This window comes from Micropterus salmoides, unplaced genomic scaffold (genome assembly GCF_014851395.1).
Source record: "Micropterus salmoides isolate LMB-PRFRI ecotype aquatic unplaced genomic scaffold, ASM1485139v1 Ms_hic_scaffold_21, whole genome shotgun sequence".
NCBI classification, from domain to species: domain Eukaryota; kingdom Metazoa; phylum Chordata; class Actinopteri; order Centrarchiformes; family Centrarchidae; genus Micropterus; species Micropterus salmoides.
The window spans coordinates 26,707,735-26,779,082 of record NW_024041262.1 but is presented as its reverse complement, the minus strand read 5'-3'; the positions used below and the strand labels follow the sequence as shown (position 1 = coordinate 26,779,082).

The following is a 71,348-nucleotide window of genomic DNA, read 5'->3' as shown; positions in this document are numbered from 1 at the left end:
AACAGAAACACTCCATCTGCTCGGTTCAGAGGCTCTGCTCACATGGGACACCCGAAACCTGCCGCTTTCCCTCGACTTCAGCACAAACGGAAACGTTTAGAGCTGAAACGATCAGTCACAAAATAAGTCCACCGTGTTGATAACTGACGAGGAACGACGGGATGAAAAAGTGTCTTTGGCTTCTCTGGTGGTTAAAGAACAACAACACAGACAGCACGAATACACACAGCTTTAAAAAATACACAGAACGGAAGAGAAGAAAATTAATTGTTTAAGGCGGTAAGTGAAGTAAAACCAACAACCGTTTCATCACAGCGTCGTCATTTACCGTTCAGGGCAGGAAGTCAGGTTTACTGCCAAGTACATTTTCACATAGAAAGACTTTGCCTTGGAATACTGATCCATAACAATAATCAGAGACAATTAGGGACGGGTATCGCTACTCCGTACGAAACAGCCCGGTATGGAGTAGAACCGAAACGTCTCCAGTCAAATCAGAACTTCAATCAATACTCGCGGCAAAAAACAACTATTTGTATGGTTTTGCTTGCAGCCAAACACACAAGCAACACACCAAAAGAAAGAGAAGAGCACGTCTGGCCGGCACGTGCAGAGTGATTTTAACAGCCTGATGTGTTTAAATCCAGTAAGTTCATCAGCACAAGCTCGGCTTTCCGTTGGTTTCATCTTCTGGCATCATTCAACACTTCTCTGGACATTTTTAATTGCTGTTCACATCACTTGTTACGGATCGATCGGCACAGCAGCGATCAGCTGATTTACTCTGTGTGAGTCTTTAGTTTAGTGACTTGTTTAAACAGACCGCTTTCTCGTTTTATTCTTGTGACTGTCGTCTTTTCGGGGGTTTATGACTCACCGCTAAAGGAAAAAGGAGATTTTTCAGTTCAGTTTATTCGACAGTTAATAAAATAATCTTCTGTTGTTACTTTCAACACAAGTACAAACAAACAACACCTTAAATTTGTTTCCCACAACTTATTTGGTCACTAAACTTTTAACTCCTCCTCTCTCCTTCAAATATAGAATAAGTCCCCATAACAACAGTAAAAATAATAAAAGCTACCGATCAGGTAGCGTTTTATGCAAGGTATCAAATGAACTACTCTATCGGTTTCACTTTAAGGGTACTGGGCTTGGTGCTGGTATCGTAAAATTTTAAACGATACCCAACCCTAGAGAAAATAAATAAATAAATAACAATAAATATAAAAAAGAAAAGAAATCTGTACAGTGTCTGCAGGAATTTATAAAATGTTCAATATGAAGTGTAAGGAATAACGTACGCAGGTAAGTGGCTGCTGTCTCTTTGTCCTTCTGTACATTTCTGTTGTCACACCAGCACACACGGGCAAAACATGACGGCCTCTACGAAGAGTCCAAAGATGTCCGTGTCATTGTGACGAGTTTGTCCCCAAACCTTTGTTTTTACGGATGTGCGACCTCGCAGGAACCTGAGCGTTTGGATACGTTAACAAATGAAGGCTGATCGGTCGGTCGTCATAATGACCCGATCACAGCGGCCAGATATCGCTTCCCTGAACATCGATACATATTCGACTGAATTGCCAGGTAGCGTTGGGACTAGCTGCTGCGCTCTGGTTGTGGTTACCTGTGTCTCTCACCCTGACCAAAGAGTTTTCACTGAGCTGTGGGGGAAAAAGCTTTAAATTAAACTACATCCATGTGACTCGATGCCCGATGTGAGCTGGATTTAGTCCCTCACTTTTACATGTGATGTTTCTTTTCCACCGCAGACTGTGTTTTCATTTCTATTTAAATTGTGTTGGCCAGATTTCACTCCCAAAGGGATAAAAAGGTTAAATAAGATAAAGAATATATATATATATATATATATATGTGTGAAAGCCAGATTCTTTCCGCCCAAAAGGGGCGCGGCTGATGTTTTTATCCAAAGCGACTTCCAATTGCCATAAATGTCAGAGGTCTCAAGCCTGCGGAGCAACGAGGGGTTTGCTCACGGACACACTGGTGGATGAACCGTGACCACAGTATTCTGCCCGACTTGTTGAGCTGAGGGAGGGAACGTGGAGATTACAGAGCGAGTGTGAGTCACAGATCACAGACACCACTCGGACCATGATTCACTGGGACTGCGAGCGTTCACAGCTGATTCTTTAGAGAGCCGAGTTAGAGAGAAAAGACGAAGAGAGAGGGAGCTAAATCCGTCAGCCTCTGCGGGAGGCAGCAGGAGAACCAGGAGAACCGGAGCCATCGGTCAACAACACGCTCAAAGTGCTTCTTTTATCAGCGCGCAGCCAGAACGGAGGAATTTCCTGCAGCGCCGTCCTCCCCTCAAACCGTCAAAGAGTTCAGAGTTAAAAACTCTATAGTCGCCGTTTTCATCATCGCAGAGGAAAACTGTTGTTACCTAAGCTGACATCTCAGCTTGTCACTGTCAGACTTTAATCAGCTAAGTTGTCAGCTGTGCTTCAACATACCAAACCTAAACTTTAACCAGGTAACAGAGGCCGATCACGTGACGGTTCACCGCCACAATATTTGTTCTCCATGCCCTCTCTGCACCCCAGTTGACTATCAGCGACAAACCGTTTGATCGGCCCGTGGTCACGCCTCAAAAGTTTAGCTGTTGTTGCATCTGACTGAAAGGCATTTTACAATTTTAGACTTTCCAGAGTCTGTTAAAGGTGGTATTCTGCTCATTTTCAGGTTCAAAATCTTAATTAGGGTTTGTACCAGAACAGGATTACATGGTTTATTTTCCTCATACTGCAGCTCCTCTTCTCACCCTGTGTTGAACGCTCCGCTCTTGAGCTACAGAGTGATGCATCTTACTTGTACAAAATCTTTGTTGGGAGTTGCACATGCGCAGTTCCCAGGTAAGGACTACTAGCCAATCAGAAGCAGAGAAGGGCGGGTCGTAAGAAACAAGGTAGTGTGATCCAAATCAAAGCCGCTTCAGACTGAGACCGTAACCTAGCAGATGGTAGAAGTTAAGTCCACAACCACACAACATCATTGTTCCACATCTTACTATAAACCACTACAAAAATCACCATATTTCAACTCAATTTTGCATAAAAATCGGCCAAACAATTTGAACGTTTGCTCAGTAGCTTTCACATCAGGTGTAACATTAGTATTATAGCTATAACTTTAGCTGTGTTAGCCAACGTTTACAACAACTCCGCACTTGAACAGTCTGTGAAGTTACATTGCCGTGTTTATTTGAAATATAATTCACAACCAATAAAGCAAACTTACAGGTTGTGATTGTGAATTTCCAGAGTTGCATCGTCTTTTAGGACTAAACGTTGAACTGCTGCCGGTGTTCTGACGATCTATGCTGCCTTGCCGAAAAATGCTACCGTAGCGCAAATCGATAGACTCGACTCTACTCGGCCCTGCTGCGTTTTCCATTGCAGATAGTACCCAGAGATAGTACGTAGCTTGTCGTCATAGCAACGCCACACACAACTGCCGTGACCCAATGTTCAATGCGACACACACACCAGCGACCACACAGCTTTCTCTTTTTTAAGTTAAAACGTTTCAACCTTCCTCAGAATGTAAAGACAGGTAAGCGGTATGAAAACCTTCCAGCTGTGTTTTCCTCTGCAGCGGTCTGTGTGACGGCGGGAGCAGAGGGCTCTGTGAGCGGGCGGCTGGCCGGCCTCACACGCTCCTCCCGCGGGTCACAGCAGGCTTCCCCTGCAGCCACAACTCCGAAAATATTCAAGTACGTTTTTGTTCCGCCATCACTTCTAGTAAAACTGTCAATATTGTAAATCTACACAGCTGATTTCACCTCAAAACTTCTCAGAAGTGGATTTAATGATGAAATAACGTATGACAACTGTAAAGTATAAAACTTTCTGTTGCTGGCCTGTCTGGTGCAGCAATGATGATGCAGTGAATAGTGAATATTCTCTCTGCAGGGTTAGGGGTCACATTTTAGTTTCACTCAGCTCGCTTGGAACCTCGACGGAGGTGATAGAAAAAAAAGTACCTGTTAGCAGGTACAGGTGCAACTTTTCTATAATGGAAAACCAAAGAAAGGCGAGTCGAGCCAAAGGGCCTCCGCTCAGACTAGCTTGGTTTGAGGGCGTGTCTGACCCGCTAGCCGCTCGGCAAGCTTTATGATGCGCTTTCATTGTGACGTCACAAGTAAAGGAAGTGAAGGGCTGGACTACAAACCAGCTGTTTTCAGTTCAGAGCAGAGTTTTCTGTGGGAGATGGGAACTCCCTTTGGGCTTTTTCACTTTGCAAACCTGTTACAGGCACAAAAAAGCAAAAAAAACAAGCTGCCTAGTAATCATGCACACCTTGATATAAAGGTGTTGATGTCTTTAGGCCACACCCTCCCTCCTCACACTTCAGTAGGCATCAACTTTATACAGGTTAACAATGATGAGGGTGTGGAAAAAAATTGATCTTGGAAGATTCTGAATCAATTCACAAACGTCAATAATCGATTTTCTTAGGTTAGTTGATAACATAATGTCCACTCGGAAATGTGGAAGTGCAGCTCTGTGCGGTGCACACAACGGCAGCTGCTGACTGACTGACTGCTGCTACTAAACATTCACATGATCAATAAAATCAATGTGAGCGCTACGTTTCAGTCTGGCTGTAAATGTGCAGTGCAGGTCACAGCGTGTCTGTCTGGAAAGTGAAGGCGGTCAGTTAACATCTCCTCTTCAGACTGCTGTCTGGAAGCTGAGCAGGACGATGTTTGGCTGCTAGTTCAGGTTTGTTGTCATTTATCCACATATCGAGTACACAAATGAACAAAATGCCGTTTCTCAAGGCCCACGGTGCTCAGTACAAGATTACAATAATGAACGAGACACAAACATGTAACTACACCAGACGAGACAAGAAAGGAACAGATATATTAAGGTGGACTGAACGTGGTTTGGCTGGAGAGTGTAAAGTATGTAGTTCTACCTCCATCTGACTAATAACAGCAGCCTCAGAAATGAAAATAGCAGCAGCAGAGGTCAGTAATAACGCTGTCATAACGTCATAACCCTGTAATAACTCTGTAATAACGCTGTAATAATGCTGTCATAACATCATAACCCTGTAATAAACCTGTAATAACGCTGTAATAATGCTGTCATAACCCTGTAATAACGCTGTAATAACGCTGTAATAATGCTGTCATAACATCATAACCCTGTAATAAACCTGTAATAACGCTGTAATAATGCTGTCATAACCCTGTAATAACGCTGTATTAATGTCATAACCCTGTAATAACCCTGTAATAACGCTGTCATAACCCTGTATTAACGTCATAACCCTGTAATAACGCTGTATTAACATCATAACCCTGTAATAACGCTGTATTAACGTCATAACCCTGTAATAACCCTGTAATAACCCTGTAATAACGCTGTATTAATGTCATAACCCTGTAATAACCCTGTAATAACGCTGTCATAACCCTGTATTAACGTCATAACCCTGTAATAACGCTGTATTAACATCATAACCCTGTAATAACGCTGTATTAACGTCATAACCCTGTAATAACGCTGTATTAACGTCATAACCCTGTAATAACGCTGTAATAACGCTGTCATAACCCTGTATTAACGTCATAACCCTGTAATAACGCTGTAATAACGCTGTCATAACCCTGTATTAACGTCATAACCCTGTAATAACGCTGTATTAACGTCATAACCCTGTAATAACGTCATAACATCGTAATAACGCTGTAATAACGCTGTAATAATGTAATAACCATGTAATAACATCATAACCCTGTAATAACCCTGTAATAACGCTGTCATAACCCTGTAATAACCCTGTAATAACGTCATAATAACGCTATAACAACGTCATAATCCTGTAATAACCCTGTGATAACGCTGTATTAACGTCATAACGCTATAATAACCCAGTAATAACGCTGTCATAACCCTGTATTAACGTCATAACGCTATAATAACCCTGTAATAACGCTGTATTAACGTCATAACGCTAAAATAACCCAGTAATAACGCTGTCATAACCCTGTATTAACGTCATAACGCTATAATAACCCTGTAATAACCCTGTATTAACGTCATAACGCTATAATAACCCTGTAATAACGCTGTAATAACGTCATAACCCTGTAATAACGCTGTAATAACGTCATAACCCTGTAATAACGCTGTCATAACCCTGTAGTAACGTCATAACATCGTAATAACGCTGTAATAACACTGTAATAACGCTGTAACAACAACATAACCCTGTAATAACCCTGTGATAATGCTGTATTAACGTCATAACCCTGTAATAACCCTGTGATAATGCTGTATTAACGTCATAATCCTGTAATAACCCTGTGATAACGCTGTATTAACGTCATAACGCTATAATAACCCAGTAATAACGCTAAAATAACCCTGTATTAACGTCATAACGCTATAATAACCCTGTAATAACGCTGTCATAACCCTGTAATAACATCATAACGCTATAATAACCCTGTAATAATGTCATAATAACGCCATAATATCGTCATAATCCTGTAATAACCCTGTAATAACCCTTTAATAACATCATAACCCTGTAATAACGCTGTAATAATGTCATAATAACGCTGTAATAATTAATGCTGTAATGACATAACGCTGCAATGTAAGCTACATTTATATGAAGTAACATTAAATATCTGCATTTTATTACTACCTACTTGTTTGGATTGTTAAATACTTTAAGTACCAAGTAGTCACACAGAAAAATACATTTTTATCCTTTTCGTTTTACAGTTGCATCGTAGCCTTATAATAGTAATGAGGTGCATAGACGTTCCCACCCTTGAGGTGCTGCATTGTGATGCATCGCGATATCGTATCGAATCATTGACCTGATAATCATAATCTAATTCAATCGTGAGACCAGTGAAGATGCACACCCCTACAAAATACTCACTTGTGTAATAATTGTGCGCACAGTGTAATGGTCTGTTCATCACTGATTAACAATAATTAAATCAGTGATGAAGGCTCCTCTGACCACAGCGACAGAAAACAGCCCAACACAAACGAGAAGCCTTTAAACTTGCTAAAAAGCCTCTGTGGGTTTGAGCGACACCTTTCATACTAAACACAGTCTTTGGATCCATAGAAATATTGATTAGCGCTGTTTTGAAGGCAGCAACGCATGCTAGAGTTTTCCACATCCAGCTGCTAACACTGACGCAGTTTCATGCGTGTGTTTCGGAGGCTTTATAGGATCAGGTTTTCTGTGTAGCCATGTTAGGCCGAGGTCACATCACACCACGATGAGCCACGATGACTGCAGCATCAACGACTCTTCCAGCGTAGAACTACAAAATGAGACCCTTTTTATTACATTACAGAAGACGAAAATGGATTTGACCTTCAAAGACTCACAAAAATGAAATCATATCCTCCCTTAAAAAGGAACCCAACCGCTAGTTAACTCAGACAGCAGATGCATCCGTCCGGCCCACATCACAGCTTCATCACTGATTCATCAGCGAGTGTGCGATGAGCCGCTGGGAGCTGACGTTCAGACAAACAAACAGGGATGTATTTATCTTGCACATTTTGTCTCTCCAAACATGTCATCACATTTGTAATCATGTTGATCATGATGCCATTCATTTACACCGTTTTGAATTAAAAATATATATATTTTTGACATCTCCTCCAAGCCCGTGCCTCCAACGGCCACCACATTTTCAGGTTTATTATAAGCTATAAAAATCTTGTTGATGTCTCATTTAGTTTTCCAAGATATTGAGCAATAAACTTTGAGAGGGGGGCGTGGCTCAGGACATACATGGACGAATATCAGCAACAGTTTGTGCGTGAGACACAGCTTGTTAACTTTCACTCATATCAGCAACTAGGAGGCGCAACAAATACAAAAAATGACACATATCGCACAATAAATCAGAAACCGTTTGCCCGAGGTTTGAAATTATTTTGAAATCGCTATGGCGCACAAACGTTTGAAGCCGCAAAATCGCAGCTTGCAGATATATTAATCTGTATAATGTACGACAGCCTCTGTCCTTAGACTCTCGATCCGGAGCGGCGATATCTCATTGCAACAATGTGAATCACTCACAGAGGAGCTGTTTTCCTCTGCAGCCTCTTCATCTACAGATGTCACAAAACTTAAGGACTTAATATCTCCTGCAGCTCTCTGAAGAGACTGTCCTGGTACACGAGGTGAGAACAGCAGGGGCTGCAATAATTTAATTTCATCACCAGTAACGGGATAATTATGTTGGAAAGTCTAAAGGTTGTTTTCTCAAGGTAACAAGATGATTACTGCATTATTATGAGAAGACGAACACAGCCGTCCAGAAATAACAAGATCATTCAATTAGTCTTCAGCCGCACCAGAACGCACTTCTGATGTCGTTAAGAGCATACTGCTCCAGTTAATGAGGGATACGTCTCCCATTCGCTTGAGAAAAACACCTGGTATTTTTTTGAGATAACGAGATGATTAACCTGCAACCTCAAGCTAACAGGTTGAAATAAATCTACTGCAGTAATGAGGAGGTTCAGCAGTTCTGACGTCAAATCCTTTGGATCTCCGTCTTTCAGTTCCGACACCTTCTTCTTCTTCTTTACAGTTTAAAGTTGTGAATGTGGTGAAAGCAGCTAATTTGAGCTGGTTTGTTGGTCCATCTGTAGCGCAGCATGACGGGCTGTGTGTCAGCCTGTGACTCACCGCGAACACGAGAGGTTCAATCAGTCCGAGTCCGAGCTCTCAGAGCTGCACAACAGAGCAGAAAACAAAGCAACGACACGGAGAGTTTAACCACAGAGGGTCAAGCAGGGAACAACCCCGCTTTGAAAAACACTTCAAATCAAGTGACAAAGCAAACTGAATAACAACATTTATTAAAGGACAAACAGCACATTATTAATCCTGAACCCAGGTGGTAAACTGTTGATTCTGTCAAGCGCAAAAAACACAAAAACAAGTCTCTAATTAAGGCAGATAAAAACCAGTAATGACAAGAGCTCTCCCAGTAAATTCATCTATCAATCAATGAAGGAGTAATATGTCTGCTGACAGGGACAGGTGGACAGCATGGGCTGCTTCTGTCTTCTTCTGTTTTCACGTGACTCCGAAGCCGCTTGACATTCAGAACGAGGCAGGAAGTGAGAGGCAGAGTGGACGAGGTGGAGGAAACCTGTGCTGGTTGCTGTTTACTTTTTGTGTCGTCCCTGGCAACATGTGACATGTTCTTTACTTACAATGGAAAGACGTGAAGATGAGCGGAGCCATTTACCGGTTAATGTCTTTTATTGAATTAACTTTTTAATTGAAATTTTGGGTTTTAAAAATCCACTTGATCTGAGTATCCAGTGGATCATCACCTCGTATCCCACCATATCCTATTAAACATCTCAACACATGTAAGTAGAGCTGCAACGATTAGACGAATATTCAATTAGTCAACAGCTATTTTGATAATCAATTAATCGTTTCAGGCATTTTTTAAGCAACAGTATGAAAAATTTGCTGATTTCTTTCTCCTTAAATTGAGGAATTGCTGCTATTCTTTGTCATTTATGAAAGTAAATGAAGAGTCTTTGGGTTTTGGACTGTTGGTTGGACCAAAGAAGCAATTTGAAGACTTGGATCTTACAGACTTACCAATTGGTCGATTAATCATGAAAATAGTCGTCAGATTAGTCGATAATCAAAATAATCGTTATTTGCGTAATCTGGGGCGAAGCGAGGTCAATGCATTCATGTTTGGACTACAACAAAGATGGCAGCAACATTCGAGTCTTATCACAAACATTAGCCAAACACACTCAGTATGATCGAACGGTCACTGGGGGGACATTTGAAATAAATAATAAACAGTAACAAAGTGGGAGAGACTCACGTGGATGTTGCGGAGCTTCCTCCTGCCTCTCTCCAGCCGACTCAGCAGTCTCAGGTGTGGCTGCTCTCCGTCAGCCGAAACCGTCTTCCTCAGGGCCGCCCGGTCGCTGGCCCACGCCGCCCCACCTCCTCCGGCCGGGGGGAGGCTCCTCGCACCCCTACCTCCTGCAGCAGCCGCCGCGCTCACCCCCGACACGGGAGACGGATCAGGTGACCAGAAGTCGCGCTGCACCGAACCTGGATGGCAGAAACCAGAGACGCTCTGCTGTAATTGTACACCTGTACAAGTACACAGAAAGTACAGCAGCAACCTGCGTTAAGAATCTTCTTCATGCTAGTGAGCAGATTTGAAACCTGCATGTGATTATAGGCAAATGGACTTACATCCATTTCTTTCATGTTTTAATACAGCCAGGTGATAATTAAAGATTATTATTTATCACATTTCAGCAAAATCCTGTCATGATATTAATCAAATCTGTTCCTGTCCAATAACTCTGAATAGAACGTCAATAAAAACTTAGTAATAAAGAATCCCTTTCTATTCGACACCATGAAATAACGTGTGATAATACAGAACTGAAATACCGAGAGATGCTTTGAACATTGGTTCATGTCCACATAATAACATAGTAGTATTCATAGAGACGGATTCTACTTTGTAAAGCAGAGACAGAAACGGTCAGTCAGATGAGATTTAAAATATGAAAGTGAAAAGCAGCAGCAGGTTGGAGAGACGGGCGCTGACGACAGAACGGGTTTCAAAACGTCAAACTTGAGCTTCGCTGTGTAGCTTCAACACAGAACCTCCATCTTGTTCTGCTGGTTTCACGTTCCCATTCATTCAGGGTGTGTGTGTGAGCGATCAGGTGTCGGCTGCTGGCCAGCTGACTACCTGAGCTGCTGCATTAAAACTACATGAGGAGTTACCTCTGCAGTTACGCCGCCAACTGACGCCGTTACGCGGTGGGTTCCAGTGTGTAGAGCTTCTTCTTCTTCATTGGTCACAGCTTTTGTGGCAGGGTACGGCGTAGAGTACCAACTAAAAATGGTCTGAGTAGTAAACTGAAATTCTCGCTGATCACACGTAAAATAAAACACCACCAAACTGTCGACACTTCAGTATTTCCCTCCACACGGCGACTGAAACATTGAAATGAAGCATTTTATTCTGACGTGTTTTTGTGCAGAAGTAGAAAAGTAAAAGTCTCCCTGAAGGCTTTTAGTCCTTTTAATGTTTTATTGCTCTGTACGTGCAATAAAACATTGAGCTTCTCCTTCTATCTCTGCTGAAAGTAAACATTTACAGTAGTGAACATCTTCTCTGCAGATTTTATTTAAATAGTTTAGGACAAAATCATTTCTTCTCACTGTTTTATGATTCATGTTGTTTCACCTGCTGAGCTTTAAACTTTGATCAAATCATCTCCAGCTTCAATGACCAGCAGAGAGAGTAACAGTAACATGACCCGATCGGGTCATTTTGTGTCTATAAAAGATATTCTGTTGAGTTCTGACAGTGAATGATGCCCTGAAGAGGAAACCCATTGAACACAGACATGCAGTCAAACAGGGGAGCTTTAAAAGATGCAATAAACTGAGACGCAGAATATTTTCACTTCTCACTCGCAGATTTAAAGGTTTATTTACACACTGAAGCGGAGCTGGTGGTTGTTGGAACCGTGGAAAGACTTCAGGGTTTTTTAGTTCAGTTCAGAGTCATTAGTTTGGTGAAGGAGTGAAATTTGAGTTCAGAAGCTGTACGGTTGTGTTTTTCTGTTTGATAAGGAAAACAGATCAAAGATTATCTCCTTTCTGACATCTTGAGTTTATTTTGGATTATTTATACAGCTAAAAGAGTATTCATAGGTGGAGATTTCTGCTGAAAAAAGAAATTTTTTAAAGTTATATCTGACGTTGACCAAACTAAACTGACGGCACTTCATCCGTCAGGCAGCCATTAGAGACAGAGAGAGGAATTAATACATTTTAAGAAACAGAGTCATCTCAATAAATATTTAAATTCTTAATAATTTAGTCGTAAGTTTAAAAAACATTTACTCTTAAAATCTGTCTGACTTTATGCATTTAGCTTGAATCATTGAGCCAAAGTTCCCACTGATAATAGTTTTAATATATATACACACTGAGATAAAGGGCAGACAGGGCAGTGTGTCTGGGTCAGATCATGAAGGCTCAGACCAGGACCGACTCCTTCCTCACACAGCTGGAGTCACAGCTCCCTCTGCTGGACACCGGTCAGCATCCAACTCACATCCAGACACATCCAAGAAATCAGGCTGAAAACCAGCGCTGCAGCCACAACAAGCCCGCACTGCACTTGACTTCTTGGAGCTCTGCGTTGCTCCGCTCGGTCGGGACGCTGCTGCCCGTTTAGCAGCAGTTATGGATTTAATCTTCACGAGACTTCGTTATAAAAAAATAAAAAAAAACACACAAACATGCCGAACAGCACAGCTACAGCACAGAGACCTGAGAGCTCTTGCGCTGACGGCTTGGAACGCAGACCACCTGCTTGATCCGGGATGGTGATGGGGTCCAGGTCTCTGTAAAGATGGGGGCGCAGACGTCTCTGAATTCCGTTGTTTGATCAATATGAGTCTAATTTTGTCCAGACCGACTCCTCATGAGCAGAATTAAGTCCAAGCTGGGCCAGCATGGCTCCTCACCTGGCTCTCTTTCCTCTCCTGTGACCCACGTGGCGTCTGGTCCGGTTGTTTGGGCCGGGTGGATCGTGGTCCGCTGCTCTTTAATCCAAAAACCCCGTCTTTATCTTCAAATGACTGTACTTACGCCAGAGGTAACACCCCTCAAACTACATGATCATCCAATAATCTGTTCTGACAGCCTCGCTCCCTCTACTGAAGGGAAGATCGGCCCGGTTACCCTTTAATGTTCGGCCAGCGTTAGTTGAAGGATAAATGATGTTTATTTTTCAAGCTATGAATTTCTGCTGTAGGCTTAAGTTAACCACAGCATTATAACTAGAGCTGCAACGCTTATTATATTAGTCTTCTATTAAATTAGTCAGAATTAATCCAGTTTGATAATCTATTAATAATTTTTTAAGAAAACAAAAACTCTGATTCTGGCTCCTCAGATGTGAATATTTTCTGGTTTCTTTGCTCCTACACGACATTAAACTGAATATCTTTTGGACTGAGGTATTGCGGGACGTCACCTTGGGCTTTTGGGAAACCTGATAAACATTTTTCACCATTTTCTGTCATTTTATTGAGCAAACAACTAATCGATTAATCCAGAAAATTATCTACAGGTAAAATCGATAATGAAAATCAGAGTTAGTTGCAGCTTTAGTTATAACATCATCTCAACATCACAGCCTGGCTGAGAGGGAGTTTGGGCTTTTAGGGAGGGGCGGGGCCAACGCCGTAAAGGCAAGGGGGGCGCTGGATTTATGACACAAGACAAAACCAGAGCATCTCTGGGGAACGGTGTGCAGCACAATAATGGTTTTATCTTGTTTTCATAAATCGCTGGCAGCCAGAATCAGTGATTGTACATAAAAGTGGATGAATCGCCCAGCCCTATTTCAAAGCAGCCTTCAGCCCTCTGAAGATTAATCAGATGAGACAGTCTGAGAGGGAAATCCACTCGGTGGTTAACACGGGCGCAGTTCGCAGCCTGTGGTGCTTTGTTTAAAAGGTCACGAGCTAAAAAAGGTTGATGTAGTTTATGATTTTAACAACACTGAGCAACAGAGACGGAGACGATGAGCCTGTAATCTGTAATCTGCTCTACAGGAAGCTCGTTATCATTCTCCAGAAGGGTGGAGCTAAAGGACGCTCTGCTAACACAGGAAGTGTAAACAAGAGTCAGAAACATTCCTGACATGACGGCACGTCCACCACCTCACGCCCGACTGTAGGTTCAGGAGCTCAGAGTTGAGAGGTAACAGGTTCATGTGGAGGCTGCTGAACTATAATATAAGCGGTGTTTCTGATATATCTGAACGTGGAGGTACGTTTTGTTTGCCGCCAGCTAAAATTAGCATCCCAGCTAATTTCATAATTAACATAAATTACAGATGCTAGCTAGCTCCACCCTCTCATCTAAATATGGTCACGATCAGTGTCTGGTTGCAGAAAGAAAAAATAACTAAAAAAATCAAGATGGCGACGGCCAAAATGTCAAACTGGATACTTCTAAAACAGCAGCCCGGGTGATGTCATGGCGGTTAGGTCCATTTCTTTTACACCGTCTCTGGCTGTGTGCCAAACAGCCAAAAATGCTGTCTAACAGGACGGCGAGGCATCGAATGCTGTTCGAAACAGATCCAACGACCTTTTCCTGTCTGGTAAGATGCCTTTAAACTGCCCTCGTCACGGTAAGTTTGAAGGTCACCAAAACCTGACAAGATGGCAGAAACAGAAACTGAATTTGTATTCAAATCTAAGTTTTTAAAAGTTCTGAGTGACAGGAACCAACCAAAGATTGTTTGGTCTGATTTCTGAGGCGTCTGTTGGCCGTTTTCTAAGAAGAGAAGCAAGATGGCGTGCTGATGTCACATCGCCGTGAGGGCTGATTGAACAGAGCCAAAACCCCTCCTCTGTCACCGTTGTCTGTGATTGGCTGTAGACGGCGACGCCCCGCAGTCGGTTCTTACCTGCAGAGTTCCAGTGGAGTCCTCCAGGACTGGCAGCGAGCCGCCGCCGCTTCCTGATGCTGACGCCGCTCTGGGAGGCGGAGTCTTTGGCTGACGTCCCTGAGCTCTGCACGGCGGCGGCAGGCGTGGAGGAGAGGACGGGGAGGAGGGACGTGGCCAGAAAGGGCATCTCCTTCGCCAGCGCGGGGGTGAGGAAGGTGGAGTCCCCCCCTGGTGACCTGCAGGGATCGAACAAAGAAGTCAGTGACATCACAACCATCAGATTGTTGTCTTTGACCTTCAGGACGGCTGCTGAATAAACGCCAAATACTCTCTGGTTTCAGCTCCTCCAGTGAGGCGACGCCACCTCTCCCAGTTTCATGCGACAGTAAATCAAATCTCGCTGGTTAAACAAATCAAGACTCTTTTAAAGACGTCTCCTCGGCCTTTAGGAAGCTGTGGTGGTTTTTATTCTAAACGCCGCGACATCGAGATATGACTGTAGCAGCAATCATCTGCAGACACTTGGTATTGGGAGAGGAAACGCTGGATCGGTTGCGTCCACGTCGGCCTTAAGGCGGATATTTAACAACAGGGGCAAACCCCACCTGCTGATGGAGATCATGTGATTTGATCTGAAGCTCCTGGACAAATATTAAACGGGGTTCAAGGTCAAGAGGAAACTTTCAGCACAAAGATTTTGCAGCTCTTCTTTCAGCTTTTCTGAAGAGCTTTGTGATTAATTAAACAGTGAACCTGATCCTGGGAATCAGGTTTACAGCGCGACGGGAAAATGGCTGCTACTGTACGTACAGTGTGTTCATGAAGCATCCTCCTAGTGTCAATAAAGTTAATACATGCACGTCCAGCGGCCGCGTTATCCTGATACCTGTCCTCCGAGACGACGTAGCTGCGGCTCCGCCACGATCCCCTGGCCCCACGGATCCCCTTGTTCTTCCTCCGCAACACAAAGTCCAGCAGCTGAGCCCAAGTCCACATCTATGATTCGACGCGCTTCGCCGGCATCACGCCAGCGTTAACGTCCCCGCCACTGTCTTGTTTCGGTCTTTTTGTGGCACGTGATCGAAACAGGCGAGTTGTACGTGAGAAGTAAAAAGGGTTTCAGGGTCCAAGGAGGAAACATAATCACACAAGACTGTGTGGAGGTCCACAGCTGAAGGAAAAGGTCCTCTCAAGTGTTCAATGCCTGAACGTGGTGTTGGCTTACCTGTGTGTGTGTGTGTGTGTGTGTGTGTGTGTGTGTGTGTGTGTGTGTGTGTGTGTGTGCGCTTCAGATATCACAGTTTATCCAGCGAAGGCCTTTGTGTCAAATGAAATGAAACCTTCAGCTGAACCAGGGAGGAGGGGGGGGGAGAGTAACGCTGCATTTACTTGTTGTAGGTAAATCCAACATGTGTGTGCAGATTCTGCCAACATCTACATGTGCCACAGCAGCTCCGCTTCAAACTGCGCCACCTACGGGAAAGTGTGAAGGATGGCAGCATTTCTGAGCATCTCTTATCTTCCTGAGCTGGGAAATGTCTGAACACTCTCCTCTTTCATTTGGGCAGGCATACTGTAGCATCCAGGCTGGCAAAAAGATGGTTCAGCTCTCCACTGACCTGAAAAGACGTGTACTGGATCCAGTAGCATGTCACTAAACTGGACTTCTCTTCGTCTTTAGAGGACCAGAGCTACAGTTCAGTCAGCCAGAGAACAAGAGAATACGTTACGTCTCTCCCGTGTATGTAGAGCACTAACTGGCCTTCTAAAGCAAGTCAGACACGCCTGAAATAAAACCAGATTGTCGTGGACTTCAGGAGATCCAGGAAAACAACAACTCCCGCCCTCCACATAAATGTCTGGGACTTCACATCACAAAAGGACCTGACGTGGACCCTAAACACCTCCCGCCAGCTGAAGAGGGCTCAGCGGAGACTTTCTTCTTCTTCAGGAAACTCCAAACTCCCTCCTCAGCTCTTAAATGTCTACAGGAGCGCCAAAGAGAGCTTTCTCCGCTAGCGCATCACAGTTAGTACTGCAGCTGTACCACAGAGAACCAAAGAGAGCCGGGCCGGATAGTCAGGACGCTATAATCGCTCTCGTCAAAGCCACCAGACTTTGTTTTGGGTAGTTTGTTTGTGTCTTTTAACCCTTTAAAACAGAAAGAGCACACAACAACAAACAAAAACAACAAAGTCACACTACAAACACACTGGCTGACAGACTGTTCTGTCCTGCGAGGTAAAATTACTATTTTAGTCTGGTGGCTTTGATAAAGTGTTCCAGGTTAAACAAAAAGGATCCTCTTTAAAAAAGCTCCCTCTCTGTAGGGATCCCTTCCATAATGTTGTCAGACACTCGTAACAACTATCTGAGCCTGTCAGCGGCAAAACGAGCGCTTTAGTGGACGTACTTTGACTTGCGCCAGCTGCAGCTCGCTCGCTCGCCACTGGACCAGTTTCAAAAAATGTCATCATTACGTCCAGGTTAAAAAAATACTTACGTTTCCCTTTGAAACCTCTGAGCCTCTCCTGTGCTGAAGATCACTTCTAAGATTGAAGGAGTTGCGTTTGTGTGATGCTCCTGGTCGACTGGAACAGCCTTTCTGAGGACTTTCATGCCTAAACGCAGCTTCAAACTTTCCTTTAATCCGTTGCTTTTTCAATAACCCAGCAACGGATTGAGGGGAAGATAAATCTGTTCCTATACAATCTCCATCCCTCCACCTACACAGCAAAAGCCATAATGACTACGCTTCCTTATATTAGCAGTACATTTCCTCCACATGTATAAACAGCAGTGTTTCCCCTCAGGCTCCCTGCAGGCTCTTGGCTTATCTTTCTCTACATAACTGCCATCAGCATGGTGCCAGACAAATACTTTATGAGCTGAGGAACAATGTTTCTGCTGGCTGCAGGAGGACAAGTTTCTGAACTGACCTCAGATTCAAAACAGCACTTGTTTAGGTAACTGGTGCAGCGAAGCTTTAGTCTCCCCACGTAAACATCTGGTGGCCATCAGAAGCATCATCTTCCACCATTTCATGAAAAAGGCTTCGTCACAGTGGAGAGAACCAGAAGGACTCTTCTTCAGGCTTTGTTGACATAACACATGAGGTGATGTTCGGTCGGCGTAGCAGCTGCTGGCAGATCAGAGACACTTTGATGGATGGTAAAATGCTCACTGCAGTTCAGTCAGGAGCTGAGATATGCAGGAAGTTAAGAACCGAGGAGCAGGATCCAAACGCACGGGTCTTAACGAATCTACGCTTCTTTGAAATTTGGTAACAGTTCCAACTTGGAACAGGTTCTTGATACCAAACCCTCCTGAGGAGATTCTGTCTGCAGGAATTCATGGAAACCAACTAAATTAAAATCAGTAAATCCTAAAATATACACTGAAGGAATAAAAGTAGTAACACCACCTTTAGCTGACCTTTGAACTTGATAACTACAGGCTTGACGTTACCTGAGTGGTGTGTCGGCCTCTCCTGACTCGCTGCAGGTGGAGCGACGGGAGTTGGAGGCCGGGGAGGAGGAGGAGGAGATTGGCGGGGAATTGGAAGAGTGGTTGGATGTATGTGAGGAGGAGGAGGAGGAGGAGGAGGAGGAGGTGGTGCGGGTGGAGTCCAGGGCCCTGGGCAGCAGCAGCGAGGACGGCATACACAGCCATGTCTCAAGGTCGGAGAACTTGGAGTAGCTCAGCATCTCCAGGACACTGCAGGAGGAGAAAGACCTTCATCATTCCCACTACAAACCAGAGCTGCAGGTAGTGAGCTTCGGCCATCGCAGCACTTCTTAAAACAAGAGAAAGAAGAAAAGACAACAAGGATATAAAAGAGAGAGGATACAATGACGATTCTGCATCTCTGCTTCAGGGTTCACCTTAAGACTCCTCCTAGAGATCAGAGGTCACGATAACTCTCTTAACTCTCATGGCGCCGTTTCCAGAGAAGAAGCTGTAAAAAGCAAAGCTAACAGAGAGAGAATACTGGACTCACCTTCACACGACTCACCGTGAAGCAGCAGGTTGCTCTGTAGCTGCTGGAGGTTGAAATATACAGTAACAGCTGTTTGATTTTAACTTATCAGCTTATGAGGTGACGATATGTTAATATTCACGACTACTTTAAACTTGAAAAAGGTGTTAAATATTCATGACTGAAGAAGCAACATCAAAGTTAAACATGTTTAAAACAATGGGAATAACACTGACAAAAAAAACAAAATAACCAAAACTGTTCATGTAGGATTTGACCGCTCACAGTAAAAAAAAATATAATTACAAAATGTTATCGGGGTCTATAGTAACAGGGGGCCTGACGAATAACTAATTGAGCATCTGTTCCTGACGAATCGATGTAATTTCTGTTATTGATGTTGCTCTCTCCCAGTACAGAGACATACCGCCAAACATGCCTGGATCACCTTAGTCCGGACTGAATTCTCTGTTTCTGAACAATCAATTAATTGTTCAGAATATTAAATGGCAAAGAAATTCAAACGAAAGCGAGTGCAAGACACTTCTTCAAATCCAACAGTATGAAAACCTTTTAAAAAGATACAGCAAAGCTTCACAAGTCACAGCCAGCGGATGTTTGCTATGTTTAGAAAATCCTCATCTCACATCATGAATGTCCTGAAGCTCAATCAGCCCAAACAGCTACCTGAGATTTCAGTATACAACTTTACCATGTGAAACTACAAAGGCGGCCTTGCTTCCCTACTCAAGTTCCATAATTAATTGCAAATTCTTGTGATTTCCAGAAATTAAAAAATAAATAAAAAGATAAAAACAAAGTGTGGCGAGCAGCAGAAAAGTAGGAGAAGTAAAAAAAATAATGATAACTTGGAATATTAAAATATATTGCAGAGTATTCGGAGTGAGCTACCTCTCCTCTCCCACTTCTGGGAGGTCATCTTTCTCGTCTGCGGTTCGGAAGACGCAGGAGGACCTGGAGTCTCGCGGTGACAGCAAAACACAGGCGTTATCAGAATCCACAGACATCTTCAGCCATATCTGCAGGGAATCAGGAGCGGGTCAGCTAACGATCTGAACACAAAAATACAGGGGTCGCACAAAAGGTCCAGCTTCTACGGTCAAGTCTGTTGCCTCCACAGAGTCACTAAGCTAGTTTCTTTAACATATACTTTTTTGGTTGGTAACTTAGCTTAACTTTAGCTTAGTTGGTTAACTAGACAGTGATTTTAGTTTGTTTGTTAGCTAGCTAATTGACATCATTATCTTGTTAGTTGTATGTATTTGGCTGTAACAGTAGCTTATTAACTGTGGTTAACTAGCTGGTGGCATTTCCTTATTTGTATTTAGCAAAATAGCTCAAAATATTAACTTATTTTCTAGCTTTCTATTCAAATTTGCTTGTTAGTTAACTAGCTGGTAATATTAGCTTACTAATTGGTCAGTTCAATATTTGGTTTGCTAGCTCACAATTTCAGCTACTTAGTTATTAGCTAGCTTTCTAGTAACATTAGCTTGTTAGTCTGTTCCTAGCTAGCGTTAGCTGGCAACATACCAACTTGTTAGTTTGTGACATTTACATTTATTCATTTAGCTGACACTTCCATCCAAAGCGATTTACAAATGCTGTACATGTCAGAGGTTGCACGCCTCTGGAGCAACTAGGGGTTAAGTGTCTTGCTCAGGGGACTTGAACCCGGGTCTCTCACACCAAAGGCATGTTTCTTATCCACCGCCCCATCACCACCTCACGTTATGACTACATTTCAAGTAACATTTGCTTGCTAAGTAACTTGTTAACTCGTTTAGCTAGCTTGAAAAAGTAGCTTGTTAGTAGTTGGTATCTATCTTCAACATTAGCTTGTCAGTTGATTAGCTAGTTGGGAACATTAGCTTGTCAGTTGATTAACTAGTTGGGAACATTAGCTTGTCAGTTGATTAGCTAGTTGGGAACATTAGCTTGTCAGTTGATTAGCTAGTTGGGAACATTAGCTTGTCAGTTGATTAGCTAGTTGGAACATTAGCTTGTCAGTTGATTAGCTAGTTGGGAACATTAGCTTGTCAGTTGATTAGCTAGTTGGGAACATTAGCTTGTCAGTTGATTAGCTAGTTGGGAACATTAGCTTGTCAGTTGATTAGCTAGTTGGAACATTAGCTTGTCAGTTGATTAGCTAGTTGGGAACATTAGCTTGTCAGTTGATTAGCTAGTTGGGAACATTAGCTTGTCAGTTGATTAGCTAGTTGGAACATTAGCTTGTCAGTTGATTAACTAGTTGGGAACATTAGCTTGTTAGCTGGTTAACTAGTTGGGAACATTAGCTTGTCAGTTGATTAACTAGTTGGGAACATTAGCTTGTCAGTTGATTAACTAGTTGGGAACATTAGCTTGTCAGTTGATTAACTAGTTGGAACATTAGCTTGTTAGCTGGTTAACTAGTTGGGAACATTAGCTTGTTAGCTGGTTAACTAGTTGGGAACAGTAGCTTGTTAACTGGTTAACTAGTTGGGAACATTAGCTTGTTAGCTGGTTAACTAGTTGGAACATTAGCTTGTTAGCTGGTTAACTAGTTGGGAACATTAGCTTGTTAGCTGGTTAACTAGTTGGAACATTAGCTTGTTAGCTGGTTAACTAGTTGGGAACATTAGCTTGTTAGCTGGTTAACTAGTTGGGAACATTAGCTTGTTAGCTGGTTAACTAGTTGGAACATTAGCTTGTCAGCTGGTTAACTAGTTGGGAACATTAGCTTGTTAGCTGGTTAACTAGTTGGGAACATTAGCTTGTTAGCTGGTTAACTAGATGGGAACATTAGCTTGTTAGCTGGTTAACTAGTTGGAACATTAGCTTGTTAGCTGGTTAACTAGTTGGGAACATTAGCTTGTTAGCTGGTTAACTAAACAGAAGTACAGAAGAAAGAGGTTAAACTGTTAAGTTACCCCGAACATGTAACTTATATTTGAAGTCTTTATCTGTAATTTAAAAGTGAGAGTACTAATTGGACTAATTACCCAGACTGTCCACCCTGCCTGTGCGACCACACGTGGTCACTGTTGTCATTGAAACACCCGGTGAGCCAGTAAAGGTAGAAACTCACGTGAACGCAGCTCTGCTCCCAGTCAAAGTTCATGTCAGCAAACCTTCAAACCTACGGGGCGCATTTTTATCCACAAAAGAAACATCTTTATCCTCTAAATGTATCCTCGGTTTCGCTTTTCAGTCAGCTGCGCTTCCCCTCCGCAGCTGCAGTAATCTGTGGCTCTGCAGAGGCAACACTCAGCACAACTTTACCGTCTTTCACTCTTCCTTCTTCTGCAGAAACAAGGTCGCTTCTTCTTCTTCTGCTTTTCCCAGAGCAGAAACATCTGCTCAGACTGCGCTGCCGCCTGGAAACGTGTCTTTGTCCTGCCCCGTGTAAAACATCCCAAAATACAAGCAGCCAGGCCGGAGGACTCAGATTTCACTGCGGTGGACTCACCGCACAGACGCCCAGCCCCACATCTGGGAGGGCCGAGCCTCAACACTCAGCTGACTCACACTCTGCAGCTGTCAATTAACCCGGGGGGAGAGAGGGAGAGGTGGTCAGAGCCTGCAGAGGAAACAAATGCAATCTGTATCTCTAATTCTGGACATACACTCGAAGAAGGGAATAAAGGAAGAGGAAGGAAGTAGGACAGGCAGAAAGAAGAGGAAAAGAGAGGGAAGAAGGAAGAGAGAGAATAAAAAGGGAAGGAGGAGGGACAGAAGGAAGGGAGAAAAAGGCAAGGAGAAAGGACAAGGGAAGGGAGGAGAAATGAAAAGACAAAGGAAAGAATGGAGGGAGGAAAAAGAAAAGAGGAAGGACAGAAGGAAGGAAGAAAACAAAGAAAGCATGAAACATGCAAAGTGAACTAAAGAAGTAAAGGAGGAGGGAGGAAAGGGGGAAGGAGGAAGGACAGAAAGGAGGAAAAATTAAAAAAGGAAAGAAGGAAAGGAGGCTTTGAAACGCAGAACATCTCCCAAAGAGGAGTTAAGTATCTAAAGAGTGATCTGCTCAGATGAGACCTGAAAACGTCTCCACAGGGTTTTTAGAGGTTCTTTCTGAACTGGACGATAAAGCCGAAGGCCTTGATGTTCACGCTGAAGCACAGAGATAAGTGCAGACAGGAAGGAGGCTGTTTATGTCGTTTCTGCTGTAATTATCTGCCGTTGGGACAAACAGCCGGGCCTCAGCAGAAATAATCACCCTGTGAGGATCCTACGGTGTCTTCACCATCTCAAATAAACATGTTGGGTTTTTACCTTTCTGCCTGCAGGTTTTGTTGTTACTGCCATGTTTGTCTGAATATGTACTGGACTTAAGAACAAATCTGAAGTACTTTACTTTTAGTGAGTTATCGTTATTATTAAAGAGTAGTTTTAATTTTTAAACCTGTGCTAGTACAAAAGGTTTTGAATCCTTATATAATCCTTATCCCCCAATAAAGAGTTTAATGCCTTGAACCGATCCAACCAGTTACAATATGAATCATGACCAGAACACATTTGAATCGAAGCAACAAAAACTACAAGAAAAAAAAGGTACAAGACTGTGTACATAATTATTTAAATGAGTGAAGGAAAGCCCCATTAGAAACAATAAATATGCGGTTATACCTTCAAAATTAAATGCCATTTTGAAACAGCAAGTTGAAGTGAAATGTTGCAGTTTGGTCAAGTTTAGGCACCAAAAATACTTGGTTAGGTTTAGGAAAAGATCATGGTTTGGCTTAAAATAACTATGTTACAAACGTTTGTTAACTTACGAAAGATAAGTAGCATCAATAAAAACCTTTAATGTTGAGTTTTTGTTTCACATGAGGGAAAAAAACACCGGTCTCCTGCTTGAAAGTGCAGCTTCTAGTCAAAGTCAACAAGCAAGACTGAGTGTTTAGATTTACGTGATAATGTAAGTGGAGAATGTCCCATTGTTTATTTTATTATTAGATTTTAATCACTGATAGATTCATGTAACACTGTGTCACTTACACTTAGTCATTTTAATTGTATACTGCTGGATAGATTAATCTATATTAATATATCGTGTTTTATATATTGATGATATTTTGGAGCCTATTATGAATCAGAATTTTTTTTATCAAGTAAATTAAAATGTATTTATTCTATATAGTGTATTTTATATATTGTTTTTCTTACAACCATCTTACATTCATGTGATTTGTAAAAATCTGTTGGTGACTTGAACGTGTGGAAACCTGGTCTCTGGTGGAGGGTTTACCTGGTGCGTCCTTCAGAGCGGGATTACTGGATTAAACATGTGTTGCTGGCTCCACCTAGTGGCGAATAAAACACAAAGAACTGAAGCTTTATTTAATGCTGTGCGTCACAGAATACACACGGAGGCCCCTTGCATCACGGGAGAGGGGCAGGGGTCGAGGGGCCCCTGGGAAGCTCCTGGAAAAGATCTTTCATTTTTAACACATTTACAAGTAAAATTATACTTCCTTGTGTTTTTCTGTACAATAAACCATGGATCTCACAGAAAGGCCAGAGGGAGACACAGTCCCCCCCCAAACTCTCAACAGAGTCTCCAGTGATCCAGGTATCAACAACGGATTGGACTTGAACCCGGAGACGCTGCACTATAGGCACAGACAATCTCACCACGCCATCGAATACCCTTCACAGTTGTTCCTTTTCTCTCTGATTGGACAGAACAACAGGATTGCGGTCAGTGTGTCTGCAGTTTTTATCGTCCACTGAGCATGTTTACAGTTACATAACTTTATTTTAATGGGTTGTATTATAGTTTTATTTCTGACATCGTTCTGCTGCTTTTGTGTGTGTGAACAGTGACGCCATGTTTCTCACCAAGGACCTGCACATTTTTATAGGCATTTTCACTGGCAGCTTCATACTTTGTTAAATTTGATGAAATGAGAAGTCAGACGTACAGCAGAGTTTGTGCTGAATAAAAGGAGTTTAACAGCTGCTGAACAAGGACAAACATGGAAGAACCAACCTGCTGATCGGCCTTCACATCTCACAGGCAGAACGCTGACGGTTTGTTTAGGAGAGAACTTCAGCAGGACCTTAATAAATGTAGAAAGGCTCAAAAGAAGTTGAACCTTAACCCTGTCTAAAGAAGAAAAAATTGAATTATTTTAAATGTTACCACATTAAATGATCTGTTAAGTTCTGTGTGTGTAGAGTGAAGATACTACAGACTTTCTTTTTGTTAACGTGTTGTATAATGATAAATAAACTACCTTGTACCTGCAGTTAAATGCACAATATGTCCCTCTGACATATAAAGAAATAGAAATATAAAGTATATACAGTAACACTAATACTGAAGTAAAGTGTGAGTACGCCTGACTCGAGTAAATGTACTTTTGGCTCAGGATGCTTCAGGTGACGTCATGTTTGCTGCTGCTGTAAAAAAGTCTGATTAACAATTTTCACAACTTCTTGTTTTCTACTCTTTTCTTCCTCCTCTGAGGATGTTAAAAAACTCAACAGTGTTCATTGTTATTTTTGAAAAGGAACAAACTAAAGTCCATCTCTCTCGCCTAGCAACAGAGCTCTAATGGACTAACCCATCTGAATGTAAACACTCTGTGTCCTTGGCTTCTAAGATTCAGCCGATCATACGTGATAACATTAGTTTAATATTCGTTTATTGAGTCACGGACTAAAATCAGGTCCCTGGAAAGGCCTGGAAGGTTCTGCGCCCATGGACAAGTCCCCGTTGGAGTGCTACTTTGATAACTTCATTGCAAACGTGAGTACAAGCTTCAGCTCCTCCCGTCTAAGTAAAAAAGTAGATGTTAAAGTGCCAGTTCACCCAAACAACGTCTCTCCTTAAACAGCGTCCCCTCTCGATCATCCACAGACCTCAGACCTGCCAACAGGTTCCAGTTGGACTTTGTTTTCACTGAAATTCACATGTGAACTTAAAGCACATTTCTAGTCATACATGAGAAACTGATATTTTTACCTTCGGATCTTTGATTTGGTTTAATTGAGGAGAAAAACAAAACAAAATTTTAAACATTTATATTTGTGTGTACGATCTAAGCAGCTTATAACTATTTCAAGTCCACCAGGTGGGGTTTAAGAGGCTTTATACATTCAAATAACTAAATAAACATCAGACCAGGCTTGTAATTGAGACTTGCATTTATCTGTTAAAACGTGCAGCCACACCGGGCCAGAAAAAGGCCCACGCATCTAACTGGGCTTTTAATTGAAGTTTTACAGTAGATTATATCAGTTAACAAAATGCAAAGTGAGTGAACAGAATAAAAATCTAAATCAAAACAATGTTTGCTGAACTCACTCCGTGTTATCTTGCTGCAGGAATCTGTAATGACGGAGAAGGAGGAGGTGAAGGAAGAGCTGGGCGATAAACCATTCCTCAGCGTACTGACGCCGTACAAGCCCAGCCAGGACGACACAGGTACTACACCACTAACACTGGTGTTCATCCAAAGACACACAAACAGGCAGAGAATGAGAGCACAACTGGCAATGTGTTGACAGACAAACGCACCGGTCTGGACTACAGCTCCCAGAATTCCACAGCAGCGGCCGAGCTCCCGGGTGGGTCGTCCGTGCCGGAGCTGGGTGCCTCTCCTGTTTGTCCCGTGACCCCCGTGATGCCTGTGACACAGGAACCAGAAACCATCCCACAGATACAGTAGGTCACCACAAAACAGTTTAGTTGCTGTTCTGGAGCTTTCAGTGTTATCGCACAGTCTTCCTCATCAGATGGATTTTGCCCAGAAGTCATTTTTCTTAGCACTTCTCACCACCAGACACGATCTCACCACAGGTCCTCGCTCCTCAGTAGGTCACCTGTTCCTACAAACACTGCTGAGACTCTACTGCAGCTTTAACCTTCCCTATTGCGTTTGTAGTCCTAAGTGTCGTACTGTATTAATCCAGTGTTGTGTGTTTGTGTGCAGGAACATCCTCTCTACAGTGACGCTGGGCTGTTGTCTGGACCTGGACTTCATTGCTTCCAAGGCCTGGAACGTAGAGTACAAACCAAAGGTACGGAAAGGATCCAGAAAAAGACATGGACTCTACACAGTGAGGCCATTACCAACGCTGGTTTGGGCAACAATTGGTCGATTCTGTTTGCATAGTGCTCTTACATAGCGTTGGAAACTACCCGGGAGCATTGTGTTAATTCAATGATTTGCTAATTAATATGGTAATCAGCACTAAAACTGAATAGACTGAAATGGTAAGTGCATTCTTCCTACATTTATACAAGTTCCCGAAGCCCCGTCTCTTCAACACATTCTCACTCCCATGTCATCACATGTAGACGCATGGTGCAGACCCCTTGGCATCAGTTTGTAACGCACTGGGGGAAGCCCTGCAGAGTCATTTATGAACGCTTAAAGCAGGTGTAGTATTTAAATAACAGAAGTCCGAGTAAGGAGCTGTGTGGGTGAGACACCAGACACCAGTGTATAACCACAATATTTTCTTGTCTTAAACCTAACCAAGTAGTTTTGGTGGCTAAACCAACAAATTGCAACGTTTGACGACGTTATCCAATAGTTTTATTTTTAAAGTCTAACCGGATATTGCATATTTTTTGTTGCTAACTTGACCGCAGAGCCCTAAGCGTCCAAAAGTGACGCTAAAGCGTGAAACTGTGTTGGTCTCTTAGAAGTGCCCTGTGTCAAAATCTACTTTAAGCATCTTCAGTGCTTCACCTTGTTTTATGCTTACACAATAATTGCATATTAGCTTTGCTTTCAGTCAAATTATAACCAATCTAACTTGGGTAACTAGAGAAGGGTGAGTGGTTATGACCTTAGACAGAACTGAGACCAGCAGAGAGTCCAAAGCTTCAGGTGTTACAAGGACTTCCTGGTGTGACTAGGCAGCAAGGCCCTAAGAATACCTAAACTGCATGTTCATTCTGTTATGTTTTTTTAACAAACATTGCAGCTTCTAGTTGTCGCCAGAAAGAAGTGGAGACGGGAAAACATGCTTCTCCGAGCTGTGCATGGGGAACATGAACATCTATACAGATTTTTTTGCAGATGTTGACATGTGTTTTTTTCCGTCTTGAACATGCTACACAGTAGGAGTTGGATCAACCAATCAGTGTTTGACACACACATTATTGAGATTTGGGCGATGTGTATGTTTGCTTCTCTGCCAACCTCTGGGCTCTACAGTAGAAAGTCAGACATGACATCTGTCATACAGTTCAAGGTGAGGCCAACCGCCTTCTAAAAAAAACAACCTGTAAAGCTTCCTGTTGTGTTTCAGACACACAAGGCGCTCACCATGAGGATCCGGAAACCGCGAACGACAGCAATTATCTACGAAACTGGAAATATTGTCTGTACAGGAGCCAAGAGGTCTGTCTGCCCATCTGTCTAGACTTATCTCCAGTGATTGTGGTGCTGCAAGATGGTTCTCAGGACAGTGAACCCCCACCTCCTCTGTATTTGTGCAGTGAGGAGCAGTCATGGCTGGCGGCCAGGAAGTTCGCCCGCATAGTGCAGAAGCTGGGCTTCCCCGTCGGCTTCTTCAACTTTAAGATTCACAACGTGGTGGCCACTTGGAAGACCTTCCCGATCAGTTTGGAGAGACTGGCCCACTATCAGCCCTGCAGGTCAGGAGACACTGGCTGTGGGAACATGAGCCACAATCCTCCACCTGAGTGTAGCCGATCCTGTTTACTGGCAGTGTTTAAGTACAATAAGCTGATGTTTAGCTTAGCACAAAGACTGGATGCAGGGGAAGAACAAACATGAGAAGAACAAACGAACATGAATCAAAGCCTTCTGATTTACATGTTGATTCCATTTAAACAAATTGAATTATCCACACTGACTTGAGATCCTGAGAGGCAAGTTTAATCTGCAAAGGACGATTCAAACCACACAAACTGATGATTGATATTTGATGTGAACTTAATAACTATAACACAATAAGTACCAGTACCTATAAGCTTACTGGTTTCACTGTGTGCATATAGTGCTCCAGCAAAACAAAAGTCCTCACCCTGTTTTCACCCGCTGACGTCTCGTCTGCTGTGAATTGCTCTGATTATTGGTGAGTTTTCCATTAGTTATGTGTGTTTTCTCCACAGTTACGAACCAGAGCTGTTTCCCGGCCTCTACCTCTACGTGGTGCCTGGCATGACTGCAATCGTCTTTCCATCTGGGAAGATTATTCTAAGCGGTAGCTAAGATGTGTTTGTGTCCACACTTGGGCAATATGGCTAAAAATGTTATCACGAGAAAAACATTTCATACCATTCCATATCGATAATTATCACAATAAATGTCAACTCATTATTTCTTTCAAGTTTAAAGACTGATATTTGCTCCTGAGTGAAAGATGGAGAATTCGGAGAGTTAATTGTGTGGTTCAACTTTTCTTTATCATCAAAACATCTAGACACTTCAAACACACATAGGGTAGAACATTCAAAATTTAAAATTTTCAACAAATAGTAGTAAATCTTTTTCTTAATAGAAATATTAAGTGCTAATTCGTTCGTGATTCAAATGAATTGAATCAAACATTTACTGACGATATATTGAGCATTTGTTATATTGTTATTGAGAAAAATTATATTGCAATAATTATCATTAATGTTTATTACCCAGCCCCAGTCCACATGTCTCAGTTTATTGGTCATGTGGTGAAATACCACAGAGCAGAGCGGCAAAACCTGATCAGGCCCAGACACCCTGAAGCAATAGTCACGTCTACACTGCAGGTGTCCTCATCAATCATGTTCAGCAGCACAAGGGTTTTGGGGGTCTGTTAGGAAGTTCTACTGGGCATTGAGGAGGTTTGATAAGTCCTTAACATAGTTCTAGGTGTTCCTTAAGGAGGTTCTAGTGGGCATTGATTCGGTCGTTAGGTGGTTGTTGGGGTCACTTATGAGGTTCTAGGGGTCCTGTAGTAGTTCTTGAAGTAAGTGAGGAGGTTCAAGTAGTCCTTTAGGTAGTTCTAGTGTCCTTTTGGGACGTTCTAGAGACCCTGTAGGTAGTTCTTGAAGTAAGTGAGGTGGTTCAAGTAGTCCTTTGGGTAGTTCTAGTGTCGTTTTGGGACGTTCTAGAGGTCTTGTAGGTAGTTCTTGAAGTAAGTGAGGTGGTTCAAGTAGTCCTTTAGGTAGTTCTAGTGTTGTTTTGGGACGTTCTAGAGGTCTTGTAGGTAGTTCTTGAAGTAAGTGAGGTCGTTCAAGTAGTCCTTTAGGTAGTTCTAGTGTCCTTTTGGGACGTTCTAGAGGCCCTGTAGGTAGTTCTTGAAGTAAGTGAGGTGGTTCAAGTAGTCCTTTGGGTAGTTCTAGTGTCCTTTTGGGACGTTCTAGAGGCCCTGTAGGTAGTTCTTGAAGTAAGTGAGGTGGTTCAAGTAGTCCTTTGGGTAGTTCTAATGTTGTTTTGGGACGTTCTAGAGGCCCTGTAGGTAGTTCTTGAAGTAAGTGAGGTGGTTCAAGTAGTCCTTTGGGTAGTTCTAGTGTCGTTTTGGGACGTTCTAGAGGTCTTGTAGGTAGTTCTTGAAGTAAGTGAGGTGGTTCTACAAGTAGTTTAGGTGGTTTTAGGGGCCGCTGTCGCTCAAGTAATAGAGCGGGTCGTCCGCTGTATGATCCCCACCTCCTCCTGTCCACATGTTGAAGTGTTCCTTGGCAATTCACTGAACCCTGAATTGCTTGAATGAGCACAAAAACCTTGTAAAGCACCCAGCCATTTAATATTTATTTACCATTTGGTTTTAGTGGTCAGTGAGGAGGTTCCAGTGGACCTTTAAGAGGTTCAAATGATCATTGAGAAGGTTCTAAAGGTGCTTAGGTTCTTCCTTGTGATGTTATAGTGTAGATTGAGGGGTAGTGTTAGGGGTTTGACTGAGGAGATTCAGCAGGTATTTTATTAAATTCAGGATTGTTTAATATGGTCATGTGGTAATTGAGGAGGTTCTAATGGTCCTTTAACATGTCTTAAATGTCACTGGGGGTGTATAGAGATCCCTAAAGGGGGGCTAGGGGTCCTTCTGTAGTCTGTGTGATCACAGAACATATTTCTAATGTTCCTGGATGTGTTAACTTCACTGTGAAATAATCTGGCACTTAGGGGTTTTAATTTTGAGGTCTTGTGTTAAATTCCAGGAGCTAAAAATAACGCTGAGGTCTACAAAGCATTTGAAACCCTCCAACCAATCCTGAGCAGCTTCAGGAGATTCAGGAGGCAGCGATGAGAGATGCACCGGACTCTGACAGGAGCTCCTGTCCATTTTAAAACTAATGTTAAAAATGGACTTGGTTGTAGAGTCATTGTTGAACAGAGGGGTTAACAACCTTGAAGGGAATAAATGAATGTCTTCCATCTCAATAATGGTCTTTATAGTGTTTCAGACTTAAATACTGATCATTCATAACACAGACTTGAGTATTTATAACTTCATTACTGATGTCTGAGACTAATGTCAGGCGTTGAGGTAGGCAGACGATCGGGGGCAGGTGAACTGTGGCGGGTTCATTATGGGATGCAACACTATGCAGTAGCATTAATGGAAATACTCAACTAAAAGGGTATCTCAAAATTGTACTAAAGCACAGTAGACTACCTGGGTAAATGTACAAGGTTATCATTTTACAACACAACAAGATGAAGTTGATAGCTCTCACAGCAGCCTTAGTTAGATTACTTCTGTCTGAGGCTTCCTCTGTGAAGCTCAACATGTTGCGGAAGCTACAGATTTATACAAGTCCCAATCGTAGTTCCCTTCATCACCACTCGATGTCAGCATGGTTGTAGGTTGGCTCATACATCCATGTGCAATTACTGTTTTTTTCAATTGCTAACATGCAACAGTCAAAACTGAAGCCACTTTTTCAAAACTCTTCATTATTTTTGCATTACCAACCTGCATCTTGGCCAAACAGTTAATCTCACCTCCAAAAGTCAGTTTTAAAATAAACTTGTTCACCCAAAACACTGACAACAATTCTCCATCAGAAAGCAGTCATTGTCACTCATAACACACTGACCTAAAAACACTAACAACAGGGAGCAATACGTAAATGATAAACTTTTATATTTAAATTATAAATTATTTTTTCATATAAATCACTGTTATTATACAACACAGTTTTTTTCACAGATCTCATTTCAGAATTTTCAAAACTACTTGTTCACCCCCCACATCATCTAGTCCGTTCATGAAAGCAAGTTCTCATTCTTTTGAACGAATTGCAAATGTTTTTGCAGCTGTCATGTTTTACTGTCGGTCACTGATTTAAAGATTTATTTTTCAGAGATAGACCAATGATTTTGAGTAAGTTACAGGCTTTTGCAGGTAATCCACTGTGTAGTGCTGTTTGTATGATATGTTTTGAGAAATGCACTTACTGTTTTGCAAATGTTAAGCGACTGAGAAAAACTGCAAAAATAACATATTTGCACTTTATTGACTGTACTAAAGTTTATGTAACAAGAATGAATCAGAAATGCAGAAATTCACTTCAATGTCCTTTATTTTTTATATATTACTGCATATAGTAATACACTTAAAAAATAAAAAGTTGACAAACTAATTCTTGCTGCAATACAGTTATTCTCAGTTGTTTCCATAGTAACATTGGTATTTGACACACAGTGACCTCAACCTGTAATTCATGTACCAACCCCCTGAACCAATTCTGCTAAAACACAAGCACATTTTCTGCTTTACACTCAGTTTTAAAGCCACATTCAAAAGACTACATACAGTCCTCTATGCACACAGATGTAAACATAAAATGTACGTAAATGTTAGCTAAGCTTTCCTCTATATTTCAGTCTTGTTGCTGCAGAAATGCAGGACATTTGCCATCTTAATGTTTTGAATGTGTTTTAACAGTTTTGGACTCAGCATCTGAAAAATGTGCTGCAGTTATCTAATCTTTTGCAGGTGGTGAAGTAGTAATGAGAAAAGAGTTCATGGAATGCATTTTGTTTGAAAGCAACAAAAAATTATTCACAGTTTGTGAATCTAAAAAGTAAACAGTAACTCCAGCTGGCAGATAAATGTAACGGGGTCACATGTAAACTGTTCTACTGGTAGGCCTACTTTAGGTACTTGAGGTTCTTGAGGTAATTAATAAGGTTAGATGGGCCCTTCAGGTCGTTCTCTAGGCTGTAGTGTCTTTTAGGGATTGTTGGTGTTCCTTTAAGACGTCCTAGAGGTTCTTTAGATGATTCTAGGTGATCCTTGAATATAAAATGTGTAGTATTACTTAAGGTAGTTCTAGTGTCCCTTTAGGTGGTTCAGATGGTCAATGAGGAGATTCTAGAGGTCCTGTAGTGGGTTCTTAAAGTAATTAAGAAGGTTCTACGGTCCCTTTGGGTGGTTTAAGTGGTCTATGAGGAGGTTCTAGAGGTCCTGTAGTGGGTTCTTAAAGTAATTAAGAAGGTTCCACGGTCCCTTTGGGTGGTTTAAGTGGTCAATGAGGAGGTTCTAGAGGTCCTATAGTTAGTTCTTAAAGAAATTAAGAAGGTTCTACGGTCCCTTTGGGTGGTTTAAGTGGTCAGTGAGGAGGTTCTAGAGGTCCTATAGTTAGTTCTTAAAGAAATTAAGAAGGTTCTACGGTCCCTTTGGGTGGTTTAAGTGGTCAATGAGGAGGTTCTAGAGGTAGGTTCTTTTAAGAAGGTTCTACGGTCCCTTTGGGTGGTTTAAGTGGTCTATGAGGAGGTTCTAGAGGTCCTGTAGTGGGTTCTTAAAGTAATTAAGAAGGTTCCACGGTCCCTTTGGGTGGTTTAAGTGGTCAATGAGGAGGTTCTAGAGGTCCTATAGTTAGTTCTTAAAGAAATTAAGAAGATTCTACGGTCCCTTTGGGTGGTTTAAGTGGTCAATGAGGAGGTTCTAGAGGTCCTATAGTTAGTTCTTAAAGTAATTAAGAAGTTTAAGTGGTCAATGAGGAGGTTCTAGAGGTCCTATAGTTAGTTCTTAAAGTAATTAAGAAGGTTCTACAGGCCCTTTGGGTGGTTTAAATGGTCAGTGAGGAGGTTCTAGAGGTCCTATAGTTAGTTCTTAAAGTAATTAAGAAGGTTCTACGGGCCCTTTGGGTGATTTAAGTGGTCAATGAGGAGGTTCTATGGTCTTCTAGGTGCTTTTGGTGTTCCTTTAAGAGGTTCTAGAGGTTATTTAGGTGGTTCAATATGGTTGAATATAACACATGAATCTAAAAAGTAAGTAAGTAAGTCCAGCTGTCAAATATACTGTTAAATGCTCTGTGTGACAGTTCAGTGAGTTAGCTGTTAGCTCATCTGCTAGCCATCTGCTGCACACACACCAGGAAACATCTGGCTGACGCTCCACTTCTTAAACAGGTCAGTTTGTACCAAATGATTCAGTGAAGCACACAGGTGATGATGAGGTGAGGACACTACAGCGCCTCAGCTCATCTACTGTTCTCTGCTGCTTTGGTAAACTAGGTTTGTCTTCTGGGACTCATTATGGGGCCCCCCTGGTTTTTGAAAACTACTATATTCTGTCAGAAGTATACTGCAAGTGAAGTGAGCACTGGAATATCTAACCCACCACCATCTCACATAGATGTAAGCAACCACTTCTGGAAACGGATGGGGATCTAACAAAAGAATAAGGAATATGGGCTCTCCAAGCAAAATGTCCTCCCAAACCACAAGAGCAAGTTTTGATTAACCAAACCTCGACTGGCCTGAAGATACGGCTGAATTTACATAATATTTTCATTTGTCAGTCTGATATTGTGTTCATATTCTCTGAGTTATTTTCTCACTAAATGTATTCGTCCTGTTGACGTGATGTTCAGTCCCGCAACTTTTGCATCAAATCAGTGTTTTTCATGATGGTTTGATAAATCTGTCAAGATAAGAGCAAACATGTAACCCACGCATCTTTCTGACACAATTTTTTGATAAACAAAGCTAGCTATGAACAGTGGTGGACGAAGCTTTACTTCAGTAAAAGTACTATTACCACACTTTAAAAAATACTCTGTTACATGTAAAATTCCAGCATTGAAAATTTTACTAAAGTTGAAGTATAAAAGTATAATTAGGAAAATGTAAGTAAAGTAAAATGACTATAATATAATGCGTTACATTATTATTGTTACTCATGGATTAATGGAAAGAAGGAATTTACTGCTGTAGTTGTTGAACTGGAGCTCATTTTGAACAGTCTTGTATCAGAAACTTTTCAGTCTGGATTAATGAGCTGTATTGTTTTATCCATTAATCGATTTTTGAAATTCTGAAAATGGTGAGAAATGCCGTCACAGTGACCCAGAGCCCAACGTGACGCCTTCACGGTCCTTTGTTTTGTCTAACCAACAGTACAGAGCTCAACATTTTTACAAATCACTTCAAATAATCAAAAAGGAAAAGCAGCAAATCTTCACATTTGTGAGCTATGAAATGTTTTCAAATGAAAAATGTCTCAAACCGTCAAAGCTTTCATTTTAATCTCAGTCTTTTCGTCAGTTCAGGGCTCAATTCTAACAGGATAAAAAGATAAGTTGTCTCTCGCCATTGACTACCGCACATAAGGTCCCATGGGCAGCGGAAGCAGAAGTGAGTGACGTAGGCTCTCTATTCTTAATTTCGCCTACAAGGCTCTGATTGGTTGATTGTTGTGTAACGCTTTGGATTACGGCCTGCAGCCTCCAGCGCAATTCTTCTCAATGTACAGTGTATTTATTTGTACAGTCTACCAGTACAGTACGTACCGATGCACACATGAAGGAACAAGGGAACTAGATGTGAAGTGTGGGAACTTCTTTTCAAACTAGCGATGGATGGATGGATTTCAAAAAGGTCTCTTCTCGTTTCGAGTCGTGTTTCTAGTGAGAGTGTTTTCCGTGACCTGCTGACCTCTGAACTGGAAGCTCTTCCCGTTCGCTCTCCAGGGCTGCAGGCTGGCGTGTTGACACCGAGCAGCAGGAAGTGAGGTAATCCTGCGGCTGACATGTTGGACCCTACATGAAAACAGTGAATTATGGGACGGCTTCCTCCCCTGTCGAAACCTGGAGCTCCAGCATCCTATCTTCCTTTCTCTGATGCGTCCTCCTCCTTCCTTCCTCCTCCTATCTTTTCCTCCTAACTGCCTCTCTCCTATTTTCCACTGAACTGACATACAGTATTTACTTATTGCCAAGTTAGTTTTAGTTGTGTGAGTTTTAACTAATTTTCATCTAGCTGGTGATTCATTGTTTTTTATTTGGCAAGTTCACTTTCAATGAGCACACGTGACCCCCCGCCCCCCCCTTTTTTAAATCTCATCTGTTTCATTCTTTCACATCCTGTTACTCTTTCTCTATTTGGCTCTTGATCTATTTCTCTTTCTAATAACATCCTGAGTTTCCTCTGATCCTAATAATACCAAATGATAATCATGCTGACAGTAACACATCCTGTATTCCTCTGCCACATCCCCTCTGACCTTTCACTCTCTCTTCTGCTGCCTCTCATCTTTGACTTGTGTTAACTCGTGTTTTCAAAGGTCGTCATCAAAGGTTAAAAATAAGTCTCGTTTCTTGTCATCAAATCGCACAAACAGACCAAACCAGCGGTGAAAGTATCTCCTAACAAGTACACCGCCTGATATTTCTTCTTCCTCCTTGTTGTCCCTTAAAAACACATCAAATCAGCCTTAGCTTAAAGAACTAAGGCTGATTTGATTTTGGTGACAACACGTGGTGCCACTCTCAGGAATAGATTTGACCTTTTTTAACCCCACTAGTGGAAAAGACCTAGCAATACAAAAGTTCTCTGCTCTGTACAGAGCGCTGACGCTTCCTGGGGCTGCTGGCGTGACTCCACTCTTTTAGTGTTTTCTGAATTTGGAAGCTGCAAAAATGCAAAGTCAACTTTTCCACTTTGGTTGGAGCCAAAATAAAATGAACAGCATGTAAAATGACAAAACTGGAGCTCGTGGCTTGGTGAACACACCTGTATTCACAGGAAGGAACAGAAAGGAAGAGCACGAACACAGTCCTGTGCGCTCCAATAGCTGCTAACCTCACCACTTTACATGCACAGCCTGTAACCATCTGTTGTGAGGAGGAAGCAGGGGAGGGTGTCTCCAGAGAGATGGATCCAAAGCAAATAACTCACATCATCCTTAACCCAGAAATGGATCCGGGAAGGAAGTGATTTAACACTTGTCCACGTCCCTGGACAGATGTCTAATGGGCCAGGAAGGAAAATCAATCTCCATGCATTCATTAAATGTCTCATTTTGGTCGGACTGCTTTGGAGAGGAACACTTCAAAAATCATGACACAGCCGATGGGGAAATACGTGAACACAGAGAGCCACTGGGACTCAAGTGGCTCCAGAAAATTAGATCTGAAGAACCGATTATCTGCTGGGACAAACATTTAAAACAGCCCAAAGGGAGGTATTAAAATATATGAAATGACTTCATATCTGTACACATTAGTAGACTCTCTCACCGGGTCACAGGGTTTTAGGGCTCCAGCTTCTCTCTCAGGCTGTGCTGTGGTGACCCCTTGATCTGGATCAAAGGACCCCCGAGAGGATCATCTGCAAAAGTCAGCTCAGGGTTTGAAAATAAAGCCAGATGTGCCCAGCTGGACTCTGCAGGAGCTGCAGGAGTAGAGATTTAAATCTCGTCTTCCACATCACCAACAGTAACTGAGATCCTCCAACACACTTTCCTTAGAAACTGTGTCTCTTTACTTCTGTCACTTTGCATACACGGTAAGTGTTCCCATGCTGTATTAACATTACCTGATTTCAGTATTTTAACCTGGGTTTCCACACATGTTGAAATGAGGAGCAGGGCGATTTGAATCTGTGCAGCAGATGCTTCAGCCAGCAGCTAAACTGGCTGCAGCTGCTGCAACATATTCCTGTGGGGCAACGACGCCCGTCAAAATGGCGTCCACAGAAAGTGCTTCTCGTTGCCACCGACAGGCTCAGACTGTTATAGCAGGTGTCTGACAAAATCATGATAAGGATCCCTACGAGGGACTCCTGGTGACCCCCTTGGTTTTTAAAAGGAAACTGAAGTCTCGCTCTGAAATCTCATGAGAGGCGAGTTGTCGCAGGAAGACGACGGTATAAATGAGAGTTAGAGTTGGTAAGAGAAGTTTGTCGTGTTGGAGTAAATTTAGGAAATAAAGTCTTGCTAGCAGCTCCTCTGCGTACACAACGAACTCCTCTCCCTTGTTTCCACCATCGGATGTGAAGTTTGGTTAAGTTTAGACTAAAACCTTCTTGGTTAGAGTTGGGAAAGATCATGGTTTGGATTAAAATGACCAACTTTGTACTTGTCTAAGTTTAGGGGACCTAAACTGCAATGATTACAATGTAAACATTGATGTTTGGTAACTGGAGTGTTTTGTTGATCCTTCCGTCCACCCAGGCCTCCTCTCGACACTAGCTGTGTCACTTTCCTGTCATCACAATGACCACGCCTCCTTTTGGGTGAAAACAAGTGCTGTAATTAGTAATTAAATGATGTAATTAGTGTACAGTAACGACAGACTGTACAGACTAAAGCTTACAGTTAGGGCTGGCTCAGGTGAGTCCTGAACTAGAGACCTGAGCGCGAATGTTTTCTTGATCCAGCTCCCGCTGATTTTGTGACCATTAGCGCCCATTCCCGCAACATGTGCATCCACTCCCACCCACACCCGCAAACGAGTAAAAAAAGGACACAAGTGTTTGAGCTATGCTAAACGCCTGTGTGACGGAAACCAGCGAGGCTGTGCAGTGAGTAAACCTCAGTCCCAACACCTTAGGAGACGTACTGGCGACTGACATTAGCGGCCACGGGGGTTTAGCTCGCTCGTCAGCATGTCCGCCTCTTGTACTCGAGGTTGCCACTTCCAGTCAGGCCCTCGTGAGCAGTCGCCTTTGCTCTTTTTTTATCTTTTCAACTTCGTTTGTTGACTCCATCTTATCAGTGCTACTGCGGGACCTGCAGGATCCTAATCCCAATGCAGCTTTCTGTCCTGAACCATCCCTTAGTTATGCTGCTATAGGCCTAGACTGCCGGGGGATTTCCCATGATGCACTGAGCTCCTCTCTCCTCTACTTTCTCTCCCTCTGTATGCAACCTCATCCCAGTATTGCATGTTACTAACACAACTTCTCCCCTTTCTGGTAGTCTTGTGCTTTCTCGTCTCTCTCCTCTCTCCTCCTATCACTTCCTGCAGGTGTTTCTGGCTCCCGAGCTGTGGGGTTTGGATCCATGGTTGCGGGCTTCGTGCTGCTTTCATGTTCCTGCTCAACACCTGCTGCTAAAATTATTGTTATCAGTCCTATAATTATTATAATACATATTGTTATCATTATAACTTTTTGAATTATTACCATTAGTATTATTTTGCATCTCTGTGTGGATCATTGAGCTGCTCTGTGCTCTCTGAACAGGGAGGAATTTTTTTTAGTAAGTCGTCCTCTCGGGGTTTGAGAAAAACTTCAGCATGAAGTCAGCAAAACTACTCTGAAAAGTGGAACTTCCCTTTGTGCTATTTAGGCTGCACCTGCACCGAGATCTGGCTGTGAGCTCGGAGGGAAAGGATATCAGAGCAGAGAAAGCTCCTGTTACAGATGTTGACCTCCACAAGGTCGTCTCTCAACCAGAACCACGCTGTGACGGATGATGTATTCATAATATTAAGAAAGTCTTTTTAAAGATATTCCTTTAAGGACATAACAGTTTGTCAGTGTTTTCTGATCTGCCTCCTTTACGGTTTATGTTTGATGTTATAAGCCTTCAGATTTCCGTCCTGATGATTGGTTTCTATTTTCACAGCGAGGCCAAACAAATAATAATGTTTTGATAAAGAAATCAATCAATAACAACAGCCTCCATTGGATTTCATGCTGCACACACAGCCAGCAGCTTCCCGCACAGTAAAAGGCAAACCCACACTGTGTTGTTCAAAGAAGCTGATTTTGTTTTTGGGTCTCCTCATGGTTGTTTTGTTTTTCTCTCCAAAACTCTCTGCTCTCGGACCACCGTGGACGTGAGACCAGAGCTGTTTGGAGGCTTTAGAGGACAACAGGGATCAGGATGATAAATAAACCTCAGATGTTTCTCTCAGATGATTTCTCCCAGATGTCTGATTTTCAGTTCTTTTGCATTTTCTTAACATTGTGTTTTGGACACTTTTTCCTAATGGACACACGTTATCCCCCCCAAATCTGTACAAGTAGAAAAGAAACGTGGTAATAAGCTAATTGTAGCTTTGGACTCTCTGGCTGTCCTTAAAAGCTGCCTAGAAAGTTCATCAAAGTTGGACTCCGCTAATCGCAGTGATTCTGTTAGAATGAACTGATTTACAGAGATTTTAATTGCTATGGTGAATGGGTTTCTACTCTAGTTAGTTTTTTTTTTACATTTTGTTCATCATCTCAGCATTCGTGAAATTTTGGGTGTTTCAGCTGTGCAGCAGCTTTTCACGACCCATATTTAGTTTTCTTGTTAGGCCGAGACCTCTAGTGGCAGAAGAAGCAGGTAACGCGGTAAAAAGAGCAACAAAGTCTGTTAAGGAGGTGGTGGGACGGATGGACGAGTGAAGTAAACTCAAGAGACTGAGGTTCACTCGTCACATATGGATGCTTGGTACCGTTTAGCGTTGTTTTTCTCCGTGCTCAAGTTAGCAACAATAAATATACAACGTCCAGTTAGACTTTCAAAATAAATGTACTTGTTAACGTTGCGAAACATCATAATTTTGAAACGGCACGTCAACGTTGTTTTAACTTTGTTTAGGAAAACATCATGGTCTTGGTTAAAACAACTATGTCAGTTAACTTACCTAAGTTAAGAGGCATAACTTTAATAAAAACATCCTATGCTGACTTTTGTTTTACACGGTGAAGAACACCGGCCTCCTGGTTGAAAGTCTGGTTTCAACCACCTCCTTACTCTGACTCCTTATGACAAAGGATCTTGTGATGATTTGGAAGTGAGAACGTGTTGGAGGTTTGATTCCTGCGTGAAAGAAAGTCAAAGGTGACATGTTTTAGGTTAAATAACGCTTTGTAGAAGACTTACATTTACATTACATTTATTAATTTAGCTGACGCTTTTATCCAAAACAACTGCTATACATGTCAGAGGTCGCACGCCTCTGGAGCAACGAGGGGTTAAGTGTCTTGCTCAGGGACACAATGGTGGACGCGTCACAGTGGGGAGTTGAATGTGGGTCTCTCACACCAAAGACATGTGTCTCAACCACTGGGCCATCAGCACCACCTCTTACATCATGTGACTTACCTAATCTCTAATTTTTACCCAAACCACAATATTTCCTAAACCTAAACATAAATTAAGATGTTATTTAAAGTGGTGTGGACAAAATGCCAAATTAATGTACTATCCTCCTCCAGTCCATTCATCAATAAAGAGAGTTTAACACACAAGTGAGGTTATTTTAAGGAACATGCAGTCAGTGGAGTGTGGTAGTGACAGAGCACCAGCTGAAGGGAGGAAAGAGTTAAAACTTCTCTTGTTAGTGCAGTAGGAGGTGGTATGGAGGGGAGGGAAGGCGTGGGAGAGGGCAGTCCCCCCCTTTTTTCTATTGATAGCCATATTCCCCATTTATTCCTGCAGTCAGGACGATGCCGAGTGACGAGCACAGAGACGCGACCTGCAGAGCCTCCACACCGAGGACAGCATGACTGCTAGAGTTCAATTCAGAAAAACTGGAATGGAGAGCTGCAGACTTCAACAGTAGGTGTTTTTGCTTTTCTCCTTCTTCCAGGACACAACGCAGGTGTTTGGCTGCATCATAAAAAACTCATCACCCCGCAGAGATAACAGGCAGTCAGGTCAGCAGCTATGCAGTCACATCATTATCTCAGAGCACTGAGCTGAATCCTACAACCTCCTCAAAGTTTCATTTTTAGGTTGAAGGTGAAACATTTCAATCCTTTACAGACCTAAATGAATCTCTGCATGTTAGAAACGCTCCTCAGTCTCTCACATTAACTGAGAACTCAACTTTAAAGGTGATTATGTTACTTAAGGAACAGGTTTTATCATTAAGGAGACAAGATTTTATGCACAAACTGGATTTACATCATAATGGAGGGAAGGTCTGATTGATTAATGAAAGGGAAAGTAGTCACTCCTGCTTTCTTTCCTCCTTTTTTCAATTAGACCAGATAAGGTGGGCTTATTTTGCATCGCTCATCATGAACTCACAGAGGAAACAGGGCGGATTTCCTGAGAAATATTATAAAAAATTAAGACTTCTGTATTCAAGGTACCATCCATTTTAAACTCTTGATGTTCTCAAAGTTATAGTCTAAACCATTAATTGTTAGACTAACTAATAATAACGCCAAAGGGCTTTACGAACTGACACCAAGGGGTCTTGACCATGTGTCCATGACGACCCGGGAGTAAGAACGGGTTGACCAATAAGATCAATGGAAAAATCACCATTCCTACATCCTGACGGGGACAAAAGTACAAACTGATCGAGAGAAGGAGATATTTTAGAGGTAAATAATCGCTTTGAATAATTATTTTCACATTTTTTTATATCCAGTGTGGGATATTTGGTGGGGAGTTCACAGTTTAGCACACTAACGATCACAGCTGTATATTAACAGTGCAGGGTTCCCGTTATATATAAATATATATACACACACACACACTTTATATACCCACTACGGACTTTTGTTAGCAGACAAAACCACGCACAGTTTAGTAGCACAATAAATTAGAAACGCAACATTTCGGTCAGATTCCATTTCTTCTCTGTTTCGGCATCAGAAACAGCCTTAAGTTTTTACACACTTATTGATAATGTTTTGTTCACCGTGAGCACCAACATGTAACTTTGAATAATAGATAAATAAAAGCATTGTCCATTTTTCTCATTCTAGGATTTCATGTCAGTGAATATGACTTTTTGACCCGGTGAAAAGGCCATTATTTCTAATTTCCCCTGGTTCACGCCTCCTTGTTTTCTGATCTGCTGTTTGTCGTGTTAATTTCCTGTTAATGAAATCTCAAGGCTTCCTCCATCTGTTTCACATTGAAGTGCAAATTAACAGCAGCTGAACATTGTGGAAGCCCAGCTGCAGTCACTCTTCAGTAACAGGGAGGAGAACTTTGTCAGCCCATGAAGGTTTTTTTCACAGCGGAGTTTAAGCTGGTCCCTTCTGAGCCATCTTGTAGATTTGTTCATTTTTCTGTGAGGTGCTTTCTTCTGCAGTCAGTCGGCGGCGATGTGGCCAAAGCTTGGGGTCAACTCATGAATATTAACCAGCAAAATGCAGAAAGACTAAAAGCATCACGTTTTCCTTTTGTTTGGGTTGAAGACATACAGATGTGAATAATGAATCAAATGATAAACTCACAAAAATGCTGAGGCATGCAGTTCAGGGGATAAACACAGAGGAAGAAGGATAAACAGAAACATCCAAAACCACGACAGAGTCCAGAAGTAAATCAAGACACACAACAGATCAACCCATAAACAGGAGGAAGACTCGTGACAACACAAACTAACAATCCAAAGACAACTGAAGCAGAGACAGAGGCTTAAATACACTAATGGGGAGGTGACAAACGAGGTCCAGGTGAAAACAATCAGACAATTAACACTGACAGGAAACAAAGCTGGACAAGACACAAGAGGCAGAACACTTCAAAATAACACAGGAAGTAAAGTACACACAAACACACAAGGACAGATTTAACAAAACAGAACGAATCACAAAAACTAAACATAGACCCCAGAGACCGGGAGTGATCAACAACTGAAACACACCAGGGAGGGCATAAACAATTATAACACAGTGAAATATAAAAACCACAAACACAACATTTTTAGGTCAACATGTGCAAAACAGCTCACAAACAGTAATACAAGACCTGCCCCCCCTGCAAAGGCTGGCACTGCTATGGGTATTTGAATCATCACAATCGTGGACTGTCAGCACCAGAGGCTTCAACTCAGCAGCACACTGTAATTATAACTTTAATAATCTGCTACTTTCTACACTTATACATGGTCTGTGTGTGTTGGCATTTCACTGTGCAATCCTGTATAATGACAATAAAGCTGAACCTTGAACCTTATTATCACAGCTGGCTAGCGGGTGTTAGCTACTCAGCTATAGACAGCGACAAACTGAACTGAGCGAGTCCAACCACTGGGCCGCCAACTCCCGTGAGCTCCGATCAGTGTTTGTTTCTCTCGTAGATGGGATTTTCAACTGCCACATGGAGTCAGTAAAGTGCGGCATATCAAACACAATCATTTTGTGCAGATTAGATGTTAGACACACTGTGTAAAAATAAAAATTAGAATTAATCAAATTATTTTACATTTTGCCTTTACAACCCTTTGCGAAAAGGCTAAATTCACTTCTTGCTCTTCTTATTTTGGCTAATTAAGCTAATTAATAAGCAGTTTTATTCTGTCAGTGGCTCAAATTGGTCATTTATTACCTCTTCAATAGAGTAAGTAACTTAAAATGTACTGGAGCTGTGCCAGAAGCCTGTTGAAGTCTTTTCACAGAGGTCAAAACAAGATCCTCAACATCTCTTTTCTGTTTTCAGCTAGCTGCTCTGTGATTGGCTGATCGCTGTCGTTAGTATCAAGATGGCCCACCTCTTCCTCGCCAGTAAGATCACGATGCCGGACGACCTCCACTGCAAAGGCGGCGCCAGGATCCCCAGGAGTGCCATGAGGATGCCAAAATCGATCTCTGCTGAGAAGCTGAGTCGGGACAGGGCCAGGAAAGACCACAACGTCATCGTGACAACGCACGTCCCACATGTCAACGAGGTCCAGCTGACAGCGGCCACTGGTGGCGCCGAGATGTCCTGCTACCGCTGTACCGTCCCATTCGGTGTGGTCGTCCTCATTGCCGGCATCGTGGTCACTGCTGTGGCGTACACCTTCAACTCCCACGGGTCCACCATCTCAGTGCTGGGACTGGTGCTGCTGTCTGCTGGACTGGGCCTGCTGGGCTCCAGTGCCGTCTGCTGGAGGGTCCGCCTGAGGAAGAAGAAGGACAAACGAAGGGAGAGCCAGACCGCCCTCCTGGCCAGCCAGGGGTACTGCATAGCCTGATCAAATGCAAAGGACGGTCCAGTCCTGAGTGGAGTTCAGGTTTAGGCCCTTTTAATCAAAAAAGTCAGATGGTGGACTTGAGGGACACAGTGAACATAAACTGGTGAAGAGCTGGCATCACTCATGAGGTGGCAATGACTGCAGACACCTAAAAGGACTCAAGGCTGTAATGGTTCAAGGGTAAAGGATGAGTGTTTAGACACATCGCAAGAATATCCAGCAGCAGAAAATACTGGATTATGGAGACTTGAAACTCAGAAAGTCCCGGACGATGGACTAAACCTTCTCTTTCAAAGAGAAGTACCGAGACGATGTGTTTAATAATCAATTATTCAAAAGACTACTGTGATAATCATTAAGGTCATTTATGAAGCCAAACATTTCATCTGCTTTCAGATTCTCAAGTGTTTCACATCATTTGGGTTTTGGACTGTTGTGGCACAAAACAAAGCAATTTGCAGACGTCAGCTTGAGTGCTGAGAAGTTTTAATGATCAACTTTATCTTCGCATGTACAGGGACTTACAGGTCTGCGAACTACACCCTTCTATAAATCAATTTCTGTTGATTTCCCAAAGATAATCAAAGCAAACAGAGCAGAGGCTCTGAACACTTTTAGAGGTTTTAGATGTTTTAGTTTTAGATATTTTAAATGTTTCTTAGATATTAAAATTGCTGCACAAAGTAAATTTAATCAATTTTAAATTACATTTGAAACAAAGCGTTCAAAACACTCACACAGGACTGTCTAATCTATACTTATTATCATACAGGACCTGTATGCCAACCTCCCAATGCTTTTATTCTGAATGTCAGAGTACCATATTGGGAGTTTTATTGTTGCTTTAAATGATTCATCAACAAAAACAGTCTGCAGATTAGTTGTAGCTCTACAAAGCTCATCAATGATGTACAGTATATCTAATGATATGATGCCAATAAGCTATAATATACAATTAACAAGGTACTCTGTTGTTGAAGATTCTCTTTCAGTGATAAGCTCATTTGTGATCTCAGCACTCCGCACGTTACGTTTCTTTCTGAGCAGACAGAAGACGCCTCAGAAGACACCACCCTCTGCCGAGTAACCGGTCAGAAGACAGGATTTTGACTTTGTGTATGGAGCTTAATCATGGAGTAACATTGTGAATACTGAGCTCACAGATGGGGATACTCTCTGATATGCATGCCACTTTGTGTGTTTAAACTAGTGCACTATGATCCAAAGTGATGAAAAATAACCAAATGTCATGTATTCCACTGTATTAAAGAACTCTGAGGGTTAATCTGACACTGTCTCACTTTCTTGTACCTTGAACTGGTGGTCAGTCTACTTATTCCTTCTCAGTAGACTTTTGTTTTATTAAACTCAAGATTAAAGTCTGAACCTGAAGCCGAACTACTTCTTCTTAATTCACTAAGGAGTTTGTATTCAGAGCCGGTTGAGGAGCGACTGGAAAGTTATTACAGCTCGGCTGTTATATTTAGTTGTGTTTATGTTGCCTAGCATCCCACAGACACACGACCAGATAATAAACCAGATAGGGAGGGTTGGAGGCCGGGGTTGCGTCATTAGGGGGAGGCTGCGGTGACGGGTAACGGTTACAACGCGTTGTCACTTCTGCAGTGCTAACTTTATCTGCACTGGCGTGCTGCATCCTGGGAATGTGAGAGAGGGAGGGGGCGTGAGAGTGGAAAGAGAGAGAAGCAGTGTTGCATCACCTCAGTGGATCTTCAGTCTCGTTCTTGCAGACTGTTCGGAGGAGGTCCGGTTCCTGCGAGGGTGAAAATAGAAGCAGTGAAGTGGAAAAATATCAGAACCTCACAGGAAGTGGACCCACAGTCAGCAGACCGCTACCTGCTGATCACCTCTTCTAAATAAACTGTTCCAACTCTGCTGATAACTCCCATTGGTGGAAAATAACTGAGAACAGAAGCACTGTACAAATTAGAGGTGACTGTACTTTACCTCCCATTTAATTCCAGTTTATACTTCTACTGCACTTATTAAGAGTTCCTCCTTCTCCTTCAGCTGAATAAACTCTTGGATAAGCTGGAAAATGCATCGTCACAAAGCTGAAAAGCTGTTTTTCTGACTGTTTAGAGATACGAGATTCTCACGGGACAGCAACGCCACAAACACTTATAGACCATGATGCATTGCTTCGATTAAACAGGATATAAAGGAGTTATGTGAGAGGGACTCCTTCGTGAACGTCTATCTCAGTTTTGTTGTTTGTTCATTTTTTCCTCATAATTACAACTTAGAATCAGAATCAGCTTTATTTGCCAGGTATGTGTTCACATACGAGGAATTTGACTCTGGATTGTACATTGCTCACGATGTGCTTACTCATACAATGATACAAAAAAAATACAGTATAGAGAGCACATATGAACACACTATAAACAAAAACAATATAGACAGAGTGATTAGAAATGATCAGAAATGACCACATATCTTTAGTACTTCCTACTAAAGCGGCTGGCGTTATCGCCAAACCCCATGAGTTATTAATTAGTCATTATAAAAATGGTTAACTTGAGAAGTTGCTGCGTGCGTTACAGAGCCGTGGATGCTTTGCCATGATTAACATGGAGGTTTGTTTATGGAGATCGAGGCTCCACTTTTATCTGACTTTGGCTCATTAAGTGGTTCAAAACCGGATTACAATTACTTTGATTAGGAGTCTTCCTGGCAGCTCTGTGAGGCTGAACTGAAGCACACATCAGCATGCTAACATGCCCACAGTGTCAGCTCTAACATGCTAATGTTTAGCAGCTATTATCCAAGCAAGGTTAAAATCAGGGGCAGCTGGACTGTGTTAAAGATACTCAAAGACATTTTGCCTCTCATCCAAGAGGCTTCTTCAGTTCTGACTGACTGGCAGGGAGTCCCAGCTGTTCAGCCTCTGTGGGGTCGTCAGCACTAACGAACCAGGAGTCCCGATCATCTTGACGATGACCTCGCAGAGGTTAAACAGCTGGGACTCTCAGCCAGTCAGTCAGAACCGTCTTGGATAACTATGACCTGGATGACTGAGAACCTTCACGGACAGCAGGTCCCACTTTCACAGTCATAGTTTAGCATGTTAGCATGCTAGCATTAGCAGCTACAAGCAAAGTACAGCAGAGGCTGAGTCATAAACCAAAGTACTGAAGATTTGACCTGATGGTGGCGCTAGAGAAAAAGTCAGAAGATCACAAACATGATATGGATTTATTATCTGAAAACTATGAGATATCTTTATCATTCCTGGCAATCCGATTGACTGACCGACAGACCAACATTTCCATCCCTAGCATTAAAAACTGCTCTTCTAGTTTGCCCATTTTTGATGATGTACCTCTGTGGTGGGGGTAAGTCATGTGTTACTGTCACTAAGCTTTGTTTCGGGGCAGAACGAACGATCACGGACTCTTTTGTTTCTGAGACTGTGTGTGTGAGGAGGGTTCAGAGGGGAAATCCCGACCCTCCCTTCCCGTCCTGTAACACAGTGACCAGCTGAGTGACCAGAGGTACAACACAGTGGCACCCCCTCCCCCCTTAAACACACCCCAGACTCTCAGCCAGAAAAGGCCTGGCACGCAAAGAGACAGGGAACCGGCAGGATTAAAAGGGATCAGCCAGAGAACAGGAAGGTTTCTGTTCCTACACGCCCTTTAGCAAAACTTTGAAATAATTCCCCTGCAGGCGTGTGAATGTTCTGCCATCAGACAAACCTCAAGGTCAGCAGAGTCAGCTGAGGCTAAAGAGAGCTGAGTAACCCGCTTCCAGACCTCTGAACCAGTGCCAACTCGGATTTTTAATAGGTCTAGTGTTGGTCATATAAAAATGTTTCATCCTATTTAAGCAATTAAGCAAGTTGTAAAGTAGGACTTCTGCAGCTCTGTTTGCCAGCATGAACAGAAATCTCTGCTATCACTGTAAATCAGCAGGGGACCATGCTGTGTGGTCAGAGGTGCTTCTCATTAACTTCCTCGTTTAAAACTCCAGTGATCACGGCTGCACTGAGCATCTACTGCACACCGTGTAACATCCAGGTCAAGCTTTTAAAGGTGTTTCTGCTCCAGGCTGAATGTTTTCCCGCGTCAGACTGACAGGTAGCCCACTGAGAACCGATGAGTCACCTTTACTGCTGTACATTTAGAAGGTAGATCAAGTCATGGTAAAATCTTTTTGCACTGCAAGATGGTGTAATAAGAGAAAACATCCTGCGTCACCAAACAACTGTATACACATACGTGCAGTTTACAGTGATAATGGTGGCAGATTAACAACTAAAGATTTGTAGAAATTTTTGAAACAATGGTTCCTTGACATTCCTTGACAGATGGAAAGACTAAATTGGTGGAAAATGTATTGTTGAAAAAAAGAGTGAACTTGATGAGTTTAAATCAGATTGAGACTGCAGATCTGCGAAGGAACGTTTTACCTACACAAGTTGAAGTGGTTGCAGTGCTGAGGAGAGAACGGCTGAAAAAAATCGATGAAAGTACCCAGACTACCGAAATCAAATCAATGAGAGACTGGATGAAAGAAAACAGGCACAATGTCGAGGCAAGTTCGAACAGTACAATACAGTTCGTCTCTGTGAGGAAGTCAAGTCTTTATGCAACACAACATTCATTTGCTTCTCTCTGCTGAAACACTAATGAATATCTCACACAGTTTCTACTGCAAACACACAACAAGTGAGCTCATTACAGTCAGAGCGAGCAGAGAGTGGGAGCGAGAGCGGAGGTGAGGTTTAATTAGCTGTCAGCTGACAGACTGCAGCTGCCGCTGACAGGTGGGTGAATCGGTAATGAGGCTGGGTGTCAGTCAGAGCTGCTGGGAGGCTCGTTACCGACTCGCACAAAACCTTCCTGCAGAGTCGGTGCTAAAACTGGAACCTCACAGGTCGAGTCTTTACTGGCGTCACTTCTCTCTGCTGAGATAATTAAATTAAAGCTGAGAGCAGTGATAAGGCGACCAGCGTTTAGGAAGGTTTAGCATCTGTCGAAGCCTATTTTCATAGTTTTTACCTTCATGGTAACATTAGTCGTTTCCAAATGTAGAGCGAACTTTAACTGAATTCTCACAACTGTTATGCAGATGTTAGACGTCGGACGCACCAAGCTTAGCAGTTGGTGGAGCAGATTCTCTAGTGGGTGCTATTTAACCCCTGCAGTAGAAGACAAAGAAATCATTAAAATATGTCAAAGTACAACTAAAGTTACAGTTTCCTCAGCGCTCCACGGATCTTGAGTGACATTTCTTCATTTCCATAAACTAACTTTTCCAACTGAGCATAAAAAAGTTGGATGGAAATGCTTTTGTTGTGTCTCAGGTGCCAGGATGCTTCAAACTAAGTTCTCGTAGGATGGTTAAACTCCACCCTACACCTCTGCGTTGCTTCACTTTATCTTGTACCTTCCTGTGTACACCAGAAGTGGAAATGTGTGTCTTCTGCTGCTTACGTCTTAGCAAACATCAGACCAGTTTCATAATATAACGAATGTCAAGGACAGACTTTCTCTTAGTTTCTTCCAGCTCTGACAAACATATCACCAGCTTTACACTGCGCCAGGATCAGCTGCTCATGTTGCCGCTATCATAGTCTGGTCAGAATGTGATGGCATTTGTGTTTTTCTAAAAGGTAAATATATTTACAGACAGTCAGAATTCTTCTCAGCGCTGTTGAGATAACAAATGTCACAAAAAGAAAGATGTAGCTCGGTAGTTCAGCTTGAAGCTGCGAGTTCTGGAAATGATTCTGAGCTGCGGAGGTTAAATCTTTACATCTGTCTTTTGACTGGGAAGTAGTACACACTCCCAAAGTGACTCAGCTCAAAGATTTAGAGTCCAGTAAATCTGTCTTTAGAGACAACAGCTTGATTCAGATGGATTTTTATGCCAGTCGAAAGGATTTATGCTTGCTTGATCTCCAGCGAGGAAAATGTTAAATGAAATGAAGAAGTTACAAAATGGAAGCTCTCAGGTTGCAGGCATGACAGGTGGAAGGTAGGCCATGTTTTTTTTTAAATTTCAACATTTGATGGTGATTCATTGATGTTAAAATGCAACGCACCCTACAGGAAAAGCAGGGGTTGATCTAGCTAAACATTAGCAGCGTTTCAGAACAAGCAAGGGATGCAGGATGCGTCTCAGCATGCTGTCTGAGAGGCCAAGTGGCTCCAGTTGGTCTGCGGTGGGAAAGATCCTGTGATAGAAGCTGGTTTCAGCCCCTGAAGGAGACCGACCAGCAGGGCCAACAATGGCATGGAGGCCCCAAAAGGCCCCATTAACCCGGGAGAGGCACTTCCTTTCATCCGTCCCCTCAAACTTTTTCTCTGCATCTGTTTCTTTCATTTGCTGGCGTGGTGATGGATTGAAAGGCTCATTGAAATAATAGGGTGTGCTTGTAGCTCCCAGCTTGTGTGTGGGTGCTGTGGCAGACCGGAGGGGCGTGCTCAGCGGTGCCGCCTCAACGCAGGAAGAGGACATTGTTTTTCAAAAGAATGGCAGCCACATTTTGATTGCCATCGTGGCCCGCTGCCGTTCCTCCAGTCAGTCTCCCAGCTGTTCTGAAAAGATTGTGATAAGAAGGCTGTTCTTGAGAGAGGTGACTCCAGTTCCTTTAAGCAACACAATGCCCTGCATCAGGAGTGCCGGACCTGAGCTGTTCAGCCTGCAGGGTCAGCATGGAGCGATGGTGTTCGCAGTCACACCTGCAGTAAACTCTTCTGCATTTGTAGGAATAGCCATCAGTCTGTCCACCACTTTGACCCAGACAGAAACATCTGAACAGCTATCTGCCTGAAATTTGGTTCTCATATCCATGCTCCACTTGGCACAAGTCATGAAAACTTTGGCGATCCCTTTGAGGAACAGTTTGACATGTTGGGAAGAATGCTTATTCGCTTTCTGGCGACTACTTCTTGGCAGGGACCAGTGACTTCCTGGAGGCTCCGCAGTGTCAGCGTATAGACTCAAGTCAGACATCAGACAGATTAAACGCCTGTGAAAAGTTTTACAGAGAAGCAATATGGTCGGCGTTAAAGGTTCTTTGGAACTGGATAGATTTTGTGTCCCAGTTTCACCTCAGATCTGAAAGGGTTTTTTCATTCAGCTTTAACCTGATTCCAGAGAAGACTTTCTCCAGCTGTCCCATACTTAAACCACATTTGTTCTACATTAACAGCTCTGTGTTAAAGTTGGAAAAGACACAATAACTCCAGGAATTACATTCGTATTGAGCGATTCTGCAGAAGACAATGTATGTCCAGTGTTAATGTAGAAACCAAATAACACCAGGCAGCCCAGTCACAGCCTTGAACCTGCCTGACTGTCACTGAACAACATTGCCAGAGTTTTTTTTATTGGTCATGGGTTTCAGACAGGTGGCATGGCGGATAGTGTGACTGGTTGTCTGTCTCTGTGTGGCCCTGCGATGGACTGGCGACCTGTCCAGGGTGGACCCCGCCTTTCGCCCGATGTCAGCTGGGATTGGCTCCGGCCCCCCGTGACTCTGTACTCAGGATAAGCGGTTGAATGATGAATGGGTTGAACAGTTGAGGTTGGATCCATATTCCTTTATGTTTACAATCTATCCATAATTGTCTCATACTGTCATTTTACTATGTTGGTTTATTCTGCAGACATCGATTGCTGCCAACATTTTCTCCAACTTCAGGATAAGAACTTTCTACATCTACAGGGGAAGGACTCCACGAATCTGCTGGTCAGTCTCTCCAACAAACCACCTCTAATGGTCTACAGGGTGATGCTAGGGTTTGAAAAGCAGCTGCAAGTTTCACACCCAGCTCAGGAACGTTTAGTTTCATCCTTCAGAAATCAGTTTTGACTGCCTGTCTTACTGTTTGGTGGGTCATACTGATCTTAAACCATTAGCAGGTCACTTCAGCTTGTTTGGGTGTCCTCTCTCTAAAGTCTAATATCCGCTTTGCTATATTTTTCCTGCTGTTATTTTTACCCCGCCTTTTTTCCCTCGCAGCGCTCACCATCTGCTGTCGAGGACAGTAGTTAGGTGTCCCTGGTTTGAAAGCTATTTCCTGATTCTGTTATTCTACAGCATTTTTTGAAGAGACTGGATATCCTCTTTTCATTTTTCTGTGTTTTATTTAGACAGGAGAAGGGTTGAGAGGTTTAAAGACAGACAGAGGTCTACAGACAGTGCATTCAAACTCAATCTGAAGGCTCTCTGCCCCAGTTTCTGCTGTGAACTCACTGAATGTTTTCTCAGTACGACTGAAACGTGTTGAGGCTTCTCATGAATCTACGTAGGAACTGAGAGACGTCGGGACACATGAGACGCTGCAGCGCTGATGCAGAACAGATGCAGGATGAATCCAAACAACATGAAGCATTTTCAGAGCAGTAAACTAGTGTATCTGGGTGACGGGGTCACGTTACATCAGTCTCTCCGGTATACATTCAGTACTGTGATCCTATTGGTGCTCGGGTTTCCTGTTCAGAAGTTGCTGTTCTGTTCTAACTCTTCAAATAAGCTGAGGAAGAGCGTCGTAGTGAGCATGAGCGGCGAGAACCAGAAACTCAACACACGTCAACAGAAAAGACAAAGAAGAAATGATTAATCATGTTGCATTCAATTTGATTACCTCTCTCCACACTAGTTAGAAATATTCATACCAGTAATAATTTGTTTTCCACGGAGATTTTGAATCCCAGTGTTTGATTTTAAATGTAATTCAGAGGATTTGTCTCCATGAAAGGAAAATAAAGCAGCTGGAAACGGGGATAAAGCTTTCAGTTTGTACTACATGTCACCGCCAGGTCTGATGCAGCAACTTCACGCAGGTCACTGACTCCGGCGGAGGGTGAATGAATGATCTGCAGGACATGTGATCATATGCATACTTTTTACAACCTCTGCGTATCGTTCAGTTACACTGAAAGCAGGGTTTGGATATTAGGCGCCCTGTCATAAACTATTTTCACTCTATTTACAGAAAAGAATTCAATTTAAACTTTTTTCCAGTATGAAATGTTTGATTATTGTTTTTATTATTTGTGCTGTTGATGCTGACAACACAGTCCCTCATTATCACGGCTTTGCAGCTCATGATCAGATAAAGATTTTACATTTTGGTGACAGTTCCTGTCAGCTGTCAGGTCATAAAGGCAGGGACACCCGGGTATCTCAAGCACTTTGCAGTTTTGCCCCTATGTGCAAAACAAACATGATGATGGGCCCTCTGCAGCGACGGATTACAGTACTGGCCTAACGGGCTCACGCCCGGGGCCCCAAGTGCCAAAGGGGCCCATAGAGCTATTGCTGAAGTTACGCTGTGTGGAAGTTTAGTTTTGGGGGGTGTTCTATACAAGCTTTCATCGACACTCGAAAGGCATGAATTTCTGACGCATCAATGCGTGTCATTCACTTTCTGCACCCTGTTGCACATGAAGCTGGTGCTTCAGACAGCCTGAGCCCGCCACAGGTGCTAAATGAACTGAATGGGGCTTTAAACACTTCAAATCGAGGCCCTGCAGTAACCGTCTGACAGGAGAAAAGTTTGAACACCAGCAGCCAACGTTGTCAGAACTGACCAGATCAGTCAAACCCTACCTCGTCCATGCACACTGAGATAAACAGCACAACATATGGTCCCAATGCAGATTATAGAAATCCTCCTTTACTCTGTGTGATGAAATCCATACAGACTTCAACAAGAAGCCTCTGCAGCAGATTGTGTTTGCTGCTCAGGATTTAAAGACGCAGCAGGTTTCGACCACGGTGGACCTGACGCATCACCTAATTACAAAGACATGTTACAGCCACTGTAAGGATAAAAAATATCCAACACGTGGAAGATGGTGACAACTGCAGCTGCAGCGACAGCTCTGCCTCGACTCGTTCTATAGAAAAGAGAATAGAAACAAGGTGAAGTTAGTTTCACGGCTGTTTCCTTCAACAGCTCCGTGTCAAAGCCTCGATTTCTCCCAGTTGGAGAGCTAATTCAGACAGACGTTTCACAGTTTGATCACCTGAAAATCACCAAAGACGTCGAAGCAGTTTGCAGCGCTAAGACCTGAACATCTGTCCAACGCTCCCCCTCCTGTTGTTTTTAAATATAAAGATCTCAAACCACTGCCAATACAGACAGTGACCACCCTTTAAGACTTCACACCTGTGAGTATGTAAAGAAAAGTTAAGAGTTAAGTATTCATTAAATAATTAATTTTCACTTTAATTACTACTCAGTATTGTTAGTTTTGACTGCAAAACATACAACACAACATTGTGTTCAGCAGCCAAAATCTAAGTCTGACATAAGTGCATATTGAGGGTATAACAGTACTTTGACGTGAGCTCTGTAGTTTCATCTTATTTACTGAAAGATCCAAATCTGCACGTGTGACTATGTTTTGTCCTCTTAATTATTTAGCGATAGAATAACAATCTGTTAAAGCTGTAGTTTAACTTCACCGCGGTCGAGGTCTGTCCAAATATTTTGACTTTATTCTTGAAATAAAAGCAGCAAGTGAAAGAGGATGGATTTGTAGTCACCTTGAGATGATGCTCTGCCTGTAAGGCTCAAATGTGGGCAAAAAAAAAGCCCACAACTGTCCTGAAGCAGGACCATGGCATGCGCTGTGACCTTAAATGCTTTTAATGTAATTTGATTTCAAATGTAAAAATAATCACTCAGAGTGACATAATAAAGCAGTTGTTTAATACGTATTACATGACTCCCAAAATCCCCAGAGTGACGCTCATGGCAGGCTGACAGGTGTGCGCTTTCCTCCATTTTGCTGAGTGTAATTTTGTCACTGCACTAAACTGTTTGTTGAGTTGGGAAAAATCAAAATGGTGGCTTAAGTTATTAAAACTGAGCAGCTTTAATCATTGGCTGTTGAAATTCAAGGTTGAGGAGCAGCGAGGATTAATGTCTTTTAAAGCACAAAGCTTCATATCCACCCTGGCCTGCTGTCACTGCCTCTCTCTCTCTCTCTCTCTCTCTCTCGCAGCTGATCCCTGTCATCTCATCTCTCTGATGCCGTCCTCTGCTGTCTTTTGCTCTTTCTCTCTCTAGCCAGCTGTCCGTCCCCCGTCCATCGCCGCCGTCTTTTTGTCTGCTGCTTCTCTTTCACCCCCCAGATATCTCTCTCTTTCCCTAATTTCCTTTCTGCTGATTTTCCCATCATCTCTTCCCTCTCTGGATCCGGGGCGAGATATGAAGCGGCACCATGGGTTTCATGGAATTCTACCTGGAGATTGACCCCGTCACCCTGAACCTGATCATCCTGGTCGCCAGCTATGTCATCCTGCTCCTGGTCTTCCTCATCTCCTGCATCCTGTACGACTGCCGGGGCAAAGACCCCACCAAGGAGTACGCCCCCGACAGCACACCGGCGCCGCCCAGCCAGTCGCCCATACGCCTGGTGGTCATGCAGAACTCGCCCACCTCGTCCCGCTACGAGCCCAACAACACGGCCGGCCACGGCGAGCTGCCGACGCCAGACCTGAGCCGGGAGAGAGGAGAGAGGGAGCGGGAAAGAGAGAGGGAGAAGAGGAGTACTCTGGTCTGAGGAAGAGGAGGAGGGAGGTTCTGACAGACGACCCTGAAGTGCTGCTGAATCACTTTGTACAGACTCTTATTTTTACTTTTAAACATCCCTGGACGGTGTTGGCGAGCTGCTGAGTAGGTCAGCGGGAGGTAAGCAGCCAGCAGGGCCGACCCCGGTCTGAACCCCCCCGCCCACACACCTGCATATAAGCAAACATGTACAGCAGAAGAAATCACCTGATGAAACAACTGTTAAGCATTGCAAATACCAAACTCCTAAATGTATAGTTTTTATTTTACATTCATTCGTTATCTGCAAACAAACAATATCAGTTACAATATGTAACGATGTAAAACTCAATCAAAAAGGAGCCGTGAGAAGCCAGACGTCCTGCTTCTGAAAACAAGTCACATAAGTAGTCAGACATGTGGTCTGCCAATGCTTTCAGCAACAGTTTGTGTGTAAGTGGCTGCACAGATATTACTCGTCAGGCTCACATTGTTCAGTCAGAGTGTGCATCTTTAAATACTTAAATTTTAAGACTAAACTAAAAAACTTGTGTTCAAGGCTCCATGGTGACCAGGGAGTCCTAAGCAGCTGCCCGTGCCTCTGGTTTTCATCACATGACAGGGATCCAAACTACAGCTGCAGCTAATTATTGTGTGTGTAATCATCCGCGGACTTTGACTTGGGTCTTACGTTGCTCTCAGTGTACATACACAAAAACAGGCACAGACACAGCGTACAGTACACACACATACACACACCATTAAGACAAACCACACAGACAGTAGTGTGGGAGGCAAAGCATGCTGGAATAAATATGTTTGGGTTAGGTTAGGTGTTATTATGTGCATGGGGTAGGTGGATATGATATAAACTGTATATACAATTTAAATAGCTACTGAAATGATATGAATAAACAATAATAAATAGTAAACAGTATACAGGTGAAGTAGATGTCAGAGTCACACGGTGCACATGTTCCTGACACTGTGTGTCTGGAGTTTGATTATCAGATACATTTTTGCGTATAGCGTGTGAAAACGGTGAAAATAATGCCCGTTACTAGTTCCCAGAGTGCATCGTGAAACCCCATAGACTTTCCATTTTTATGACGACTACAATGCTACATTTAAAACTGATTACTAGGGGGAAGACCAGAAGTTAGGGGCTTGAGAGTGAATGCAGTTAGTGGAACGTCCCCATAGGGCTAGTGAAGGAAGGTTGTGCTTTTGGGGGGGGTTAAACTGCCACATCTGCGTGCCACAATGTTGTTTTGTTTTATCATTTACGGTACAATGACAACAACAACAAGACCCAACACTTATCAGTCTGGTTCAGAGGCTTCAAAACACGAACAAAAGGTCGAGGGGAAACGTGAAAATGGTCGCGGTAACTAAAAGTGAAAGCAAAATTGTATTTAAAATTTAAACAAGATTAGTATTCCTCTAAAATAAAGCACATCAGCTGAAGCGTCCATGTGAACATCTGTGTGTGTGTGTGTGGTCATCTGTTCATCCCATACATGCAGGACTGTGCCAGGGTTCTGTATGTTCTAGCTGTAATCCGCTGTGCATTAGCAAATGCATGGAAATCAATTATTACTGATATGTGTCTGAATACGTAACACGAATCGAGGACATCGTCACAACACGCGGGTCTGAGCAGCTGATTCGCCCCATTCTGTTATAATCAGATTAACAGCAAATCAAAACCTGATTAACACGTTTCAGGCTGCAGTCGGCGGCTCTCCTGTCAATGCAATGAAAAGTATAGTTCAGTCCAACTCCACTGGAGCTGCTGCAGACATCTGCGACTGTGGGGTATCTATTCAAACATTTTGAAACCAGTACGACTCTTTGACGTCTTTCTTACACAATATGTTTCCATAAATCCTGTTGTTTGTTGTTGTTTTCCACAACAAAAGCCAAACTCCTCAATGCATCAGTATTAATATTGTCTGAACATGAATATTAACATTAATTAAGTTTACAAATGTTATGTAAATTTGGAAATATCTGATTTAAAATTAGATAACAAGAGTCTTACAGATAACCTATAAGCAAACTCCACATGCTTTGCAGTTAACGACTGTTTGGTGATTTTTTGTTATTACAACCGCCCTGTTGCCAGAAAAGAACATCGATTTTTGACAATTATGCCAAACCCTGGACACGTTCAACAGTTTTGTGTCCAATTATTATGTGTCCAATTATTATTATGTCCAATGTCTATGATTTCTTTTTTGAGCGATTTGGTATCCCTACCGTTTCAGAGTGTAATTCACCGTGGACGTTAATAAGGATAGCTGTACGCGTGCCTTTGTTAGACAGCCAAACATCAAGCAAGTGCGACAACACAAGCCCCGTCAATATTACTGACTAGTCCAACAGGAAGAAGACCAGCACGCTGTCTGTCCTAAATCTCTTGCCAACGTCCGGCAGCCTCTTGCTTGTGCACTCTGTTTTTCTCTTCTTAGCTTCCTCCGTCAGCGTCCTCTTTAGTCTCTTTGCCTCAGCCATTAGCTAACATTACGTCCATTGAGGCTGCTGAGCCCGGTTATGTTGCCTGCTCGCCCAGCTCTCTCCACCAGCAGCAGCATAATGTTGAAACTTGGGTGGCAAGCTAGCCAACAAAGGTAGACAGCAACTGACGAAAAAGAACTGACAGTAATGTTACCGATGTCCGAGTGTTGCTAACACCAACTCCAGATTTATAGCTAGCGATTTTGCACGAGGTAACAGCTTTGCTAACAGCCAAACGGTCTTTTGCCCGGTCATTCTCTCTTTTTCTCTTCCTTGCTTCCTCCACTATCTTCTTTAGTCTCTTTAGCCTCTGCCATGATATCCATACTGAGAATACTGAGCGAGTTTCTATCAAAGAACTCACATGGTACATAATATACAGTACTGCCGGTTCCCAATCCACCACCCCGACCTCCCCACCTTGCTTTCCACTTATCTACAATTTGCAAGAGGATAAGAACTTTCACAGCAGAAACATCATGAATCAAATATAATCTGAATGTTTCTTGTAAACCATTTTAAACCTAACATTTATGTAAACAAATGTGGCATTGCTTTCTCATAATTATAAGACGCTAAGTCGTAATTATAAGGCATAGAAGTCGAACAGACAACGTCCAGCAGGGGCTGATGGGAGTTTTTTTTAGCTGTGCAGATATTTGGTCATAAATCACAATCTTTGTCTTAATATTACCCAAAGTGCTAAGTTGTGTTGCTTCAACCTAACCACACATAGGACTCCAGAACTTTGTACCACCACATCCACTCTGTTCATGTAGCAGACAAACATATTACTTTATTTACCTTAAAAGGCTTGACACTGAACATTATGTGTGCAGCAATTATGTTTTCACTGGGTGTTTCACTGGATGCTTAAAAACTCTGACCTGCCGTGGTGGACAAACCAACCGACCAATCACAGAGCACCCTTATTGACATCACGTTCCTGAGCTTGGAGCGACATGGCTAAAATTGTTTCAGAAAACACTTTCATGATTGGTCTTTAGTCTGGAGTTCTGGCTTTCACTAGCTGTGTCGGAACCGTCCAGTATTAAAAATAGACTGCTGGGACACTTCCCATGATGCACTGAGCTCCTCTCCATCTGTTTGCATTCTCATCACATTGATACGTGTTACCAACTCCACTTCTTCCCTCTCCAGTAATTTTGTGCTTTCTTGTCCCTCTCCTCTCTCCTCTGCCGCTTGTTGCAGGTGTTTCTGGCTCTAGACCTGTGGGGTCTGGATCTGTGGTTGCAGGCTTCCTGCTGCCCCCATGTTCATGCTAGACACCAGATACTACAATATTATATAGTCCTATTACTTGTAGAATTACGACTACCAATACTATTATTTTACATCTCTATGTGGAACTTGTGTTGGGCAACTGTGTGTTCTCCTTCCTTCACTTCCTTCCACAACCCAGCCGGTTGAGGCAGTTGACCGCCCACCCTGAGTCATGGTTCTGCTCAAGGTTAGAAACCTTGAGCAGAAGGTTTCTCCTTGCCACTGTGACAAAGTGCTTGCTCATTTGTGGTAGTTGTTGGGTCTCTGTAAATATTATTACACAGAGTACGGTCTAGACTTGCTCTACATGAAAAGTGAAATAATATAACTTCTCTTATAAGTTTGCGCTATATAAATTGAACATGTATAAAACAGCGACACGCTGAGTGGACCGAGCAGGATGAAGAAGAACATCAGCAGCACCAGACTGAGTCTGTTGGCTCCCCTCCCCCCAAACTCTGGACCCTGAGGTCCCAGACTCTAAGCTCTTCACCCTGCTGCATGAAGCTCTGAACCAGCCTGCAAATCCCCTGCCTGACCCCTTACCCCCTCCCTACATCACTAAGATGAATTTAGCTGACAAAATAAACCCTCTCTGGACAGGGAAATAATGAATGGATCGACGGATGCGTGTTCGTCACTCATCCCTTTGACGTATGCTGGACTGCAGCCCTTTGGTGGCCTTTGAGAGAGGGTTATGGTTTACACATGTGGCAGGCAGCAGATGGTGGCGTAACACAGAGATTTGTTGGATGGTGTTAAAAGAAGCTGATAGAGAAACTCAGCTGATGTTTGTTTGGAGGGAAATCCTCCACTGTGCAGAGGAAACAACATCTGTTTATCTCAAACAGAATGACATTTCATTACTGGGCTACAGATCTCATACTGGTGTTTGTATCAGAAGCCTGCATGGGGATTATACCAAGCAGCAGTAAGAGTATATATTTACATTTACTCATTTGGCAGACACTTACATTTGAGTAACAACATACAAGCATCAATACAGTAAGAGATTTACGATTGACAATAGGTTAGAGAGCAGAGCTGCTAGGAGGGCATTGTATACGGACATGCTGGCAGCTCTGTGGGGCCATACTTAGGCTAAATCCTAACATCATCCAACTAACATGCTCATAATGACATAACCATAGGAGACATTAAAATCTTTACGCAATAAAAAGTGATTGCCAAAGTCAGAAGGATTCATCCTCTGGGGACCATGGATATCTGTAATAAATGTAATGAAAACAGTTGTTGAAATATTTCAACAAAATCCAAAATGTGAATCTGACGATAGCACTAGAATGTCTGGACCAAATTTCATAGCATCCATCCAACAATTATTGAGATATTTTAGTCAACTGAAATCGACTGATGACTGACAGACGCCGTTAGCATAGCTAAAAAAAACAAAAGAAAAGAAAAAAAAGAAGAATTACCTACTTGAAAATGTTTAGGGCTGCACAATCATCTAAATTTGTTTTTTAAAGAATAAAAAAATATTCAAAACAATCTCACTCGTTTTCTGGAGCTTTAGATCATGACCTTTTATGTTCAGTTGTCATGGACATAAGATGTTCAGGTTAATTCTTGACCTTAGAAACAGCAGTTGAGTAAACATTTAGCAGATTTTCTGGAGCTTATGCTTACCCTTGAGGTGAAACTGATTAATCGAGTGCAGTTTCTAAGCTCAAGAATGAACTCTGCATGTGAAAACTTTATGAAAACTTTTAGATTGGCTAGATCTGATTGGCTAGAATTTGTTGGAGACGTTAAAAAGTGATCAGGAGTTGTGTGCCAAAAGATAAAGTGATTTATAGACCAGCCAGTTCTTTTCTGTGTCTATGGCCGAACTTTTGCATCAAATGCCAGTGAAAGTTCTGAAGACATTTCTAAAACCGATAAAATATAGTCCAGAGAGCTGGCAGACAAACTAAAATATGGAGAGTTGCTCAAAGTTAACCACCATGTTTTTCCATGTTTTTCTAGTGTCTCAGCCACACCTGCTGAAAAAACAGCAAATCCCAAAAGTCCTTTAAATCCCTGCCATTGGCCTCCATCCACCTGCAGCACAACACCTGCGGGTTCAGCCTGGACCCTTGGAGGAACTCAATAACATCCTACCAGAAGCTGCTGAGGACCAAGGTCTGACGTCCACCAGTTCACCGAGGTGTGATCATCTTCTGGGACCCTGGAGACTTTTGGACTTTGACTCCGCCTTGTCAGGGCCTGTTCGCAGTAACACAGATCCATCATTTACGTCTGAGTCTCGAGCTGAGGAACTGGGACGAGGCGTCGCCAGCTGGCGTCCAGTCTGGAAGTGAATCAGATGACGGATAGCCGACTACGCAGGACAGTAACATTACTTCATCTAAGACAGGAGGATGTTTTGGTCAGTACCACAGCATGGACATGAGCACAAATTATGTCAAATACATAACAGTGCAAAACAGAGACCAACAATGATACAAAGTACAACGCACCCGAGAAGCAGTTTGGGGTTCAGGGCCCTGCTCATGGCCCCCTCCGGCAGTGATCTGGGCTGTACTTGAATCGGCGACCGTCCACTCAGCCAGCTGTGCCAGGCTGCAGAAATACTGTGTTTAAATTACCTTTTTGACAAAAACCTGAACAGGCAGTTGGTTTTTGCCAGCCAATGTTAAGTGTTGGCACGTCACAACAACTTAGCCAATGCTATCGAGATATAAAAACAACCAGATGGGTCAGAGGTACAAAGACCAGCTCTAAATCAATGGCAGAAGGCTCTCTAGCCTAGCTCTTCTTCTGCAAAACAAAAAACACCTCCAGTGTGGCAGATTGAGAAGGTCACATCTTGTCAAGCTCAGACACAGGAAACAGGAATTTAGGCCCCAGCACAGAGCAGATGCAGTTTGACAACAAGCAAACCTAAATACCCAAACGGAGGTGACAAGACGAGGCACAGGTGGACTCAGTCAGGGAGAACCAACAGGGACAGGAAGCAAAGTCAGGACAAGGGGAGACACCTTCAAAATAAAATAAAATACAAAACAAAGATACAAAACCGTGACACTGCTGTTGTAAAGGTCAAGTAGGTAAAGAGATTTCTCTCTCCCTCTGTGGATTTTTCCCCCCCCGTTGTGTTTCTGGGGGGGGGGGGGGGGGGGGGCATCAGTTTCAGGATTACATTGCTTCTCTGTGGGTGTGGTGAAAAGTCTGTCACACTGGGCTTTTAAAAGATTTAATAATTTCCAAATGTATCAGGTGATGAACTTTTATTTAATCAAGTCATGAAGGTGTAATGTTGTTACTTGAAATCTTTTTTGGGGGGGAAAGAGGACGACATTAAACTCTGTGTGTAACATCAGAACCTCTCAGCTCAGCTTGACATGAATCATCAGTAAAATCGGCAGTTTGTTATTGTCTGAAGCAATTTCGCAGCCTATAGAGTTGCTTATAGGGCCCCTCAGCCACTGTGGGCCCCTGAACAAAATTAAAAGGTGAACTTATTTTGGAGTTATCAAAGATACATTTCCTAATTATGTTGTAGCACCTATAGATGGCCGACGTAAGTCCCTCCCCTTCCACCATGGGACAGTATTTCATAAAAATGATGTATGGCAGTCGACAGCGAGAGACAACTACTGTTTAGATCCCGTTTAAATTGAGCCCTGCCTCACACACATGATGTTTGTCAGTTTAAAATGTACATTTGAAAGTCAAGAAAGTCTCAATTTGTTGTAAAACCGTTGAAAATACGTAATTATAAAGACCGCAAACCCAAACCCAAGGTCAAAGAGGTTCCATGTGTCGAGGATGTGATTAAAGGACCAGGAGCCGTTGGATGTGATTAAAGGACCAGGAGCCGTTGGACTCCCACGGTTCCCAAACGCCACAGCTTCACCTTCGTTTGTGATTAACTTAACATTTGTCAGGGAAATGTTCTGCTAAAGGGGCCCTTTGAAATCTAGTTTTAACATCTGTGTTCATCAAATTAGTATGAATAAATAGACCCACGAACATCCTGGGACCAGATCCTGCAACTGACTCATCTGTATATGTGTGAGGGAAATTTATGGATGTTGGGATTCTGTGGACTTACTAATTTTGGGGATTTGGGAATGAAATGACAAAATCTGTATGTCTCTAAGCAGTAGTATCCCATGTGCTGTATTTTAATGTAAGAACTGTACAGATCAGATCCATTTTCTGTCTTTGATTGATTCAACATTTCAGAAATGATAGGTAATCGTTGCTGTGCACGCTTGTTCGTCTGGCTTAATCTCTCTCCCTTCCTGAAACGACAAAACCCCCCCTCGACCAAAAAGACTCTCGCCTCCCATGTCAGGCCATCCCCTCTGCTCATTGGCTCTGGCGCCGTCTGACAGATGATCCAATCCCAAGTCTTTAGAGGACTCGTGCCACAGAGTCAAATCCTCTTACATAAAAAAAACAGCACACAGCCAGCTGAGCAACCCACCAATGGCTGCATCCCATCCAATATGAATTGCACAATTATCCACCCCCGCCCATATTCCATGTTTGTGGATTATACGGTGACCGCTGCAGAGTATTAGAAGCATGTATTATGTGTTTGTTTTTGCCCTGTGCTGTTTTTTTTGTCGGCGGGGAGGGTTACGTAAGCCTCAGGTTGTCAACAGGCTGAGATTTTGTCGTGTTCAGGCCTGACCTGACGGCTCATCTGAAGCCTACACGAGGCTCAGAGGCCGGCCTCGCCGCCGCAGCACGCAACTCTGAAGATCTCAACGGGCAGACCCGTCCGTCTGTCTGTGACGTAGTCCAGACTCCCGGGTGAGGAGCGGCATCGCAGTCAACCTTTATGACGTCTGCCTGAAGACAAACCAGTTTTAAACTAATCTGATCAGGAGCAGTCGGACGCTGGCTTGAATAAAAACACCTGTTGTGCATAAAAGAAGACATGAATCCATTGTTGTGGTGGTTTACTGTACAGGAGGCTGTCAAATACAAACTTGTGTCTTCATCATTTATTTTGAACCGTTGCTTTGGAGCATCAAAGGTACAAAATACATTTAAAATGAATTATCATAGACTCTGTTTCTGACAACAGGAGCTAGTATTAATTTCAATGATGTAACGCAACAAATCATTAATCTGATACGAAGAGACGAGATGCTTTGTCCCAGATGTAGCTACTTTCCATCAGGTGGACACAAACACTGCGACTTCCAAACACAAACACATTTTAATCATGAGAGGGAGGAAGTTTGTTTCTTGTAATGTTTGTAATGACCTGCAGCCATCGAGGTAAAACTTCATATGATAAATTATCATGGAAACGTTCAAATATAAAGTCTCGTCTGAAGTTCGTGTTCTGTAACAGACCTGCAGTTATGTTCTCATTAGTCTGTCTTCCTTCTCTCCTTCTTCCTCTTCTTCTTTCCTTTCTTCCTTCCTTCTTCTTCCCTCTCTCTCTATTTCTTCTTCTTTCCTTTCTTCCTTCCTTCTTCTTTCCTTCCCTCTCTCCTACTTATTCCTCCTATTCTTTCCTTTCTTCCTTCCTTCTTCTTTCCTTCTCTCTCTCCTACTTATTCCTCTTCTTCTTTCCTTTCTTCCTTCCTTCTTCTTTCCTTCCCTCTCTCCTACTTATTCCTCCTATTCTTTCCTTTCTTCCTTCCTTCCTTCTTCTTTCCTTCCCTCTCTCCTACTTATTCCTCCTATTCTTTCCTTTCTTCCTTCTTTCTTCTTTCCTTCCCTCACTCCTACTTATTCCTCCTATTCTTTCCTTTCTTCCTTCCTTCTTCTTTCCTTCCCTCTCTCCTACTTATTCCTCCTATTCTTTCCTTTCTTCCTTCCTTCTTTCCTTCCCTCTCTCCTACTTATTCCTCCTATTCTTTCCTTTCTTCCTTCCTTCTTCTTTCCTTCCCTCTCTCCTACTTATTCCTCCTATTCTTTCCTTTCTTCCTTCCTTCTTCTTTCCTTCCCTCTCTCCTACTTATTCCTCCTATTCTTTCCTTTCTTCCTTCCTTCTTCTTTCCTTCCCTCTCTCCTACTTATTCCTCTTCTTTCCTTTCTTCCTTCCTTCTTATTTCCTTCCCTCTCTCCTACTTCTTCCTCCTATTCTTTCCTTTCTTCCTTCCTTCTTCTTTCCTTCCCTCTCTCCTACTTCTTCCTCCTATTCTTTCCTTTCTTCCTTCCTTCTTATTTCCTTCCCTCTCTCCTACTTCTTCTTCCTATTCTTTCCTTCCTTCATTCCTATTCTTCTCATCTTTCCTTCCTTCCCCCTTCTTTCCTTCCCTCTCTCCTACTTATTCCTCCCTTCCTTCTTTCCTTTCTTCCTTCCTCTTTTTCCTTCCTTCTTCTTTTCTTCCTCCCTTGCCCCTTCTTTCCTTCTTCTCTCCTTTCTTCCTTCCTTCTTAATTTCTTCCTATTCTTCTTCTTCTTTCCTTCCTTCCTCACATCCTTCCTCTTCTTCTTCTTCTCTCCCGCCTTCCTCTTATTCCTTCTTCTTCTTCTTTCCTTCCTTCCCTCATTTTTTCCTTCTTCTGTCCTTCCTGCCTTCCTCTTCTTCTACCAAATAAATGTGCAAATCTATGAATAAAAGATGGAAAACCAGCACGATGAGACAAAGTATAAGTTCATCCTTCTGTTAATGTATTGGCGTTCACTAATTGGGGAGCATGCTAACACGCTAACGTGGGAAACATTTACCTGCTAAGCTGACGTCATTTAGCTGAATCGTCACTTTATCCGCCTAACAGAGCTGCTGGAACGGCTTCAAACCCGGTTCCCATCCCAGAGCGTCAGATGCTTGGTCAACGCCCTGGGTTGACTTTAGTGTTGTTTTTTTGCATGTGCAAATGTCGTGCTTGAATGTTACCAGGGAATGTCTTTTAACCAGCGCATCACCAGAGTTAGCACGATGAGCGATACGAGAGAAAATACAGAGACAGATTCTTCTAACAGCGTCAAAATTCAAAGTTGAGGTTTTAACAGATGTAAGCTGTGGTAAAAACTTAATGTGAAACCTTTTTAGGCAGATTTAACAGATGTTATTTCTACATAAAGTGGTGTAGGGGATAAAAACACATTTAGTTAAAGTCTTTGGAGACTCAAACACATACTGGTGCTTTAGGACTTCCCCACCTGCCTCCCAGATTTTAAAGCGGCACTAAAACTCCTCTGCAGTCACCATGTGATGCTCTGAACTTGTGGGATTAGCAGAATATACTAATCTGCTCCCTTTCACTTTGAGAAAATGGTATTGCATAATGACAATTCCACTTTAGTGGGGTGCTAAGAGGGAAAATGAATCAAAAGAGCTGTCCATGTTTTGTACTCGTTGGGATTTAATCTGGTTAAACAGTCAGAAATCTGGACAGGGACACGCTGCTTGCTTCCTTCACCTCACGTGGTTGTTAATTCATTTCCCATGTTCAGACAACAAGAGGTGGACCTGCAGAGCATCTGTTTAAACTGAGGACATTTTTTCAGATGTGCTGGATGAGACGGACAGAAGTATTCAGATCTTTTACTGAAGTAAAAACAGCAATACTACAGTTACAAGTCCTGCATTCACAATCTTACAAAATGTACTTAACTTACCAAAATATTCTCATTATGCAGTGGGGCCCATACCAGAATACTTTTGGGTCGACAAAAATCACAAGTTTATAAACCAGTTTTATTCATAAATTAAATCCTGTTTGTAAAACTATGTTTCCCCCCCCACACACACACAGACCGAACATTGTTTAAATAAACTGTCCATGTTGTAACTGACTGCTGACCTGCTCTTAAGTTTTGAATTACATTTCCATGAACTGTAAAGACCTCTCTCTGTGCGAGCCGCTTCTGTCTCAACGTTTATTCATTTTGCTGGACAAACAAACAACCCAAAGCCCTCCCTTCATGGGACACAGAGAAATAATTAAATAAAAGTACAAAATTAGACACATTGGTGGATCAAATTATTTTCTGTGTACATCTACTTTGAGAAAGAATCTGTGTTTAACTTCATGGATCTACAGATCTGCTAAACTGTGTTCAGCGTTTCGCCGGCTTTATTGCAAAGTCAATGCAAAGATGCAGATTCCTGTGAATTCACTCCGGGCGGTCCGGAAGATGCATTTGTTGCGACATTTGCTGGTTCACTCGAGTTCAAATTGTTCAACTTGAGTGATAAATTTGCATCAGCGGTGAGATTGTCCGGACGTCACAGACGGCTTCAGAGTGTTGTTTGGAGAGGAGATCGGAGGAGTGACGTGCCGAAGGCCGAAGTGTAGGAGAAAGAGCAGCGCTGCAGCTTTTGGACAAATAAACACCCATAGTCGGTCTGGATTCTGCTTGTGGGAGGAGCTCAGAGTTAACTGCTTTTATCAAATTAGCTTTTTACTTACTAGTTTTTGGGATTACGTTGATTTATCTTCACTGGAGCTTCTCAGCAGCTAGCTTCTGCACATTTCCAATTCCACTGTTGCACCCAGAGCTCTGTTGCTGTTGGACTACTTCTTCATAATTATATAACAAATCCGCACAAAACTGGACATTACTTGGAGAAAAGAAAGAGGGGAGGTTGAACTATCTGGTGAGTTCAGAAAATATGTGTCTGTTACTTTATTCCAGCTGTCGTTGTACTTTACTGTGACCAAGTTAGCATAGAATAGCCCTGATCGACCCGAACTCCATTCAGAAAACAAACATTTTAGAAGTTGTCCTGCTGACAGACCTGACAAAGCATCAGTTCATATGTTTAACAAATCAGCATCATGTTGTAGTTATTTCGGCATCAGTTTGATCCGTTTATTGCAATAAAAGCACAGCAAAAATTTTTACTTTGGGTTCATGTAGCTGTAGGAATCGCGAGCTGTGTTTACTCGCTTATTGCGTTGTGTGTGTGAACACGCGTCAAGATTTTACCAATTTTAAATAATTTCAAGAACCGTGAGCGTGAGGTCATTACATACTGTGACTTTCTCTCAGCACCCCAGACGTCAAACGCCTCCCTGATTAAATGGATTTCCCCAGAGGAGATGGAGAGTGAATAAGTGGGACAGAAGCAGCATTATCACTAATCCTGCAGACGGGTAAGTGTCGGGTGTTTGTAATGTGTGGCCTAATGACAGAACAAGGCACAGGTGTGGTTCAATGTTAAGGGACAGGTGTGAAACACAAACAACGGGCAGGTCTGAGGGCATCTGGTGGAGAGATCAGGAACAACCGGTCCTGAAGACTTTAGTGAAAACACATACAGATATTTTTAACTTTAAATGTAAAATGAGGAACTGTCAGTACATCTACAAGTATGTACTTGTAGATGTACTATATTAATATTGAGATACTTGCACTTTACTTGATTATTCTGCTACATATATTACTATTTAAAATAAAATACAACACCATCAATAAGGCATTTGTTGCATAATGAGTACTTTTACTTTTCACACTTGGTGTACATTTTGTTGATAATACTCAAGTACTTTCACCTAAGACATATTTATTTATGTATTACCAGTTTATCATGATGGCTACACGATCTTAGATTATTGTTGCTTCAGTTTATTGATCTGTTGTGTTGATAAATGTTTTGTGCTGCACCACAAATCACCTCTCTGAGGAGGGTTAGGAGGGTCCTTCTCGCACGGCTTGAGCATTTTGTAGGCATTCAAGGCTCCGCACTTAAATGCTTTAGCTCCTATTTGACAAATAGGAGTTTCTCTGTACTGGCGACCTGTCCAGGGTGGACCCCGCCTTGCGCCCGATGTCAGCTGGGATTGTCTCCAGCCCCCCCGCGACCCTGTACGCAGGATAAGCGGTTGGCGATGGATGGATAGATGGAGTTTCTCTGTCACAATGGGTGACTTCTCATCATCTGCTCCTCTCTACTGCGGGGTGCCCCTGTTCTCTTTGTAAATGTTGCTGTTAGGGGCTATAACAGACAAGCACATTCTGTCATTTCATTGTTATGCAGCTGACCTGCAAATTTATCTGCCTATGAAACCTAATGACAGTGTTGCACTAAACTGTTTCTGGCCCACAACTCTGGAACAAGCTCCCCCTTGACATTCACACTTTAATGGATGTTGTTCATTTGAAATCAAAACTTAAAAATGAGATTTATTTAGAATGGCTTTTAATACACAGTAGTGGTGCAACAACTTCCCTCTTCTTCTGATGAGGCAACCTTATCTGACTTACTGCTTTTATCGAATGCTGTGTTGTTTATTCTTGGTTGATGTAAAGCACTTTGGACACCTGTTGGTTGCTGTAAAGTGCTGTATAAACAAATGTTGATTGATTGATTAATGTAAGTAAGAAGACTTTTACTTTAAGTACTTTTATAGTGTGGTATTGGAACTTTTATCTGAATACTTGCTCACCCAGCCTGAGCAGTGACAGGCGCCTCTCGTCCTCTGGTTTAAATAAAAGTTTAAAGAACTTTAAAATGTTGTCAAGCTGATCCTCATGTCCTCCTGCCGCTGGGACTCAGAGCCTGTGAGGAGGTGCTGCCCCCTGGTGGCCAGCTTTGAGTTAGCTTCTTGTCAAACCAGACTGACCTTCATCACCCTTCACGTCCATAAAAGTCGAGGACTTCCTGCCATCTCACAGAAATAAAGCCAAAATATCCTGGATTTTAAAAGAAAAAGTAGGTGTGTTGGGATCCTTCCCAGCATGCAACTGGAGAATAGATTCATGGACATGCAGTGTTGTTCTCTACACTTTGATCTTGGGATGTGCAAAATGATTTCCAACAACAATGACAAGTCGTACAAGTTTATACTTACTCCTTACCTAAACTGATGCAATCATTTGAGCAATATGGTCAATTCTCAAGATATAAGATCAACACAGGTAAAACTTTCATATAACTACAGCCAACCAGGAGACATTAGAAGTAGCTCACAGAATCTTTCACATATTTGGCCATCAATAAACCAAAAGATCTGACAAAACTATCAGAATGCATTTATGTACCTCTGCTTAAAAAGATAAAGGAAGACAGAGCAAGAAGAACTGAATCCATTAAAATGAATATACTGGCCAGACTATTATATTTATTTCAGACTCTACCAAGAGAGATGAACCAAAACTAATTCAACGAATGGGACAAAATGTTGACACGGTGCCAATGGCAAAGTAAAAGACAAAGGGTTTGTCTCTAACTTTACAGTTAGCCAAAGAAAAGGCGGTAGGGGACTTCCTTCCCTTAAAGATTATTATTTTGCAGCACAGATAAGAGCTATGATACACTGGCGCAATCTGTCATTTAATGCACAATGGACAGTTACATAGAGAGTTACATATGGATAACCAGTGGCTGAAACTGACTCTTTAAGTATGGAAAATTGTAATAAAAGAATATAAACTAGAGGGAGATTCTTAAATTCTTAAAGGCCAGCCAATGGCTAGTGAATAGATTATCATTGTTTTTTGGACGGTGAGAGAAGAAAATCTACCAACCATTTGCATATTTTACAGCAT

At 42.5% G+C, this 71,348-nt stretch overlaps 4 protein-coding genes across 9 annotated transcripts in view; 3 read left to right on the top strand and 1 right to left on the bottom strand.

Annotated features, from left to right (window-relative positions):
• Positions 1-22,239, bottom strand: part of ankfn1 (ankyrin repeat and fibronectin type III domain containing 1) — a 131,033-nt gene extending 108,794 nt beyond the window's left edge. For 4 of the 6 annotated variants that reach the window (XM_038735902.1, XM_038735906.1, XM_038735903.1 and 1 more), the window contains exons 1-5: positions 21,592-22,239; positions 19,413-19,540; positions 17,990-18,238; positions 14,540-14,757; positions 9,893-10,128 (exon numbers count right to left, since the gene is read on the bottom strand). In XM_038735902.1, the coding sequence (XP_038591830.1) occupies positions 9,893-10,128; positions 14,540-14,757; positions 17,990-18,238; positions 19,413-19,540; positions 21,592-21,624 (864 nt within the window). In that variant the 5' untranslated portion in view covers positions 21,625-22,239. Of the gene's footprint in view, positions 1-9,892; positions 10,129-14,539; positions 14,758-17,989; positions 18,239-19,412; positions 19,574-21,591 lie in introns of all 6 variants that reach the window. The other 2 variants (XM_038735905.1, XM_038735904.1) reach the window with 2 other exon arrangements.
• Positions 22,240-25,104: 2,865 nt separating this feature from the next.
• Positions 25,105-30,818, top strand: LOC119916209 (TATA-box-binding protein-like). The gene is made up of 8 exons (XM_038736140.1): positions 25,105-25,257; positions 25,836-25,935; positions 26,019-26,175; positions 26,444-26,531; positions 27,774-27,865; positions 27,964-28,122; positions 28,603-28,694; positions 30,628-30,818. The coding sequence occupies exons 1-8, from the start codon at positions 25,210-25,212 to the stop codon at positions 30,714-30,716; spliced, it is 825 nt and encodes a 274-aa protein (XP_038592068.1). The 5' UTR covers positions 25,105-25,209; the 3' UTR covers positions 30,717-30,818.
• A 6,370-nt stretch (positions 30,819-37,188) lies between these two features.
• On the top strand, positions 37,189-45,852 carry LOC119916208 (transmembrane protein 100-like). The gene is made up of 3 exons (XM_038736139.1): positions 37,189-37,207; positions 41,079-41,198; positions 44,046-45,852. The coding sequence occupies exon 3, from the start codon at positions 44,089-44,091 to the stop codon at positions 44,560-44,562; it is 474 nt and encodes a 157-aa protein (XP_038592067.1). The 5' UTR covers positions 37,189-37,207; positions 41,079-41,198; positions 44,046-44,088; the 3' UTR covers positions 44,563-45,852.
• Positions 45,853-55,487: 9,635 nt separating this feature from the next.
• On the top strand, positions 55,488-62,395 carry si:ch73-256g18.2 (small integral membrane protein 36). Its single transcript, XM_038735001.1, has 2 exons — positions 55,488-56,246; positions 61,899-62,395. The coding sequence occupies exon 1, from the start codon at positions 55,777-55,779 to the stop codon at positions 56,116-56,118; it is 342 nt and encodes a 113-aa protein (XP_038590929.1). The 5' UTR covers positions 55,488-55,776; the 3' UTR covers positions 56,119-56,246; positions 61,899-62,395.
• The last annotated feature ends 8,953 nt before the right edge of the window (positions 62,396-71,348 follow it).

What these genes read in the sequence shown, in the direction of transcription:
- LOC119916209 (XM_038736140.1), top strand. Translation starts at nt 25,210, where the DNA reads ATGGACAAGTCCCCGTTGGAGTGCTACTTTGATAACTTCATTGCAAAC. An exon ending in GCCCAGCCAGGACGACACAG is followed by an intron (nt 25,936 to 26,018) that starts GTACTACACCAC and finishes ATGTGTTGACAG; the next exon opens with ACAAACGCACCGGTCTGGAC. An exon ending in GCCCACTATCAGCCCTGCAG is followed by an intron (nt 28,123 to 28,602) that starts GTCAGGAGACAC and finishes TTTTCTCCACAG; the next exon opens with TTACGAACCAGAGCTGTTTC.
- LOC119916208 (XM_038736139.1), top strand. Translation starts at nt 44,089, where the DNA reads ATGGCCCACCTCTTCCTCGCCAGTAAGATCACGATGCCGGACGACCTC.
- si:ch73-256g18.2 (XM_038735001.1), top strand. Translation starts at nt 55,777, where the DNA reads ATGGGTTTCATGGAATTCTACCTGGAGATTGACCCCGTCACCCTGAAC.